The 61,383-nt window shown below is 36.4% G+C and overlaps 2 protein-coding genes across 2 annotated transcripts in view; one reads left to right on the plus strand and one right to left on the minus strand.

Annotated features, from left to right (window-relative positions):
* The window catches only part of KIAA2026 (KIAA2026 ortholog), a 67,186-nt gene extending 59,443 nt beyond the window's left edge, over positions 1-7,743 (plus strand). The window contains exons 7-8 of the mRNA XM_044656629.1: positions 1,763-1,950; positions 3,421-7,743. Coding sequence (XP_044512564.1) covers positions 1,763-1,950; positions 3,421-7,106 — 3,874 coding nt within the window. The 3' untranslated portion in view covers positions 7,107-7,743. The remainder of the gene's footprint in view (positions 1-1,762; positions 1,951-3,420) is intronic.
* A 15,663-nt stretch (positions 7,744-23,406) lies between these two features.
* MLANA (melan-A) lies at positions 23,407-60,658 on the minus strand. Its single transcript, XM_044657035.1, has 4 exons — positions 60,582-60,658; positions 40,379-40,475; positions 28,835-28,951; positions 23,407-23,475 (listed from the first exon to the last, which is right to left on the minus strand). The coding sequence occupies exons 1-4, from the start codon at positions 60,656-60,658 to the stop codon at positions 23,407-23,409; spliced, it is 360 nt and encodes a 119-aa protein (XP_044512970.1).
* Between the last annotated feature and the right edge of the window lie 725 nt (positions 60,659-61,383).

Below are 61,383 nucleotides of genomic sequence, written 5' to 3' on the forward strand. Positions count from 1 at the left end.
TCTTATCTTCCACAGTGTTACCGCCTTTTCCCTCCTCGAATTACCTTTTATTTACTTTTCTGGGTCCATATTGGAAACCTCTTAGAGAAACTTCTTGAAGGCAGAGACTTCTATTTTTGTGCATCACTTAATATCTGGTATAGTCTCTTGTAGGTAGTAGGCTCCTAAGAAGCCTTGGTAAATTGTTTCTTTTCCCTGAACTCTCATTTTCAAAGACATGCCCAAGGTTTTAAATATGGGAAATGAAGTTAATTACTTCATTTGTGTAGTGTCATTCATGTAGTGTCATACACAAATAAATAGTAACTTTGGAAAAGAAGATAAAAGGAGAACATAATTAATCCATCTTTATACAAGTTGACTTACAAGTGTCATCAGTTCAAATGTAAAAGCCTTGTAGCTAGTTGAAATATGGATCTGAATCTCAGAAAAGAGGTTAATGGCTTAATAGAAAAGATCCGAAAATTATCTCTGGTAATTTTCCCTTTAGAATCTTGAACGTAGTTCAAACTAGGAGTAAATGAGATTTGCCAGGTTGAAGAAAGAGAAACAACCAAGGCCCCAAAAGTAAAGCAAAAAAAAAAAAAAAAAAAATGAGTGGCCAAAGTTGATTGCATGAGTTTTTAAAAGAAAGATTTTGAGGGATAGTGTAAAGATCTGGAAGCACTAGGGAGGAACAGAAAATATTTCAACTATAAATCTGAGAAAATTATATTTAAAAAAAGTGTCTTCCAGTGGATAAAGTTGTAAGGGATATGGTGTCCTAAGGGAAAAACCAAGAAAGTAAAATAAATTTGGTTGAAAAGTTCTAGGACATAAGGAAATTTGTTGAGAATATTGGTAATCTCAAAGAGCACAGTAGATTAGAATAGAAGATAATCTTCTGGTAGTCTGGGCTAGAACAGGCCTATGAAAGAGTAGAGCTGAGAGGATTCTTAAACTTGCTATGGAATTAAACAAAAAGTGATGTTCCTCGATAATGATATTCTTTAGAAATCATTCATTGAAAAAGAGTTAGATGTTTAGATGTAAGGCCAAAGAAACTCAAAGCTGAAATGCTTGGAGTCATTGCCAGTTGAACTTCAATCAGCAAATGAAGATAAAACATTGAAATTACAATATAAATCAATGGGAAAATATTGTAATTTATGCACAGATTTTCAGGTACACATTTCTTATGTAAGAAAAATCATTCCAGTTATTATCTTTTAGCTCTCTCTTCCTTGGGTTTCTATTTTAAAAATTATAGTGGGGTAATAGAATTAGAGAGCATTAATCACAGTTTAAAAAGTTGGAAATGGAAAGTTGAGGATAGATTTTACTCTTACTAAGATTCATATGATTTATAGATATTAGTGCTTGAAATTTTTTCAACTCTTTTTTGTTCTAAGAATAAATGTCTATGTATGATTTTCTTATGAATTTGTTGAAAGTTCTAGCCATATAGACCAAGTTAACAGCTAAATGAAGAACACCTTACTCTTATTCCACAAGTTACCTATACAGCAAGTTTGGTCTAATAGAGGTGTTTTCAAAGAGCAACAAGAGTAAAGTACTCTAAGTACTTTATACCAGAAATTTATACCTGAAATTACAATTGTAATTTAAAGGAAGCTCTGCATCTTTTTTCTGGATTTTGTCACTACTTGCAATATTTTAAGTATTTCAAGACACGTTTGAGATATAATTTGAGTCTGAATTTTAAACATTCTACCTATAAGATTTTAAAAAATATAAGTCTTAATAGTATATTTTGTTTTAGGAGCCGACTGAAGAAAGACTATGATGATTTCAAAAGACAACCGGATCATGATAAATTTACCCGAGAGCTATGGACTAATGAAGAAGTTGAAGGAGATCCTGGAAAAGAATCTCCTCGAGTAGAAATCATTAAATCTCTAGAATCAGCAGAAACTCTGGATATTCTAGAGAAAGAACATCTTGATTCTGGTAGGTACTCAAGTTTTGTTTTTTTTTTTAATTCCTTATAAAGAGAAGATAGTTTTAGTTTGTTTCATAGTTTTACATGAACTAAATGAATTTTGGTAATACAAAGATTTGATTGGGAAACATTGGTGATATTTTGATAATAATCAGTAGCTTTATCAAATGTTCTTTCAATAAGCATATTTTTTTCTGATGTTATTGTAACTTGATTCTGCCCTGGTACTGTAGTTTTTAAGAGACTGGCAGTTTTACATCATTGTATTAGAGCATGCAGCTAGATGGCCTTGGAGTCAGGAAGGCTTTTTCAAATTCAAACTCAGATATTTACTAGCTCTGTAACCTTGAGCAAGTCACTTAACCTTTTTCTTAGTTTCCTCAGCTATAAATTGGGAGTGATAATAATAGCACCCACCTTATGGAGTTGTGAGAATTAAATGAGAAAACATTTGTAAAGCACTTATAACACAGTATCTGCTCCATAGTGGGCACGGTATGAATGCTATCAGCTATTATTAATATTAATCATCGTCATCATCACCAACAACAAACTACTTTTACCTGAAAAGTACTTCTGGGGCAGATAGTTGATTCTCTACCTTCCTTTTTCCTAAGAAATCTATTTCTTAAGCACCACCATGTTTTATTATGGTAAGTCTTAAATGAAAAAATAGGTTCCCTTAATACTAAACACAACAAATGTCCTTTTTTCCTTCCCTGCTCCTGATTTGTGGTAGGATGACCAAGCAGAACCAAAACCTATCATGAGTAACTTAAATAAGTGTTTCAATTCCATGAAACCTTATAAAAATTCACTATAACAAAGGTGCTATCTTGTTACTCTCTATTTCCATGCAAGCTATAACAAGAATAAATGAGTTCTCACCAAAACAATTTGTCCAGACATTAAAAAAAATTCTTGTCTTAGGTAAATGATCATATATATAGCAAGCATCATTGAAACTTTAGTGGGGGTTTTTTGGTGGTTGTTTATATTTTATTCCTAAAAACTTTAAAATAGATGAAATGTGTTGGCCGTATTCATTTGAGGCTGGCCTAGAGCAAGTGATGTAGTCATTAGTCTAAGAACTTCCTTATAGAGTGAGTCAAAAGTTGCCTACCTTAAGTTGCCTACTGTATTACCCAAAATTATCTGAATCATTAAGCACTTGACCTACCAAATACTTGAAAATTTTCTTTAAAAAATTTTCATATGAATATTTGCATATGAAAAATCCTATACATTGTTAATTATTTCCAATATCACAATCCATATTTAGTTTTAATCTGTGAGTATTTTTGTATTTACCTCAAAATATTTTAATCTTGATGCTTGGAAAAACCATCAAATTAAAAATTAACTTTGATTTTTGTTATTTTAAAGGTTTAGAATCATGACTATTCAGTCATAAATATGTTTTGTATAGCAACTAGCATGTTGTTGCACATAAACAAAATACTTTTAATATTTTTCAGATGATATGAAACTGTCAGAAACTGATTTTCCTGCGGGCAAAAATAAACTGTTAAAAAAAGAATTGCCTCCTAAAGATATACAGAAGACACTGCCTAAAGCACTTAAACGACAGTCCAAACAAAATAGTTTTCTGGATGATAGCACAAAAGAGCTTTCACCAAGGAAGAAAGCAAAACTAAGCACAAATGAGACTGCAGTTGAGAACTTAGAAGTTCAGGCTGACTGTTTGAATGAATCCAAGCCAACAGAGCCAACATCTCCTGAGACTTTTGCCCCAGTAGACTCAACCACATCTGTCTCCACTTTCCTAAAAGGGACCAAACCTATTCAGGCTTTGCTTGCAAAGAATATTGGGAACAAAGTGACCTTAACAAATCAGCTGCCAACTTCTATAGGTAGGAACATGCCTACCTTGGAAAAAACAGTTACATCTTCTACAGAAGCAAGCCCAATAAAGCCAGCATTGCCCTGCCAGACCAGTTCTAAGGGTCCTTTACAAATGGTGTACAAAATGCCTTGTGGCCAGTGTGTGCCAATAGATCTTCATAATAGTTCTGTGAAGATTCAGATGCAACCTGTGACGGATCCTAAAACAGGAGAGAAAGTCATGCAGCAAGTTCTTATTCTGCCTAAAAATTTTCTGATTCAGCACAAAGAAGGAAAGGCTGTTGTTGCAAAAGAAATGCAATCATTGCAGCAAAAGTGTCCAGAACAGCATTGTTCATCTTTTCCACAGACAACAAATGTAAACTCTTCTTTAGCACCAGTTCTTGTAAACTCCAGTGGAAATATTTCAGCGCAAATGTCTAATACAATTTTCAACAAGAATATTACACCTTTACCAAATGTGAATAGTTCTAGACCACAGACTTTGCCCTCTTTATCATCTGTAACTTCAACAAGTAATTTAGCACTACCAGTTAAAACAAGCCAAAGTGAAACTGGAAAAGTTAAGAACGTAGTTTCCACAACCACATTCCCCCGACCTGTTGCCTCACCCACCATTTCCTCAACAGTTCAACCTCTAATATCAGCAACAACACTAAGTGGATCTACAAATCCGAATGGTTCCCTTCACAGTTTAGCATCACAACCAAATACTGATTCTTCTGATGCAAAACAAGAACTTAAAACTGTATGTATAAGAGACTCACAATCAATCCTTGTCAGAACACGTGGTGGAAACACTGGAGTTGTAAAAGTACAGACCAATCCAGATCAGAATTCACCCAATAATTTATCTCCAAATTCAGTTTTCACATTTACCCCTCAGCTTCAGGCATTTTTGGTGCCCAAATCCACAACTTTGTCATCTTCCACTTTTTCACCAGTAGCAGGAGCAACAGCTACATCTTGTCTCCCTCCTTTTGCTCAGTCTTCTGTTTCTGGGTTCGGTCCCCCACCATCTTCTGTTTCCATTCCAGCTCTTCCTTCTGGTTTTAATCAATCAGCAGGGAAGAATCTGAAAGTTACTTTAGGCCAGCCTTCCTGCAGTAGTAATTTGGGTCAAATAATAGATAAAACTGCACCAGTATCCTCCTCTTCACCCTTTGTTCCTTCTGTTTCTTCTGGCCCTTTGCTTCAATCAACAACAAGCAATTCAGTTAATGTAATTAGCATTTCAACAGGAAATTTTGGACAAACCAATACAAATATTATCCATACTCCAACTACACAGCCACAGATAGACCATAAAACAAAGAATTACCCTGTTACACCTGAGTCGTCTACAACAACAAATGGAGATGTGATCAGTGGTACTCCTGTTCAGAAACTTATGCTGGTCACAGCTCCATCTATTCTTTCCCCATGTGGTAGTGCTGCAGTTAACATGGTCCCTGCACCGACATCCACAGGTGTTTCCACCCAGAAATTAGTTTTCATTAATGCTCCAATGTCCAGTGGCACTTCAACTCCAACTATAATTGCAGAATCATTAAAACAAGCCCGACCTCCCTCCATGAGCAAAACCTATGTTAAGACCACAGAACAACCTCAGATAGTGCTAATTCCATCTACAGTGGGAGCCCCAATAAAAATAAATTCATCACCTACTGTATCTCAAATAAAAGATGTAAAAATTGGACTGAACATAGGCCAAGCCATTGTAAATACTACAGGCAGTGCTCCAAATGTACCATCAATTAACATACTGCAGAATGTAACTCCAAAAGGAGCAGAAGAAAAAGGCAGCAAGAGCTTTATTTTGCCCTTGTCAACAAGTGGTAGTTCAGTTCCAGTAAGCTCAAGTTTTATAAATCAAAATGTTGCACCCATTAATGAACCAGTGGTTTCTACAACAAGAGCAGTTAACATGTTTTCAGTAACAGCCAATGCATCTTTGACTTCTCTTTCAACAACATCAAGTTGTGCTTCAATTGGGACACGACCCACAGTTTTGGTTAGTGGAAATGAAACTTCTTCAAGAATCATGCCAGTTTTAACAAACAGACTGTGTACATCAAATATCGGAAACACTGTGGCTATTTCAACTGTGAAAACGGGGCATCTTGCGTCATCTGTGCTTATTTCAACTACTCAACCAACAGTGTCTCCTCAGTGTTTAACATCAGCTTTACAGATCCCAGTTACTGTTGCCTTGCCTCCTCCTGTCACTGCGTCTCCTAAAATAATCAACACACTTCCCCATCTGGCAGCAGTTCCAGGTGCCACACATCCAGTTCCCCTTCCTAAAAGACAATCACAGAATTTTGTCCAATTTCAGTCACCAGGGATTTCAGCTACAGTGCCATCAAATGTAAACACAAATAAACCTCAGACTGTATTACCATCTGCTTCACTGAATGCAGGTAAAATAATTAGTTTTTCCAACTTTGCTTCTCTGCCAAACCAGCAAATGCCTCCAACTTTAGTCAAATCAGCTCATACTTACAGTTGTGCTCCAGGTACCTCTGCCATTCAGACTGCTACTGCACCTTCAAATGTAACTAATCTGGTTGGAGGTCAATTAAATGAACCTTGCATTCAGCAAAAAATAGTTATCAATACCAGTACACCTTTGGCACCTGGAACGCAGATTATGATTAATGGCACCCGATTTATTGTCCCTCCACAAGGCCTTGGAGCGGGCAGTCATGTTCTTCTCATCTCTACTAATCCAAAATATGGACCTCCTTTGCCCCTTAACAATGGTCAAGGCATTCAGGCTACAACTCCTGATAATCTTGTGCAGAAGATTACATTAGCACCAAGTAATTCTTTAAGTTGGCAACCTGCAAAACATCCCCTAAAAAGCTCTACAAAAATTGTGAACTCTCTTGGGAATGCAAGTACTGTACCTGTTGTCCATGCAACACCCCAAGTAGTAAACACAACTGCTAAAGTTTCTGTTCCATCTCCTGTACCTACAGTGTCATTGACTTCAGTAATAAAACCTCCTCCATCTACTCTTTTAGCTAAAACTTCCTTGGTTTCTGCAGTACATGCTGGTAACCCTCAGCTTCCAAGTAATGCATCAGTATTCCATTTGGACACATCAGTGAAAAAACTGTTGGTTAGCCCAGAAGGAGCTATTTTGAATGCCATAAATACTCCAGCATCTAAGGTTTCTTCACTGTCTTCATCTCTTTCTCATATTGTAGTATCTGCTAGCCGGAATTCTGCCACTGTCTTCCCTACTTTTCCGTCATCTGGCTTAGAAAAGCCTGACACAGCTGCATCTTGAATTTTAGACTAAATGAGCCAGTTTTAAATATTGGGGCATTGTTTTGACTCCCAAATAAATTTTAACTGTTTATTATACTGTTGAAAACATACTATATACATAGTTGATTTTTTTTCCTATATCTTTTCATTAGATTACCGCAAGGTTTTGTTTGCTTGGGGAGGGAAAAATGTTAAATTTCACTCAAATGTATGGGTATGTTTTCAAGGGTTGTTTGTTTGGTAAAGGTCAGGAATGACCTGTCTGTTAACATACATTACACAAGTCAAGTTTGACTAGTTTAGAATAATCTAGCCTTTTGCACATTTGCATTGACCAGTTTCCTCTTGAATTTGAACTGTTGCAGCGTGTCTACAATACGGTAATCTGTGTCTTTCATTTGTGAGATCTTATTTTTGTTTCTGTAAAAAAATATATATATTTATGCATTGTAAAAATGCAGTCCACGTTGTAAAATTGTACATATTCCCAAATCCCTAACAATCTGTACTAAACTATATGTACAAAGAACTATGCTGTCTTATTTATGTTTTGTTTACATAATGTATAGTTTTTTAAGTATTTTAGTAATTTTGGACCAGTGTACTGTTAGCAACAATGCAGAAGAATCTGCATGTAATAAAAAGAAGTTGCTGTATTTCTTTGTTTGAATAATATTTCTAAAGTGTGTACTTGGGGCATCCTAGAAGAAAAATACATTTACAGTATGGCAGAGTACATGAATTAAGAAAATTCTTTTAAAAAAAGCAAAATAACTAGGAAGTTTGACTCCTGATTCTCCATGGTTTGCCTAAGATTGGACTCTTGATGCTATTTAACATTTCCCAGGTTTGGGTTATTTGTTTGGATTTAAAATCATGACATCTCATACTGGCCAAAAGAAAAGTTTATTTTTAAAGCAAGCTGCTTTTCAGGCAATTTCTATGCATTCCAAGATATGTTTTAGATTTAAGGCAGTTGGAAAACTCAAGGTACACCAAAGCAGTTTTGAATGCAGAACGAATGGGTAGTGTGGACACCAGGTGATTTGAAGGTTTTAATTTGGTTTGGGGGATTGCAGAGAAATTCTTTTTCAAATCAAGTGTTTATATATCTGCAGATATTTAAATTTGACTTAACTGTGGTGATAACAACAAAAGAAAATGCACTGCAAAGGAATAATTTCCTAACTATGGATGCAAAAGTTTGAGGACTGTTATTCTAAATACAATGTATAATCACCCTGAGATCAGGAAATATACCTTCTCCACCTTTATATTCAAAGATTAGAATTTGAAAGAACCTCAATGACCAACAGCCCAACTCATACCTCACAAAGAATTCCCATACAACATATTCAACAAATGGCTTCCCAGAAAACCTACTACCTCCAAAGACACTCTATTCTGTTTTGGGAAAGTTTTAATAGGAAATTTGTCTTTATAATCATGTCTCAATCTGCCTCTTTGTAAATCCTTTCACCACCACCACTTTTTTTTTTTTTTTAAGAGAACACATTTTTTATGGGTTGGGATTACAAGTGTAAGCAAAAGTCTCAGCCTTCAAAGAACTTAGATAATAGGGGAAGAAAGCATAAATAAAAAGAGGTGATGGAAAATGTGGGATGAATGAAGGTATCAGAGGTGGCCAGGAAGTAATGTAGAGGCCTGGATCCTGCCAAGATATGGCGAAAATTCACCTGTTGGAGCCCAAATTGTTGGCAGAGGATGAGGATGATGGCCTGAGAGAGACCACAGGGTTTGGAGATAGCCAATAAGAGCACTGCACTGCGCCATCTCCCAAACAGCCAGGGTCTTATTTCTCATAAGAGAAGGGCAGCGGGTTGGAGGCAGAAAATAGAGAAGGTGGTCAGGCATATGTCAGCTCTGCCAACTCAAGCGTGCTTCCCACAGGATTTGAGTTCAGCCTCCTAGCTGGTGACCCCAGACAAGGTACTTCAACCTGTTTGCCTCTGTTCTCTTCATCTGTAAAATTGAACATGGCAAGGTAATTTATTCTTGGTTGTAAGCTTTTTCTTTTGCCTTTTGGGATATGTTCATTTTATTAGAAATTGCCCAGGTCATGCTTTCCACCTCCAGAGAAAGAACTGATGCAGTCTGGATGCAGATGGAAGCAGACTATTTTCTACTTTCTTTTCTGTCTCTGTGTGCCTCAGATTACTCATTTCTCCCAGAATGTGACCAAGGTCTTCATTTTCTCAAACCTTAGCTTTTTTTTTTTTTTTTTAAACCCTTACCTTCCATCTTGGAGTCAATACTGTGTATTGGCTCCAAGGCAGAAGAGTGGTAAAGGTAGGCAATGGGGGTCAAGTGACTTGCCCAGGGTCACTCAAACATTAGCTTTTAACAGAGACCAAGCTTGAGGCAACCGAAATGTTATCAAATACTGTGGATCATGCCTCAAGTGTCCCATCTGCTCAGTGTTCTGAGGCTAGATGAGACACGAAGAGCAAGGCTGTTCCTGCTTTTGCCCTCTAAGGTCAAGCAGAATGAGTATAACCCTTCTTTCATAGGATGGCCCTTTGCATACTGACAGGATCACAGAACCATAAATTTAGAATTGGAAAGAAACTTAGGAGTCGTCTAGTCTGGCCCTCTTATAGGTGAGACTGGGCTCTAGGGAGGCTAAATGGTGACCCAAAGCCACTTGATTACAGTTGTGATGTCCCATGTAGTTCATCCACAGGTCCTTCGACTCGATCTCCTATGGCATGGACCAAAGGCCTCTCACCTCCTGGCTGCTGCCTTCTGATGATTCCAGATTATCAGTATCCTCCTTAAATTGTAGCACCCAGAACTGAATCAGCAATCAAGATGGTGGTCTAACCAGGGTAGAAAACAGCAAAACTCACTTCTAGAAGTTATGGCTCTCTGTGCATTCTAAGACCTTTTGTTGTTGTTAACATATAACACTTCTCTCATATTAAGTTTATAATTCACCAAAACCCCAAGATATTTTTTGCTGAAAAATTGCTATCCAACCATGCTTTCTCAATCTTATGGTTTGTGAAGCTGACTTTCTGAACTCAAGTTTAATAATTTGCATTTTTCCCTATTAGATTCCATCTTATAAGATTCAGCCAATGTTACATACCCTTTCAAGGCTTTGTTGGATCCTAACATTCACTATAGTAGTTTTCCTCAATTTTTTGTCATTTACAGATTTCATAAGAATATTCTGTGCTCTATAACAGTGGTTCCCAAACTTTTTTGGCCTACTGCCCCCTTTCCAGAAAAAATATTACTTAGCCCCCTGGAAATTAATTTTTTAAAATTTTAATAGCAATAGGAAAGATAAATGCACCTGTGGTCATCACCACCACCCCTGGATTGCTGCAGCACTCACCAGGGGGCAGTGATACCCACTTTGGGAATCACTGCTCTATAATATAATGCTCTGTAATCTAAGAAAATTAAAACTACTAAACAGCCAAGCTTAGATCACTGTATGCTGTACTGAGACTTTCCAAGTTGCCTTCAAAGTATTTATCACTACTCCTTGGTTCTGGTTATTGAACCAATTCTGAATCAACATGATTCAGATTTAGTGCACATCACAATTCCACAAGAATAGCATGAGATACTTGATAAAATATTTTGCTAAAATCTAGGCAAAGTATATCTACAACATCTGCTGATATTCCAATTTTAATAACCTAGTCAAAAAAGAAAAGTGAATCTGGTATGATGGGTTGGTTTGTTTTTTTTTTTTTTAATCCTTCTGTCTTAGAGTCAATAAATATTGGTTTGACAGCAGAAAAACAGTAAGAGCTAGGCAATAGGGATCAGGTGTCTTGCCCAGGGTCACAAAACTACAAAGTGTCTGAGACCAGTTTTGAACCCAGGTCCTCCCAGCTCCAGGCCTGACACTTTTTCACTTTGCTACCTACCTTCCCCAGAATGATGGGTACATGAAACCATGCTTGCTTTTTGGAATCCCTGCTTTTTCTAGTTCTTCACTAACCATTTCAATACTTTATTCTAGAATTTCCCCTGGAATATCAGATACGTTCATTGGCCTATAATTTGCCATATTCTCTTTCTTTTCTTAAAAATTGGGACATTTGTCCTCATAACCAGTGATGTCTTTCTGGTGCCTTTCAGTCATCATTAACAATGGAGCAACAATCTGTCAGTTCTTTCTCTAGAAATACTTAATGGGAACTAGTTGACTTGAATTCACCAAGCACAGCTGCTTGTCCATTTATTTATATTGGGTATGAACTCTAAGTTACTATTTTTGTTCTGCCCTTTACAGTCCCAAGGTGATTCTCTTCAGCACAGACATTTAGTAAGAGTTAAGCAAGTTGTGCTTTTTCAGTTACCAGGTGTCATCTCATCGAACCCCAAGCAGTCATATAGCATTCTTGATATTCCTCTTTTCTCACAGTACAGGACGGTACCCTACTTTTGTAACTATCTTTATCTCTCCATATCTTTTCCATGATTTAAAAAACAAATTGAAAACAAGTTTAAAAAAACAAGACTGGTGAATTCTCTGGGGCCATAACAAGTCTTCAGACAAATCCCCTTTTTTCTTCATCAGATTTGCTTCGCTTTATTTCTTCAGAATGTCATTGTTGGAGAATTGATCATCCTTCCTAAGAGTGATTTGCTCATATATATTAATCCGTAGGATCTTTCCAATCCTTTCCTCAAAACATTAAAGTATGTTCTCCTAAAAACTAGGATAGATTTCAGACTATACCCAGATTTCTTTAACAATAAGTCTTTTCCCCTGAAGTTTTCCTTTCACTTCCACTCAAGCATCTAATTCCTTTTTGTTAGTAAAAATCAGGTGCAAAATAGGATTCTCCTTGTTGATTCCTCTACCCTTTGAAGTAAGAAAATACTAGTATGGACAAGAAATTATTGACCTCTCTGCTTTTGAGAGAGGTCAGGCAAATGTCTAAATAATGGAAGTCAGCTATGTATTCACCCACCCCTCACATCTCTAATACATTCTGCCTCTAGATGGCATGTTTGCCAAACTTATGGTTTTTTGCTTTCTTTTCAAGATTTTTGTATCCTCTAATGATAAAATAGCTAATTTCTCTTCTCTTCATACAAATGCTTTCTATCTTGGTCCCTGGGTTTTCTTACATTTCTATATCTTCTTTATTTATTAGGAAATAGGGTTAAGTGATTTGCCTAGAGTCAACTAGCTAGTAAGTACCTGAGGCTGGATTTGAACTCCAGAAGATGTCTTCCTGACTCCAAGCCCAGTGCTCTATCCATTGCACCCACTTAGCGGCTCCACTATATCTTCTTAATGTTTTTCTCTTTCCCTCTTTTACCTGTCTTGTTTCTTTTGAATAAACCATACCTATCCAAAACTATATTCTAATCTTGTTTTTCATCGTACCAAATTTCACCAGTACCTGTGAGGTCAAATTTGCCTCTGTACATTAAGACCTCTGGCTTCTCCCCAATCCATAGTGGCCTTTTTTTTTTTAAAGTATGTGTATGTGGGAGCAGGATGAAGAGCTTTTAACCTAATTTAATCAGTGTGGGGAGGGTTTTGAATGTGGGGATTCCAATGCAGATCAGCAAATCTTATATAAGTTGTAGTCCTAGAAAGTAACTGGGGTCACTGAAAGTAAGGTAAGCTTTGAACTTGTATTTCTGAATCCAAGACTAGCCTTCTATCTACTATGCTACATTACTTTTCACCTTATAGCAATAGACATTTTATAGATTAATAAATAATCTCAAATACATGAATTTTTAAATTAGACAAAATTTTGTGTTGAAACAATTGGACATGCAACTTCTCAATTTTGTAACTAATCTTAAGTCTTAGGCTAGCTAACTTCAAACCTAGATCTATGCTTTCATTTGTTTTGTGAAGCTTTCCAAATGCAGATTGGCAATTTTTCTGTAACTTAAGAATTTTAGTGAGTTGCTTGGTCATTAAAATGTTCATGAATTTGCCCATGAGTATCATAACCTAACGTGTCAGAAGCCAGACTGGAACAGATCTTCCTGACCAAGGACATCCCTTTATACATTCCATCTTACCTGTCAACTGCTATATTGCTTGTCCCCTCCCAGCCTTTCTCCTTTCCAGGGTCTCAGTTACTTTTTTGCTCTGCAGCCATAAAGGCTGACAAGGTAGCCCCCAAGTATTGGCCTGTGTCCTTCAGAGGTCCTGCAATCAACAGTCCTTGAGCAAAAGGAAATGGTGTACCCTGAAGATAGAAGGTACAGGTGTTGGTATAGAGTATATCCCAAATCCTGTTATGGACGTAACTTGGCTCATAAAGACTATGCCAGCAGAGCTAGATCTCTCAAAGCTCCAAAGATGGGCCAGTGTGTGCATTGTCCCGGCCTCCCACCTTTCCAGTCTTCTTACACCTTACTTATCTTCATATACTCTGTGATTCAAGGATGCCAGCCTCCTCGCAGTTCCTCTCACAAGGCACTCCTATTGCCCAACTCTAGGCATTTTCACTGGTTTATCTCCATGACTGAAACTCTCCCTCCTCATCTCTGCCTACAGTCTTCCTTCAAATGTCAGTTAAATTCCCATTTTCTGTATGAACCCTTTTCCTGAGCTCCCTTAATGTTAATGCCTTCCCTCTGAGATGATCACCTCCATTGTACCCAGGAGGTATCTTGTTTGTAAACATCTTATTCTCTAGGTTAGACTGAGCTCCTTGAGGGCAGAAATTGTTTTTGCCTTCCTTTCTATCCTTAGCACTTAAGCTCAGTGCTGGTAAATAGTAAATGCTTATTGTATTGTTGACCCATCGGGCTCAATTCAGAGAAGTCCATCACTAAGCTGGCCACAGGTTGATGGATTTTTTGGCCATAGCAACTCTTGAAGGCAATCTATTGTGTAAATGGAGATTTTTGAACTTTTGGTCTTCCCTAGAAGTCCCTTAGTAGTTCCCAAAATTCCCTTTAGACTCTCCTGTGTCTCCATGTTTGTGTAGTCACGTTATTGTTTTATAAGTTCTGTAGCTTCTCCTTCTTCCTCTCTTCCTCACGAGTGTGGCTGAAGTTGGTTTAACACCTTTTCACTCTAGTTTTTTATGTTAGTTTATTATTAACAAAACTTTATAAATATAATACTTAGCTTTTGAATATTAATTTTAATATCCATATAACAATAATATAAAGAGTAAATATAATATAATAATCCTAGTAGGATTTAATTTTGTCTCGGGGAAAAAAACACATCGATGAAATCACAACCTTGAGGAATTGAAATGCATATACATGTGTAGGTACATCTGTACATCTGTGTATAGACAAAATAAACCACACACATACATTATACACTTTATGTATATACCAAAAAATGAAACTGTTCCTTTTCTCAAGGAGCTCACTACAGGATGTGCAGGAAAGAAGGCATCAGAATGAAGCTAGTCTGAGAAAAAAGTGAATGACCAAAATGTCTTTTCCAAACCTATGGCAATCCTTCCCTGAGTCACCAAATAAGTGGGGTAGACAATGGAATAACCTCATCTTTCATCAGGGCCTGGGAAAATCTAGTGAAGGTTGTAAGATTTCCAAATGAGTTGTGACATTCTATTATGCATACATTGTACTCTGTAAGATCATAGAATTTAGAAGCAAAATATTCTTTAGGAATAATGATAAATGATATATGGCCATTAAAAGTTTTCAGATTATTTATTTGAACCTCACAATAACCGTGTGAGGCATATACTGCACTTAGGACTGTCCTTATTTTACAGACATAGTCACAGGGTTAGTGGCAGCAAAGATGCCCTGAACTTCAGCAGAAAACAGCCTCTCCCGAAAAGCGACTCACGCAGTACTCTGTGCTTGATGTCTACAGCAGCAGAATTCAGACTAGGAATGAGCCCTGCTACAGCAGAACAATAATGGAAGACTGTTTACAGCAACTATATTATGTCGACTCTTTTTGAACAATACATTGCTTGTAAAGGTCCCGAGACCCCTAGAGCTCCGACATGAAAAGTAACATTATGGTGAAGACTTCAAGGATATCACACATCAAGTCAGTTATTCCGATGTTCAGATTGAAGGAGAAGAAGCATTAATGCAGGACATTCAGCTAGTTCAGATCATAGAGAAGAAAATGCAGCTAATCAGCTCCAGCATCAGTTTGGGGAGCAAAATGGAGAAAGACCTAAATCAGATTACTGTTCTTAAATCAGGGAATGAATGCAACCATACCAAGGCAATCTGAAAGATGAGAATATAGACTCCCCCTCAAAAAAAAGATTTAAAAGAATTTAAAAGAATTAGAAGGAGGAGGAGAAGGACGAGGAGGAAAGAAAAGCCACTGTTCCACTGTTTACATTATATTGTTTTCCATGCTTAAAGTATCAGAAAGGGAAACCAGATTATTTTCAACATCGGGGAGATGAAAATAATCACAGAGTATGTGCCTGATTTATATGTTCTTATTCACTTTAATGGACTAATAGAGGCTCAAAACAATTGTGACTTGCCCAGGGTACACTTTGTCAGCAATGAGATTAAAATCCAGGTGTTTCCAACTCCAAGTACAGGTCTGGACCAAAATAAACCAAAGCCAAGAAAAAAAGTGTACATTAAGCCTTCTTCATGCCACACCTGCAGAATGATTGCCTGTTACTCCCCAACACGTACCTTTTCATGTAGGGACACTAGCCTTCTGGACACTTCAGGAACAAAACACTCCATCTCTTAACTCTGGATGTCCTTCGTGCTTGGAACGCTTTCCCTCGGCCAACTGGCCTCTCCAGCTTCCTTTAAGTCGCAAATAAAATCCTTTTACTAGAAGCTTTCCCCAACTCCTCCTAATTCTAGTGTCTTCCCTCTGTTAGTTGCTTCCTGTTTATCCTGAGTATGGCATGTTTTGTATATGTTTGTTTACATATTTTCTCTCTCATTACATCTTAAGCTCCTTGGGTGCAGTGACTGCCATTTTTCTCTCTTTGTATCCCTAGAGCTTACCATTGTACCTGGCATAGTATTAATACATTTATTTAATCTTTAATTATTTATTTAAATAATGGTTTATTTAATTTAATTAAAATTTAATTAACATGAATACATTTTATTGATTGACTATTTTAAAGTTATTAATTAAATAAAATGTAAAAGAATTTGACTCGGTATATGAGACAATTATTGATTTATTAACTCATCATAAACTACCATAGACTAACAATTGAAACAACAAAAGATATTTCTCTTAGATAATATATAGGTTAGCTGTACTCAAGTGTTAAAGAATTGTCTAAATGTGTCTTGTTCTACTTTACCCCAAAGGCTGGAACTAGGAAGGATAGATAGTAGTAAAGATTCATGCTTCAACTCTATGTAGGGAAAAGTTTCCCAACAATTGGAATTGTCCAAAGGTATTTAATGGGTTGCCTTAGAGCCAAAAGTTTCCCTTCCTTGGAGATTTTCAAGAGGAAACTAGATGACTATTTGTCACCTACTCAGGGATTGAACTGAACACTTTCCTCTGAAGTCCTTTCCAACCCTGACTATGTTTTTTTTATGATTTATTCATATTGTAACTTCTTTCATTTGATTGATTCCTAGAAAATGATATATTTAGAATCTTTGAAATATAACTCTATTGTTCCTCTGAGACTTGAAAGTCTGAAGAATTTGGGATGCCTTGAAGATTTAGAAAGAAGTGATTTCTCAAATAGCTAGTGTTAATACTCTTTCTTTTTAGAATAATTAATTTCTATTGATATTTTCTGTTTTTATATCAACTACATATTCCCTTATATGCTTCTTCCTCGACTACCCCACAGTCATCTCTTATAATCAAGGATTTTTTAAAAAAGAAATAAAGAAAGAACAAATTCAGCAAAATCATTAAACTAACTGAAAAAAATGTGATATTATATGAAATGTTCCACACCCTCAATGTCCTGCCGATGTCTGCAAAAAAAAGGGGGGCTGGAGGATTGCTTTTCTTTGGGGAAAGTTTGTCCTTTATATTCTCAAAATGTTCAGTTTCATTTTGTTTTGTAGTTCTTATTCTCACCATTTACATTGTTGTAGTTATTGTCAATAGTCTTTACCTATCTCTGCTTACTTTTCTTTGCATAGATTATATACTTTCATGTTTCTTTGTATTCATCATATTTGTCATAGTTATTTCTATTACAGCAAAGTAATATTCTATTATATTTTATTTACCAATTTGTTTAGTCATTCCCCAATCAATTATTATCTACTTTGTTTCTTTTCTCAGATACCAGGAAAAGTGCTGCTACAAATATTCTGATGTTTTTGGAAGCTTTTTATGTCAATGACTTTTTGGGGCCATATGACTAGCGGAAGAATTTCTTGAGTCAAAAGTTATAGACATTTTAGTTCCTTTTTGTAATTCCACATTGTTTTCCAGAATGGTTATATCAATTTATAATTCTACTAGTGATGCATTTGTATGCATGTCTTTCAACAATCCCTCCAAGATCAACCATTCCCATCTTTTGTCATCATTGCCAGTTTGCTGGGTGTGAGGTAAAACCTCATGCGTATTTTGAAGTGCAAATTTCTTATTGTTAATGATTTTGAGCATTCTTTCATATAGTCATTAATAGTTTGCAGTTCTCTTAAGAATTATTTCTTTGAACAAAGACAATGTAACCAGAAGGGAAATAACAAACTGGGGGAAAAATTTTATAGCAGGTTTCTCAGATAAAGATCTCATTCCTCAAATATGTGGAGAACTGTCAAATTTATAAGAATACATACCCTAATTGACAAATGGTCAAGGGAAATCAAAGCTAACAATAATCATATGAAAAAACGTACTAAATCACTCTTGATAAGAGAAATGCAATTTAAAACAACTCTGAAGTACCATCTCACGCCTGATTGGTCAGTATGGCAGTAAAATGATAAAAGCTAGAGAGGATATGGCAAAATTGGGACACTAATGCATTATTGGTGGAGTTGTAAACTGGTCTATCTATTCTAGAGGGCAATTTGGAACTATACTCAAAGGGCTACAAAACTCTGTATATCCTTTCATCCTGAAATACCACAACTAGGTCTGTATCTGAAAAGGATAAAAAAAAAAAAGAGGGGGGGAACCTACTTGTACAAAAATACTTACAGTGTCTTAGAATTGGCAAAGAATTGGAAATGTCCATCGATTAGGGAATTGCTGAATAAATTGTGATGTATGATGTTAATGGAATACTATTGTGCTATAAGAAATGATGAACAGGGTGCTTTCAGAAAAAAAACGGAAAGACCTACATGAACTGATGCAGAGTAAAATAAGCAGAATCAGGAAAATGTATACAGTAACAGCAATATTTTTAATAATCAACTGTGAAAGACCTAATTACTCTCAGCAACACATAATCCATAATTCTGAAGATGTTATCCATCTCCAGAGAAAGAACTGTTGGACTCTGAATGACTCAAAGCATACTATTTTTCGCTTTAGTTTATTTGTGTTTTTATTGGGGGGGCTTTTTTTTTATATGACTATTTTCTTACAATGATGACCAATGTGGAAGTAAGTTTTGCATGATAAAACATGTATAACTCACATCAAATTGCTAACCATTTCTGGGAGGAGGTAGGGGGAAGGAAGGGAGAAAGGGAGACAATTTGGATCTTATAATTTCAAAAAACCTATGTTGAAAATTGTTATTACATGTAATTTGGAAAATAAAATATCTTTTTAAAAAAAGAATTATTTGTTCATATCCTTTGACCATTTCTCTATTGAGGAATGGTTTTTGGTGTTATAAACATATAATAATTGTCTATATATCTTGAATAGCAAGTACTTTAGAAATACAATGTTTTTTCCCCGTAATTGGCTGTTTCCTTTCTTATCCTAGATGCATTAATTTTGTTTGTGCAGTAGCTTTACAATTTTATATAATCAAAATTACCCATTTTATATCTTGTAATTGCTACTATATTTTGTTTGATTAAGAATTCATCCTCTACACAGAGCTGTGAAAAGCATATGATCTACTTTTCTTCTAATTTTTAAGGTATAATCTTTTAATTATGTATTCCCTTTCAATTTGTTAGGGGCTATGGAGTAAAGTCTTGTTCTCAATCTAATTTCTGCCAAACTATTTTACTGTTTTTCCTTCAGTTCTTATCAAACAGAGATCCCTTTCCTAAGAAATTTGGTTTTCAGGTTTATGAGATACTACATAATTCAGTAATTTTTTCTGATGCTTTTTAAATCTGTTCCTCTTTATTTTTTAACCAATACTAAATGCTTTTCATGGTAACTCTTTTATAATATAGTCTAAAGTCTAAAAGTGTCATTTCCCTTTTCATCTTAACCTTTGAAAATTATTTTTCATGATTGTCTTGGGTTTTTTCATTAAAATTTTTTCTCACTTTTAACTGTATTCTTTTGGTATTTTAATAGATATAGCATTAAATCTGTAAATTAATTTTTGTGTTATTTTAAATTTTTATCACATTTACATGGCCTAGCCATGAGGCCTGAGTATTATTCCAATAGTTTAAGTAAAACTATTCTTTGTTTCTTTGGGGAATATTTTGTAATCTATAATATATATATAAGCATTTAGTATTGGTAGAATGACTCCAAAGTATTTCATGTATTTTACTAGTTATTTCAAATAAACATTCTCTTTCTATTATTGCCTCCTGGCTTTTGTCTTTCTTTTAGAAAAAAATGCAGTTGATTTTGCATATTTATTTTGTAAGCTACAACTTAGTTAAAGCAATGAAAGATGAAATATATTTGCTGATTAAGATTTTCTAAGTATACCAATGCATGGATCATCAGCAAACATGGATAGTTTTATCTCCTCTTTTTTTGCCTTCATGCTATTAATTTCATTTTCTTATCTTATTGCCATAACTAGCATTTAAAGAACTATATCAAATAATATTTTGAAAAGTATATAATAGTATATATAACTTGTTTTATTCCTGTATTTTTTTGAAAGTTTATAATGTTTCCCTATAGCATATAATACCTGTTTTGGGTTTTAGATAGGAACATTTTATCATATTAAAACAAGATCCCCCTTTATTTTGAAGGATTTTTAGCACAAGTGTGCTATACATTGTCAAAGGTTTTTCAGCGTTTATTGAAGTAGTTTGATGAGTTTGTGATATTTTGCTTTTTAATGTAATTAATTATTTTGACTATCTTCCTAATGTTGAACCATCTTTGGTTTGCTGGTAGAAATACAATTTGGTGGATTGAAAGCCAGGCCTACACACAGGAGGTCCTAATTTCAAATCTGGCCTCAGACACTTCCCAGCTTTGTGACCCTGGGCAAGTCACTTAACCCCCATTACCTAGCCCTTACTGCTCTTCTGCCTTGGAAGCAATACATAATATTGGTTCTAAGAGAGAAGGTAAGGGTTATTTTTGAAAAATACAATTTGATCATAATGAATAATTTCTTAGATGAATTACTGTAATATATTTGACAAGGTTGTATTTTTTAAATTGTTGAATCAGCACTCTTTAATGATATTGGTACATGGACCTTTTTCTTGGTCTTTTCCTTCCATTATTTAGGTATCAGAACTATATTTGTCTTATAAAAAGTTTTGTTTGGTAGAATGCTTTCTCAATTTTTCAGAATAATTTGCTTAGCATAGCTATTCATTGTTCTTTGAATATTTGATAGAATTTTCTTAGAAATCTATCAGAAAAAGAAGCTACTCCTACCCTATCCACATACACACACTTTGATATTTCCTTTACAAGTAGTTCAATTTCCTTTTCAAAGATGGAATTGTTAAATATCTCCATTTGACATTCTATTCGTTTCAGTATTTTATATTATTAAAGTTCTATTTATTTTCTGTTCTCAGTTTTTGTATCCTCTATGTTGGTTTATTTGGTTATGCTCCAGATGTTTTTTGGTTTTTGTTTTTTCCTAAAACCTTTACCTTCCATCTAAGAATCAATACTGTGTATTGATACTAAGGCAGAAGAGTTAGGCAATGAGGGGTAAGTGACTTGCCCAGGGTCACACAGCTGGGAAGTGAATGAGGTAAGATTTGAACCCAGAACCTCCCATCTCCAACCTGGATTTCAATCCCCTGAGCCATCCTAACTATACCTTAATCTAGATTTTTTAATGAATTGTCTTCCTATTGAAATCTTTGGTGGTTTTTAGCCTTTTCTCATTAGGTTTTCAGTTCATTCCCTTTCTGGATTCATTTCCTTTGATTATGAACAGAACTCTGAGACTGGACCAAATGAAGTGTTCTTCATTCAGCTTCCTCCTATGGGGAAAATTGACTTTTTATTGGCTTTAGTCCCTACCCTATTTAGCTTCTGGGGAAACAGTCCCAGGCACAGATAGATTTCAGTTCCTTTTCCTTCAGGTCCCAGCTAAGGCGCCTACATTCTTCCCACATAAAGCCTGATTCTCTTTGTCCTTTCTTTCTCTGACTGAACTGAGTCAGCATCTATCCCCTTTTTTTTAGGGTTGGAATAGGAGAGGGGGAGTATTCTGTAAAGATTCTCTGTAGCTTTGGGTTCCCCAATGTCTAGTCTACAGCTGCCTCATGTAGCCTGACTTACTCTGCCATTTTGTTTCTCCCCTCCCCATTTGGCAACTGAATTGATGTCTTGTAGTGGATGAAGCCTCAGAACAATGTCTACACTAGACAAATCACTCTGTGGCTCCCAGAACACTAGGTTTTAGAGCTTTGTTTTGTACACCTTGATGTACAATGGAGGCTGGAGCACTAGAAGTGGCGAATGAGTGCCTTAAGGAATTCCAGGGTTACTTTACAAGGTTGTTATCCTGTTCGACTTCTTTTCCTATGGAGTCAACGGTACTCTCTCTACTCTTCGCACATCATTCTACTTATGGGAGGTTTTTTATTTTTGAGGGTGGTTTTTGTTTTTATTTTTATATTTCAGAGTAAATAAGGCCTGGAGAAAATACCTGTTCAGTTATTTTATTGGCCATGTAAACTGGAAGTCTAATGGTGTTCTTTCTCTCAGTTTTACAAATTTTCTACCAACTCCTATTTTAACAATGTTTAACTTTTACCAAGTTTTCTTATAAAGTGGACCTCTTATGTGGCAAATGAGTATGTGTGCCTTGTATTTTGAGTATTATTAAAAATGTAGACATTTTCTTGTGATAGCATAGAATCAACAACAATGCAAATGATTTCACTTTCTAATACTTTGGTTTTTCATCTTTAAAATGAAGAGCTTGGACTAGATGACAGCTAAACAGGAGTGTGCTTGTAAATGTTTAATAATGATGTCTCTGAAAAAAATAGGCAAGACACATTTTTTAATTTAATCTTCATTATTAATATTTTTCTATAACTAAGTCTAAGCAATCAACAAAGCAACCAAGCCCTTATTTGTAGTATTTGCTAATTACTGGTGGTATAAATATTCACACTGAAAATTAGCAATCAGCTCTTATGATCCAATTTGAATTGGTTCCAGCATGTCCCTATATCTAATGATCCCTTCCAGCTACAAATTTATAATCTTATAATTAGTAATAAAGATAAGGTACAGAATTCTGGTGCTAGAAAGTACAAATTAGCACTTCAGTGTTTAATCTTCTTGTTCAGGTCAATTTAATTGTGATTTAATTTGGGGGAGGGACGGGGCATAACAATTAGCGGAGAAGTAAATGGAATGAATTAGTTGGCTTTCTCACGTTCATACATAGTTCTTTTGTGTATTTTTGTGATGAAGATATACCTGTAATAATTTTATGCAAACTTCATACTGATCAGAAGATAAACTTCTCTACACTTGGCTACATTGTAGTGTACACATTTTTTAAATTTATTTGTTTTTAAAAGCCCTTACCTTCCATCTTGGAGTCAAAACTGTGTATTGGCTCCAAGGCAGAAGAATGGTCAGGGCTAGGCAATGGGGGTTAAGTGACTTGCCCAGGGTCACACAGCTAGGAAGTGTCTGAGGCCAGATTTGAACCTAGGACCTCCCATTTCTAGGCCTGGCTCTCAATCCACTGAGCCACCTAACTGGCCTCAGTGTAGGCATTTTTAGCCAAAATAAACTGAATAGAAGGAACCAAAGGCTAAAAACACTTTACACAGTCCCCTGGGAAATAAGAATGTACTGGAGTCCTATTAAGTTGGAGTGGAGATCAACCAGAATCAACAGTTTGTTGATATGTATGCTATTGCTCATTGTAACATTGCGTTACTATTTGCTATTTCGTTAGTACTGGTAGCTATGCTGCTAATAACTTGACAGTTAATTTTATTCCCACAGTGTACTATTATATAACATTAAACTTTCATAGGAACTGAAGCAAAAGCTTAAAGATCATTTCAAGGCCTCTGAAATTTCTTGCTGAGCATTAAGGTGTGTAAGGCGGTGGGAACTGTTCTGCAGAGAGCTTTTCATAAGCAGGGGGAGCATCAGGTACCTGTGAGAAGGAAAAAAAGAGAATGTGATGCAGAGTGAAATCAGCAGAACTAGGAGAGCATTCTAGACAGTAACTGAAATATTGTGGAACGATCAAATGTTAGCCTTTGCTATACAATGATCCAGGATAATTCTGAGACATATGAAAAAGAATGCTATCTACCTCCAAAGAAAGAACCGTTGGATTAGGAATGCAAATGAAAACATATTATTTATCCCTTTTTTACTTGGATATATGTTTTGGGGTTTGAGTTTTATAAAATTATTCTTTTACAAAAATAAATAATATAAAATATTTTTGCATGAAAATACATGTATAGCCCAGATTGAATAATTGCTTGTCAGCTCCAGGAAGAGGGGAGGAAAAAAGGGAGGGAGACAATATGTATGGTATGACTTTGGAAAACTTATGTGGAAATTTGTTATTAAAATTAAAAAAAAATTTTTTTAAGAGAGGGAATGTATTTGTCAAACCTATGAATTTCCATGCAATGAAATAAATTGGGGAGAGAACAGAGAAACAACTGTGTGCATACAAAATATATTCAATATAGATGGAAAGTCATCTCAGAGTAGAGAGGACCAGGAAAAATCTTGCTAAAGGGTGTCTTGAGTTGAATCTCAAAGGAAGCCAGAGAAGCCAGGAAGCAGGGGTGAGGAAGAAAGATATTGCAAGCATGGGGGACAGCCAGCCAGTGAAAAGGCAGAGTTGGGAGATAGAAGGTCATGTATAAACAACAGCAAGAAGGTCAGTGTCACTGGACTACAGAATGCTTGGAGGGTGAAGTACAAGAAGACTGAAAAGGTAGGAAGAGACCAGGTTATAGAAGGCTTTTAAAAGCAAAGAAGATTCTGTATTTGATCCTGGAGGTAACAGGGAGCCATTGGAATTTATTGGGCAAGAAGGAAAGACCTGGTCTGACTTGGACTTGAAGAAGATCACTTTGGCAGCTGAGTGTACAGAATGGACTGTAACAGATTCTCGAGGCAGGGAGACCAGCCAGTGGGATATGGCAATGGTCTTGGCTTGAGGTGATGAGGACCTGAACCAGAATGACAACTGTATGAGTAAAGACAAGGGGACATGTACAAGAGATATTGTGAAAGTAGAAATCACAAAACTTGCAACATTTTAGATATGTGGAGTGAACCCAACTGAGGAGTTGAGAATGACACTAAGGTTGTAAGCCTGGGGTACTGGTAGAACCGTGGTGTTCTTGACAATATGGAACTTTGGGAAAGAGGAAAACTTTAAGGAGAGAAAAAAAAAGTTCAGTTTTGGAAATTATGAATTTGGAGTGTCTATGGCAAACTCATTTCAAGATATTTAATAGTCAGATGTTTATGTGAGATTGTAGACTAGGAGAAAGTTTGGGGCTGGATGATTTGGTCTGAGACTCATTGCTTAGAGATGATAATTAAACCAGTGGAAAATGATGAGATCATTAAGGGAGATAGATTAGGGGAACAAGAGAAGAGGGTACAGGACAGATCCTTGGGGGACACTCTTGGCTAATGAGTGTGATCTGGAGGTAGATCCAGCAAAGGAGGTTGAAAAGGGGGTGGTCAGACAAATAGGAGAACTGAGAAAGCAATGTCATAAAAGCCTAAAGAGGAGAGAACATTCATGAGAAGAGTGTGAATGACAATATCAAAACTTGCATAGGGGTGAAGACAGATAAAGATTGAGAAAAGATTATTAAATTTATCAAATGTATTTAAAAAATTGTTAAACCCTTACCTTCTGTCTAAGAATCAATACTGTGTATTTGTTCTAAGGCAGAAGAGCAGTAAGGACTAAGCAATGGGGGTCAAGTGACTTGCCCAGGAGTCCGAGGCCAGATTTGAACCCAGGACCTCCCATCTCCAGGCCTGGCTCTCAATCCACTGAGCCACCCAGCTGCCTCCAAATTTGTTAAATTCATAACAAATGGATTGAGAACCAGGCCTAGAGACTTCCCAGCTGTGTGACCCTGGGCAAGTCACTTGACCCCCATTGCCTACCCTTACCACTCTTCTGCCTTGGAGCCAATACACAGTATTGATTCCAAGACGGAAGGTAAGGGTTTAAAAAAAATTTATAACAATTCTTTCTGTGGTGGCAAAGAACTAGAAATGAAGGGAATGCTCATCATTTTCAGAAGGGCTGACCAAGTTTATAATTGTGATGGAATACTCTTGTGCTCTAAGAAATAACAAGCAATATAGTTTCATACAAACCTGAAAAGACTTTCATGAACTGATGCAAAGTGAAATGAGCAGAACCAAGAGAATATTAGCAATATTGTAAGGATGATCAACAGTGAAAGACCATAATCCAAGACAATTCCAAAGGATCCCATGATAAAAAATGCTCTCCACCTCCAATGAGAGTACTCATGAACTCTTACTTTTTTTACTTTATATTTCTAGTGTGTGTTCCTTGTGTTTTCTTTTACAGTACAGCCAATATGGAAATATATTTTGCATGGAAAAAAGTTTTTGTCAATTAAAAGATCATTAATAACTTTGGAGAGAGCAGATATCATCTCAGAGATAAGATGATTTTGGAAGCCAGACTACAAATGTTTTAGAAGTGAAAGGGGAAGAAATGGAGGCACTGATTATTTCTCAAGGAAAGTTCCTTTGGTCAGGAAAGGGAAAAGAGATACAAGATGATATCTAGCTATGATGGTCAAATCAAGTTGGGGAGTTTTGAAGTTGGGGGAGGCATGAATGTGTTTGTATGGAGCATCCAGTAGGCATGGAGAGTTTGAAGATTAGTGAGAGAGTAGAAGTGATAGAAAAGGATAATCTGTTAAGAAACAAGACAGAATTAAATCAAGGGTCCATGTAGAGAGTTGCCCTGACTAGGAGAATGGCCTCCTCATTATGCAAGAAAAAGGTAAAGGAAGAGATAGGACGGGAAGATATCTGAGTGATGTGAGATGAGAAGGAAGGTAGAAGAGGAATCTTTCTGCAAATGACTTCCATTTTTTTCAGTAAAGTATGAAGCAAGTGGTTTAGCTGAGAGGGTTAGAGGGAGGGAGTGTCATGGATTTTTGAGGACAGATGAAAACATAGACACCACCCTCCCAAAAAAACCCTAAGAAAAATTAAAATTTTTTAAAGTATGTTTTGATCTACATTCAGATACCATCAGTTCTTTTTTTGGAAGTGAATAGTATTTTTCATCATAAGACCTTTGGAATTGTCTTAGACACATAAAATGAAATGATAAAAATCCAATTTTGAGTTGAGATTTTGAAAGACATATGAATAGCTAGCAGCGCTATAATAATTATTATAGCTAGCATTTATAAAGTGTTTTAAAGTCTGCAAAACCCTTTACATATGTTATCTCAGTTGGCCCTCACAAAACTTTGTCAGTTAAGCGCTATTATTACCCCCATTTTACAGATGGGGACACTGAGAGAGGAGATGAGGTATTGTGTTTGAGAACTACAAGCCAGTATCACTGGACTGTTGATCACATGGAGGGGAGTAAGGTGTAAGAAGTCTAGAAAAGTAGTGATGGAGGCTGAGTCAGGCACCAATGGCATAAGGCTGGGCCAGGGTTCAGGCACACCAGGGCACTTATCTGGACACCTGGCTCCCTTTAATGAACAGAAATTCTATTAGTTTGTGGGAAATTACATTAGTTCCCACTTGTGTAGAGCTACCCAAGGGTACCTGTCCATCCCTTGAAGTCCAGGGTCAAGAGGGACCTTGACTTTTTCTTTATAAAGATCCTATCCCATACTACTCCCAGGGGGAAGGCAGCTCCACTCCCAAAAAGAAGCAATGGCTCCATTTCCACCAATGAGGGCCACTTCTCCCTGCTAATCCCAATAAAAGCTTTGCCTGAGATAAACATAGTTTAAGTGCCAAGTTCTGGAGTGAGCTGAAATCTGAACCCTGAACCCAGGTTATAAAGAGCTTTAAGTGCCAGCATCCTTTATGTTTGATTCTGGACATACTAGGGAGCTACTTGAGCAAATTGAAAAGAGTGACATGATCAACAAAACAAGGTTCCTGATCTTGTTTTGTGTTATGGACCCCTTCTCAGAATCATGTTTTAAAATGCATAAATAAAATACATAGGACTTATAAAGGAAAGCAATTATACTGAAATATAAGTTATGAAATTTTTTTTTGTTAAAACAAGTTCATAGACCTTAAGTCGAGAATTCCTATTTTGGCATCTGAAGAGAGAGTGGATTGGAGAGGAAAGAAACTTGAGCCAGAGAGACTAGAAGGCTATTATAGTAATCTAAGCAAGAGGGGATATAAGCATGAATTGGGGTTATGGATGCATGATTGAAGAGAAGATATGAAAAGTTGGGAAAACAGAAATGACAAGATTTGTCAATGGATTAGATAAGTGGGGTGAATAAGAATTAAGAGTCAAAGAAAACACCAAGGGTATGGGTAGCAGGGAGAAAAGCAGAGCCCTCAACAGTGTTGGAAAGTTTTGGAAAAGGGGCTCACAGGGTTGGGAGAAAAGATAATGGGTTCTGTTTTGTACATGTTAAATTTGATATGCCTATAGACATCTAGTTTGAGGCAGTTGGAGATGTGTGACTGTAGCTCAGCAGAGAGCTTAGGACTGGATATATAGATCTGAGAATAATTATCTGCATAGAAATGATCATTGAGCCCATCAGAGCGAATGAGATGAGCAAATGAAGGAGTATGGAGTTCAAAGAGAATATTGTCAAGGACAGAACCTTGGGGCAGGACCATGGTTAGAGAGAAAATCCATCAAGGAAGACTGAAAAGAAACAGGTCTACCAGATAGGAGGATATCCAGGGTAGAGCAGTATACAGGAAGGAGAAAATCTAGTTGTCTTAATTAGGAGAAAGTATACAGGAGACCATGAGTCAATCAATGGGAATGGACTTCCCAAGTGGAAAGGGATGGGGGAGATTTTACAATAAAACGCTTTATCTTCCCCCTAGATAGAAATGTAGAACAACTTGAGGAAAAGTGACATGATTAAACCAATGCTTTGGAACAAGAGTTCCTAATCACTTTATGGGCTTCTTCTCAGAATGTTTTTAAAAGTATAAAATTAAATACCCAGGATTAATATTATAAAGGAAAGCAATTACATTGAAATGCAGTTATCAAAAAAAAAGTTTTTTAGACAAGTTCATGTATCCAGGTCTAATCCAGTGTATCCACGTCCAATTATTTCCTCGCATCTAAAATCTGAGACTTCATAAGTATTGACGCTGGAAAATCTAAGTGAGCAGGATGAAGAAGGAGACTTTACTCATAGTTTTATTTGGTTCTTTGTTGTGTTTTTACTTATTTGAATTGAACATAGCTATGCAGGAAGCAAGCAAATAAACAGTATTCTAGGGGCTTAACATACCACAGAGTTACAGTTGCTGTTCTCTTGAAAGGGCACTTTGTTGACAGGGAGAACACTCTCATCACTGTAATAATTCCCCATCAGGGCATTCCGGGTGCCAGCACACAGGTTTTTGTCCTGAAATTGTACATTGAGTTGGGGTTAGTAGGAGAGGAAGCAAGACAAAAACGGAGAACAAGTTAAAGAAATTTAAAATATATGCTATAACCCACCTTTCACCCCTAGGTCATGGACACAGTGGTAACATATGTACCAAACAGATCATATGGCATAGCAGACAGAATTTAGAATGGAAAACTTTTTGCCCACTCCTCCCCACAAATTACTTTGTAATTTAATCCCTTTATGTCGTTTCTTTGTGACTAAAATGAGCATATATTAATAAGCCACTAGCTAAAGTTTGATATGAATTACATTGAATACTTTGAGTAAATGGTGGCCCATAATTACATTAAATACTTCAACTGATCTCTTTTTATCCAAACAGGTATTCCCTCCAATAGCACAGGTCACATTCCATTCCTTCCTATCTCACCCTGGAAGACTCCTGTCCATGTCCTTCTATAAACCCCCCCATGGGATCCTAGCAACATACTTGGACCTTCCTCTGGACCTAAACATTAGATAGATACCAATATTACACACATGGTCTTTCTATCTATAAAGCTTTGTTCTTTAATGGTCACACATCTCTGATGTCTGACAGCATTTTTTGTGCATAATTCATTGTTGATATTCAGCTGATTTATGTCCATTGTGTATTTCTTCATTGTCCACTGAATGATGCCCATTTTTTATTTTTCAGAAATTATGGTAAACCAAGACATAGCTTTATAGAAGCACTTTTTAAAAACTTTTATTAATATAATTTATTTCCAGGTATCTCAGCCCTCCCTCCCCACACCATAAAAGGCATCATCCAGCAAACAGATATGTATATATAGAGAATGTCTTTCATGTTTCTACTTCTCAGTTCATTCTCTGAAGGTGAACATTTACAAGTTATTCTTCAAATATTAAAGCTGTATATATATATATATATGTATATATATATATATTGTTCTCTTGGTTCTACTCATTTCCACTCTTAATTATCTCATATAATCCGTTCCAAGTTTTTTAAAATTAAAATTTTAAATTAACCTGCTCGTTGTTTCTTATGGTACAGTAGTAGTATTCCATCACAATCATACTCCACAATTTGTTTAGCCATTCCCCAATTAATGAATATCCTATCAATGTCTAATTCTTTGCTACCTCAAATGTTTTGGAATATAGAGATTCCTTTCCTTTTTCCCTGATCACCTTGGGAAATAGACAACATTTTATAACTCTTTAGTTGTATTTGCAAATTGCTCTCCAAAATGGTTGGATCAATTCACAGTGCCATCAACAGTGTATTAAAGTCCCCAAGAACAATATTATTTAAAATACAGGCTTTGTCTATTTTTATTTTTTGTCTTTAATATTTTATGTTATGTTAATTTATTTTATTAACATTATTTAAAAGAACCAGGAGAAGGTTAGGGACTTTGAAAATAGGACCAAATTCTCCAAATTCAGTCCAGCTTGTTCTCCTTCTCTAGTTCAGTTCTGGGCCCAGTTTCCTGTTTGCCTTTAGCATCTCCCTGCAATATATGGATTGATGGACCAGCTGTGTCATTTGTCTATCCAACTATCATAGTTTGAACAATAGACATTCTCTATCCACTTGATTTTATAGGCTGTTATGCTAAGCTGTTGAGCAATTGTGAATCTCACTTAGGAATCTCAGTAATGTTCTGGGTCTTGATGTGTTCTTGGCAGCATGTTCTTTATAAGTGGGAGCATCTGGAAGACCTTGACATCTCTCTTCTATTCATTCCATGGACTCAGTATCTTCCATGACAGTTAACAGACATCCCTTTTGTTTTGTTAGATACTAGTTCCCAGATATCATTGAACCAATTTGCCTCTGTTGTGTCCTATCAAAGAAACTTAACATAATCTTAATTTATGTATGCAAACATTTTGTTGGAGGAATACTTTAAGATTATGTTTTGCTGAACCAAGTGAAATAAATATTTTTAAAAAAATACTCAACAAACAATGAAAATAAATGGGACTTTGTAGTCTCTACGTGAAAGAGAATGTTCTATAGAAAAGATAAGGCATGCTGTAGAATATTATCTACCAAAGTCTGCCTATCCTTTTCTCATATTTTCATCCAAGATGCTCTTTGTATGTATAGAGATTATCGTAAAGATTTTGCAGAGATGATAAAATTTGTGAGCTATTCTTTCATTTATCTGCAACTTCCTTATACCTCCTGATTTCATTTATTACAATGAGAATGTCAATATGGCTTTCATTCACCTCCAGAACTATGTAGTTTTGTGTTTTCCTTTGTTTCATGGGTTCCTCATAATCAAAGAATTCACCATCATGTGGCCAGTCCTCTGGGGATGAACCTCTGTACTCAGCTAGGTTGGTCTCAGATAGTAGGAAGACTATTACTGGTACTATAGTTTCCAGTACGATATAGAATTTGCCAGAACTTATGCTCTGCAGGCACAGCCTGCAAGCACTCAGAATCATGGCTTTCATATCCCAGTGAAACATTGGAGTAGGACTTCAAAGGGCACATAAGATTATGAAGAGAGCAGCACACTGTCAAAATGGAAATTTGTGAAAGGAAAGTTTGTGAAAAACTATATGAAAGATGTGAGTTCTTATTCTTGATTGGCTGGCCTTTCAAGGAATTTTATATAATTTTAACATATAAAGGGGTGATATTGGATCTAGAATTTTGCTCTACCAAAGTCTATGCTTTTTTTATTGACAACATATAATGATCACAGTGGGGTTGCATGTTCACTATATTTTTCAGGCAATTGTATAAAGATGTGGCCCACTACAGAATACCGTTTATGAAAGTCTGCCTATTCCCTACTAACACTCTCTCTTTTTTTAGTTTCAGATTTTACAAAACCAAACAAAATAAACATTTCCATTTACAAAAAAAGATCATACATGAACGAAATCACACATTTAGCTTACTTTTCTTCATTTCTACATAATAAATCCCATCCAAAGTGTCGCTCCTCCTCCCCACCCTCCCTGAATCCCAAAAGATGTCAAGGAGGCATGTGCATAAAAACTAAATATTTCATAGTTCACCTCTCTGTTCACTTTCTGGAGGTAACATTCACCGTTTATTCTTCCAGCATTAATTCTGTGGCTGTGTATGATGTTCTCTTGGTTCTTCTCATTTCACTGTTATTTATCTCATGTAGTTCTTTTCAAGTTTTAAAAACATCAGTCTGTTAATTTCTTATGATGCAGAGTATTCCATCACAATCATATACCACAATTTGTTCAGCCATTCCCCAGTTGATAGGCATCCCCTCAGTTTCCAATTCTTTACCACCACAAAAAGAGCTGCTATAAAGGTTTTGGAAAACAACAATGTTTCCTTCTTTCTCTGATTTCCTTGGAAACAGACCTGGCAATGGTATTGCTGGGTAAAAGGATATACACAGTTTTATAACTTTCTGAGTGTAATTCCAAATTACTCTCCAAAATGGCTGGATCAGTTCACCGATCCATCACAGTGCATTAGTGTACCCTTTTTTCTACATCCCCTCCAGTATTTGTCATTTTTCTCTTTTGTCAATTTAGAAAGTCTAATGGGTGTGAGATGATATCTCAGAGTTGTTTTGGTTTGCATTTCTCCAAACAATAGTGATTTATAGCATTTTTCATATAATTACATATGGCTTTTATTTCTTCTTCTGAAAATTATTCATATCTTTTGCCCATTTATGAATTGGAGGATGGCTCTTTTCCTTCTAAATAGTTCTCTCTATATTTTAGTTATGAAACTACTATCAGAGAGGCTGTCAATAAACTCCCCCACCCACCCAATTTTCTGCTTTCCTTCTAATCCTGGCAGCATTTATTTTATTTGTACAAAAGTGTTTCAAGTTAATAGATTCAAAATTGTCCATTTTACATTTCACAATTCTCTCTATCTCTTGTTGACTCATAAATTCTTCTCCTATCCATAAATGTTGATAAATAGTATATTCCTCATTCCATTTATTTACTTATGGTATCTCCTTTTATGTTTGGATCATTTATACATTCTGATCTTATCTTAGCAAAAGGTATAAGGAATCATCTCTACCTCATTTCTACTAAACAAGTTTCCAGTTATCCCAGCAATTTTTACCCAAACAGTGATTTCTTATCCCCAAAACCTTGATCTCTGATTTTGTCAAACCCAAGACCACTATAGTTTTTACTGCATTTCTTGTGTGTCTGTTCTGTTCTACTGATCTACCTTTGTTTCTTAGCCAGTACCAGATAATTTTGATAATTACTGCTTTATGATACAGTTTTGAATTTGGTACTGCTAGACCTCCTTCCATTACACTTTTTTCATTAAATTCCTTTACTATTCTTGATCTTTTATGCTTTCAAATGAATTTTGTTATTTTTCCAACTCAATAAAATAATTTTTTTGTAATTTCATTAGGATGACTTTGAATAAGTAAATTAGTTGAGGTAGGATTATTATTTTAGTTATTTTGGCTATGCCCATCCGTGAACAATGAATATTTCTCAAATTATTTAGATATGATTTTATCTGTGTAAAAGTATTTTATAATTATATTCATGTAGTTCCTACATTTGTTTTAGCAGGTATACTCCCAGGTATTTTAGTCTTTCTATAGTCATTTTAAAAGTAATTTCTTCTTCTATTTCTTTTTGCAGACTTTATCAGTAATATAGAAAAATGCTAATGATTTATGTGAATTTATTTTATATCTCGCCACTTTGCCAAAATTATTGATAGTTTCAAAAAGCTTTTTAGTTCATTTCCTAGGATTTTCCACATATACCATCATGTCATCAGCTAACAGAGATAGTTCTGTGACCTCTTTACCCATTCTAATTCCTTCAATATCATTTTCTTCACTTATTGCTATTGTTAGCTTTTCTAATACTATGTTATAAATAATTTTGGTGATAATGGGCCTCCTTGTTTCACTCCTGATATCATTGGGAAAGCTTCTAGCTTATCCCCATTACAGATAATACTTGCTGATAGTGTTAGGTAGATGCTTCATATCATTTTAAGGAAAAAAAATCACTTATACCTCTGCTTTCCAATGTTCTTTATTAGGAATGAGGGTTATATTTTGTCAAAGACTTTTTCTGTACCTATTGATATAATCATATTGTTTTTATTACTTTTGTTATTAATATAACCAATCATGTTGATAATTTTCCTTATATTAAACTATGCCTACATTCATACTATAAATCCTTTTCGGTCATAATGTATTATCTTTGTGACATTGTTGTAGTCTCCTAGCTAGTATTTTGTTTAGGATTTTTGCATCCATATTCATTAGTGAGATTATTCTAAAATTTTCTTTCTCTGTTTTTGCTCTTCCAGGTTTACGTAGCAGTACCACATTTGTTTCCTAAAAAGTGTTTTCCTTTATCTGTTATTTCAACTAACTTCTTTAATATTGAAATTAGTTGATCTTTAAGTATTTTATAGAATTCACATGTAAATCGATCTGGTCCTAATGCTTTTTACCTTGGGAAATTAATTTATGGCTTCTTCAACTTCTTTTTCTAAAATGGGTTTATTTAGATAGTCTATTTCTTGCTTAGATAGTCTAGGCAGTTTTTAAAAGTATTCTATTTATCTTTCACTATTAATTTTGTTTTCTTATAATTAAGCAAAATAATTCTTAATAATTACCTTAATTTCATCTTCACTGATGGTATAGTCACCCTTTACATCTTTAACGCTAGTGATTTTGTTTCCTTCTCTTTTTTATTAGATTAATCAGTAGTTCATCATTTTTGTTGATTTTTCTATAAAACTAACTTCTTGGTTTATTTATTCATTCAATGGTTTTTCCCCTTTCAATTTTATTAATCTCACCTTTAATTTTTTAGGATTTCTAATTTGGTGTTTAGTTGGGAATTTTTAGTTTCTTCTTTTTCTAGTTTTTTATTGCATTCCCAGTCATTGATCTTTTCTTTCTCTCTTTTATTAATATACACATTTAAAGATATAAATTTTCCTCTAGTTACTGCTTTTGCTGAATCCCATAGGTTTTGGTATATTATCTCATTATTATCATTCTCTTTTATGAAATTATTTATTTCAACAAATTTGTTCTTTAACCCACCCATTCTTTAAGATTAAGTCAGTCTCTAGGTTTTTTTTTGTTTCAATTGTCCCTCATTATAAATTTTATGGCACTATGGTATGAAAAGAATATATTTAATATTTCTGTTTTTTCTATATTTAACTGTAATATTTTGTGCTCTAATATTGACAAGTTTTTGTGAAGGTGCCCTGTACCACTGAGAAGAAGGTATTCTCCTTTCTATTCCCATTCAGTTCTCTCCAAATATCTGTCATACTTAACTTATCTAAGATTCTATTCATCTCTTTACTTCTTTTTTATTTCTTTTTTCTTTGGCTTTATCTAGCTCTGAGAGGGAGAGATTAAAATTCCCCACTATTATTGTTTTGTTATTTTTATCAGAAATTAATTTAATGTTTCATTTAGAAATGTGGATCCTATAACATTTTAAATGTTTTAAAATGGTTAATGTTTCATTATCTGTAGTACCTTTTAACATAATATAGTTTCCCTTTTTATCTCTTTTGGTTAGGTCTATTTTAGCTTCAACTTTTTCAGAGATAATGATTGCATCAACTAAGGCATAGTATATTCTGTTCTAGCCCTTTATTTTTACTCCATATGTGTCTCTTATTTTTAAGTGTATTTCTTGTAAACAACATATTGTTGGGGTTTGGTTTTTTAAACATTCTGTTATCCATTTTTATTTTATGGATGACTTCATCCCATTCACATTTAATGACACATTTATTAGTTATGTAATATCCTCCCAGTGATGGGCAAACTATGATCCATGGGCCAAATGTGGGCCCCCTGAAATGTTCTATCCAGCAGCACAACATTATTCCTAATCTGACAAATACAATGAGTAGGATACAATACAATGAAACTTTGAAAAAGTTGCCTTAGAAACAGACTGACAGATGAGCATTTCCTTTCCTTTGGCCCCCTCTTTAAAAAGTTTGCCCATTACTGCTCTATTCTGTTTTTCCTTTCTCTTTCTCTTGTTTTTCTCTTTTTTTCTGCTGTATCCATCCTCAGAGGTCCAATTTCTTCTGTCCTCTATCTCTCCAATGATTGTCCCTTCTTAGAAATCTTCCATTTTCCTTTCCCTTTTCCCTTCTAGTCCCAACTTGGCCCACTTTTCTAAGAGTTTCTCTCTCGTATTTTTTCCCTTACCTCTTAATTATTTTTCTATCTTTCCAAAAGTCCCTACTTTATCCTCCCCTGCCATGTCCTTCTATTTCTTGATATAGGTTCAATTCTAAAAATTCATCCCTTATCATAACCTGAGACCCTCCCTTATCTCCTCACCTTACCTCACTTTTTCTTGATATGTACTCTCTTCTTGGTATCCCTTGGTATCTTATGCCCCTGCCTTCCTTTCTCTTAATCTACTCTTCCTTCTTACTCCCTCAATCCCTTAAGGCATTTTCCTTTGTTTGGTCCTTTCCTTATCCTACTCAGTCCCTCTCTTATTCCCTCCCTTTTCCCTCTTGTTGCTCTGTTCATTAAGAAAAATTTTACTCTTTTAATTATATATTTTGTTCTTTATGCCATATCTGATGAGAGTAGGCTTCTAATATTACTAGCCCTCCATGACTTTCTTCCCTTCTCCATACCAGTTCCCCAACACATTCCTCCTCCTGATCTACTCTACTACTGTTTTGGCTCATTCCATTGCATTTATCTTGACCTCAACTTTTCATCCATACATGCCCCTTCAAAGTATCCAAGCAATGATGCCATTCCCAGGACCCCCAGATATCATTTTTCCATATAAGAATCAAACATTTTGACTTTTTGGGTCACTTAAGATTAGTCTTTCAACATTACCTTTGTATGTTTATTATAGATCAAATTTTCTGTTGAGTTCTGGGTTTCTCTCCAGGAATAGTTGAAACTCCTTTAGTTCATTAAATGTCCATTTCTTACCTTTTATAATTTTGCTCAGTTTTACTAGATATGTCATTCTTGATTGTAAACCCAGGTCTTTGCTCTACAAAATACTGTGTTCAAAGTCCTGCATTCTTTTAATGCTGCAGCTACTATGTCATTTGTTATTAGTATTTAAATTGTTTTTTTCTTGTTATTTTTAGTATTTTTCCTTAACCTTAGGGCTATAGAACTTAGCAATGATGTTCATATACATTTTCATCTTTGGGTCTCTGAGGTACCGATTGGTTGATTTTTTCAATTTCCATTTTACCCTCTGAGTTTAGAATTTCTGTCCAGTTTTCATTAATGATTTCTTGGAGAATTATATCTAAACTCTTTTCTTGATCGTAACTTTCCAGCAGTTTAACTATTCCTATATTATCTCTCCTTGATCTATTTTCCAGGTCCGTTGTTTTTGTGATAAGATATTTCATATTCTCTTCTATTAATTCATTCTTTTGATTTTGTTTTATTATTTCTTGTTCTCTTAAGGAAATCATTAGCTTTCCCCTGTGCAATTCTATTCCTTAATATAATATTTTTTCTGTGAGTTTCTGGATCTCTTTTTCTATTGAGGTGACTTCTCTTTCATAATTTTCTTAATTTTCTTGCATTGCTTTTGTTTTTTTCCTGCTTTTCCTCTATTTGTCTTATTTTTGAGATCTTTTTAAAACTCTTCCAAAAGCACTTTTTAAGCTGGTGGTCATTTGTTGTATTTCTTTGCTGATTGGAAGTAGATATTTTTACTTTATTGTTTTCTGAGTTTAAACTATGATCTTTTCTGTCCATATAGTAACTATCAACCGTTGGTTCTTCCTCCTTTGGTTCTTATATTTGTTTGTTTGTTTGTTTGTGGTTTGGTTTTTTTGTTTTGTTTTGTTTTAGTGGCCAGGTCAGTACACTAAATTATTGGATTTTTGCTGGACTCCCAGTATTACTGCAGTGCTGGGGTATGTTACCTCAGGTTTCAGGATTTTTTTATTTGCTTTTTTTCCTGTGTCATTTTTATTTATTCAAGTTTTTATAGTTCAGGGTCTGATGTAATCCCCAAGTCCATTGCTCAAGCCCCAGTCTGTGATTACTCTCAGGTGCTCCAACCAGACCCTATGGACAGTTCTGCCATTGCATCTGCAAGTAAATAGGCTACCTCCTCCTATAGTAGCCACTAAGGACCTGACTCACCTGGGAGTTCTTCCGTCCTGCAGCAACCACACTCACCAGTGTCCCAATCCCAGCTGGGACAGAACAGGTGTCTGGTCTTCATTCCCTAGACTTCCAAAGTCTCTCATCTGTCAGCAAAAAGCTTGAGGTCTTCCCCTTAGGGTCTGGATCCTGTGGCTTCTATGGTATCTACTCCTTCAGTCCTCAGTTACAGCCAGTAAGGGTCCCCTAAACCAATGCCACCACTAACACAGCTACTTCCAGAGCCCTTCACCTGATGATTCCAGTGATATCCTCCACATGTAAGCTCTGAGGCTCAGCAAACAAAGTGAAGTTGCTGGTCCTGTCCCCTTATTGATTTCACACTGTTTACTTTGTTCCTGCCCCCAGGACCTGTGGTGGTGGGACTAAGGCCAAGGAAATCAGAAATGTTCCTGTCTAGTTGTCTCTTTAGCTTCACTCCCAACTCCTGCTTGTTTTTCCTACTTTTAGCACTGATTCTATGGATATATTTTTGGTTGTTTGTGAGGGGTATTAAAAGGATGAAGAAGCTTCATGCCCTACTCCACCATCTTTCCATCATGCATCTCCCTAACACTCAAACAGAAATTTTTCAATTCATGTGTGGTTGATTCTTATAAAATTTCTAATTAGATAGTATATAATAAAGTAAGCTTAGCACTGTGCCTGACACATAAGAAATACTTAAATAAATTCTTGTTCATTGATAGAATGGGTAGTTGTTAATTTTCTCATGGGCTTTTTCTCTTTTTTTTTGTTAATTAGATGCGAAGTTTATTAGCACCTTAGGTATGTTTGCCTCCATCAGATAGCTTGCAGATCTTTCATTAATGCCCTCAAAAATTGTGTCACCACTGGTTAGGATCTTTCTATATATTTGATCAACTCCAGTTGCTTTTCCCATCATTTTTTTCTTTTAAGTCCATTTCTACTTCCTCCATAAGCACATCTAGAACTATGATGCTACTGTCCTTACTCTTGAAAAGATTTCTTAAAATAAAAATCTTAGCAGATTCCCCCCTTTTTTTCTTATTTGTTGTCCTCCTCTTAGTTTTATTTTAAAATACCCTTAAAATGATTTTGTTTAGTTGGGTCTCTTGTTACTTGTAATCTTGCATGATTCTTGCCTATATTTCAAGGTGCTTTATAAATATTATCTCATTTTATTCTAACAACAACTTTGGGAAGTAGTCCTATTATAAACTGAGGCAGATGGGGCTATATTGCTACTAAGTGTATGAGGCCAGATTTGAAATCAAATCTTCCAGCATACTATCCATTGCTGCCTATATACTATCTAGCTACCTAGAAAATAAACCAGCCAGGATTCCAAACACTGTTCTGATTCCATCATGCTAAACAAAACTGGGCAGCTAAGTGACACAATGGATAGAGTGCTGGGCCTAGAGTCAGGAAACTTTATCTTCCTAAATTCAAATTTGGCCTCAGTTATGAGCTCTCTGACCCTAGGCAAAACACTTAACCCTAAACACCTCAGTTTCCTCATCTGTCAAATGAGCTTGAAAAGGAACTGGCAAACTACTCCAGTATCTTTGCCAAGAAAACCCCAAATGGAGTCATAAAGAGTCAGGTGTGACTGAAAGAAATGAATGCAAGGCAAAACTTCCTTTTCTATTTTCTTCATTTTCTACCTGGTTTCCCTGACTTCTTGCTAGATTCAGCCCAAATCTCACTTTTTGCTAGAAACCTTTCCTCCTCCTCTGGCCCAAGTTCCTAGCCTGGAAAAGATAGATCCTCCTTTGGTCACTTTCAAATCCTCTCCATCTTCCTAATCTTTCTCTTATACAGGTCTCTACAGCCTCACTGCAATGGAGTTTCCAACAAATGACATTTTTTTTTTTAGCCAGGAGGTTCTTCAGTAATTCTGGAGAAATGGTAAAGAGAAGGGAAATAATTGCCTAGCATAAGTTGGAATTGCTGATGTTAGAGATTTCCACGATCTACCCACACACATACCCCCACACATACACATCAATTTCAAAATTTTTGAAATTTCTACTTTGTTTATTGACCGAGAAAGCATTTAATTGTAGAACATATAAAAATGAGAGAATACTGACTTGAAACTCTTGCTTTTTATTATTCCCTGTAGAAATGTTTTCAGCTATTTAACAGCTACTACCTAGGACTGGGGACAGGGTTATGGGAAAAAATATTTTGAGGTGTTTTCCAGTCCTATCAGGATGCTTAGGTGAAAGCTGACCTAGCCAGAATGGTGCAAAATGAGTGTGTGAGTGGTACTAACCTTCAGGGTTTTGTAGCCACTGCGTCTTCTGCAGTACCAGCAGCTAATGAGCAGCAGAATCCCCAGGATCACAGCCAGGATGCCAATTCCTACTGCCCTGTTCCAGAAAACACATAAATCCATCTTGGCATATGTAAACATTACTATTACTTCTTATTTACTTTCTTAAAAAAAACTTTTTAAACTCAGTATCAATTTGAAGACAGAAGAGCAAAAAGGGTTAGGCAACTGGGGGTAAGTGACTTGCCTAGGGTCACACAGCAAAGATGTGTCTGGGGTCAGATTTGAACCTGAGCCCTGTGTTCTGCAATCCTGGGGTTCTACCCACTGTGCTCCCTAGTTGTCCCTATTCTTATTTATTAGAAAGAAATATAAACATCTATTCTCTCTTTGGAGAGAACTTTCTCTCCAAACACAATCCCCAACCAGTCTTCCATTTTCCCTTTTACCCCCCTAACTTCATTTTCATATTCTCCAGCCACTCTCTACCGGCACTTTTCAGAACCCCCAAGATTCTGCCGATATCAGGGGTGTCCTGGAGTCTGCCAAGTGTGTGTGTCTTAGAGGAACAATGCAAATTGGTGTTAAAAAATCAAGGGTACAAGGGAGATATGCAAAGGGAAGTCTGATTCCAGCCTTAGTGATACTACTACTACGACTAGTAATGACTGAAAGTAATCAAGAGGCAGCTAGGTGGCACAGAGATCCAAGCTGGACCAGAATCACAAAGAGGTGGATTCAAATTCAGCCTTAGACTTTTACTACCGCTATAAGGTATCATAACTCCACCTGGTTTATCCCATCTGCCTGGTTTGGGAGGTGTAGTAGCTGGGCATTCCTTAGCTCCTTGGAGCCACAGGTATGGGCTGAGTGCCAGGGGTGCCCCAAGGGTGAATGAGCAGCCAAAAGGGGCTTGGTAAGCCCTCAGCCAGATGTGCTAGTCCTGGAACCACCCAGGTTCCTACTGCTGCTGCTGCTGCTGCTGCTACTCCTCCTATTATTGCTACTACTACTACCACCACCCCCACCACAATTACTACTAACACTTCCTGCCGCTATTACTACTACTACTGCTGTTGTTAATGTTGATGCTTCTTCTACTACTACTACCACCACTACTACTACTACTACTGCTATTACTACTACTACCACTACTACCACTACCACTATCACTACTACTAAAAGTACCACCACTACTACTACTGCTGTTGTTGCTATTACTACTACTGCTGTTGCTGATGTTGATGCTTCTATAACTACTACTACTACCACCATTATTACTACTACTGCTGCTGCTACTACTACTGCTACTGCTATTACTACTACTACCACCACTACTACTACTACCACTATCACTACTACTAAAAGAACCACCACTCCTACTACTGCTATTGCTGCTATTACTACTACTATTACTACTATTGCTACTCCTCCTCCTATCACTACCACCACCACCACTACTACTACTACTGCTACTGCTATTACTACCTCTACTATCACCACCACCACCACCACCACCACCACTCCTGCTGCTGCTGCTGCTGCTGCTACTGCTGCTACTGCTAACTACTACTACTACTACCACCACTACACCTGCCACTACTAAATGAGAGTGAGAGCTAGTATTTATATAGCACTTTTAAGTTTGCAAAAGGCTTTACATAGATTATATTATTTGATCCTCACAACAATCCTGACAGATAGATATAATTATTATCCCTATTTTACAGATGAGAAAATGGGTGTTGAGAGAGGTTAATTTGACCAAGGTTATATAGTTAGTATTTGGGGCAGAACTCAAATTCAGGTTCAAATTCCTAGCAGATGTAAGGATGAGATTTGTGTAAGGGGGATGGGACAAAAGGAGCCAGAGAAGGAGTGGCTGACAGTTGGTGACAGTTGGTGACAGCTGAGACCAGAGGAGAATTCTGGGTAACTCTCCAGAGGAAGGAGGGGAAGAAAAGGGCTTGGGACAGAGGAAGGAGGAGGACATCTCAGCTCAAATCCAGTCCTGAGGGCTTCCTGAGAATCTTTCTTTGGACATTGAAACCCTGATTCACTGGTCAAAGATTCCATCACTCCTCACCCAGCAAGACTTCAATCATTGAGTGAGCTAAGTGTTTGGACTCCATTTTGGGAGCGATCTCTTAGGCTCCTCTCATTACCCAACCTTGCTGAGAGACCCTTTCCGGTTTGACTTGCAATTATAGAAAAGGATAGAAATAAAAACTGAAGGAGAAGAGGTGAGGGGAGATGCTTAGGAGTGGGAACCTCAAAGGTTCCCACCCGAGTGACAGACCCCATATACATAGAGAAGAGAGCACCCCAAAATCCCTCTGCCCTTTGCCCCCTTCCCTGATCCCTATATTTATATTAATAAAAGACATTCATTAGTCAGATAGCATTTCAGAGTGCCTGAGAGACAAGGGGGAGGGGAATCACAGCTTGGGTGGCTGCCTCCATCTTGAAGCCAGACCACTGGCTGTGAAGTTGGCTGACCTCTTGGGAGTCTTGCATGAACCCCGGCCTCATTCAGAATCAGATTGGGGTCCCCCATAACTCATCTTATAGGGAAGCCTTGCCCCCAACTCCTGTGGGGTGGCACAACCATCCAGGTCACCCAGTTTTAGGGTGATACCCCCTCAAAGTCTCAGCAGTATATATTTGGCGGGAGGGGAGAGCTGGAGGAGAGTTTCCCCTCATAGACACTTTCTCTCCTCTTCTATCATAACATTAATTGCTGGTTATTATTATTATTATACATAAATTTGCATTAAAATTACATAAATCAAGGCATTAAAAAGTTTATGCTCTTATCTGACCTCATTTTTTACTTAACATTAATAAACCTAGTCAATTACCAAAAGAGACTATATGGAAAATAGATAATTTCTCAGAGATTTGGGAAACTGTCTTATGCCCTTACTTAAAGCCCTTAAATTGTCCAGGGAAATGGTGACAAATTAAAATAGATCCAGGACCACTAATCCATATATAAGGACACATACTAGCAGCATATTTACTTAATTTTTAAGGGTGATATTAACTGTTTTATTATATTTTTAAAAATTTCAATTGCATTGTAATTGAGTTTGGCAGCACTATCGGCATGTCATGGTTCAGCCAGAGCCTCTGGTCTAGGAGGTAAAGTGTAGCCTTTTAATCGTGGTATTAAAGATCTTCCACAATCTAGCTCCAAAATACCTTTTCAGGTTTAGCCCATACTGCTCCTCTTCATTTATTCTGTGTTCTATCCAAACTGGACTATTTTCTGTCTCCAATTCTCATCCTACTTCCTCCTATCTCTGTACCTTAACTAACATCTTTTTTACCTGAAATGGACTCTATATCCCACTCATCTCTCTTTGTTGAACTCCCTTCTTTCAAGATCCAACTCAGGTGCTCCCTCCTTTCTGGAAACCTTCTCCATTTTTTTCTCCTCTCCTAGCTGAAAGCAATGTCTTCCTCCTCAAAATTTTCATGACACTTTTCAGAGACTCTCTCCTTTGAACTCATCTCATTCTCCCATCTATCACAGTTATTTTTATACAATGAAATGCAGTTGTAAGCACCTAGAGAATAGGGCCTATCTACTATTGTAACTGTTATCCATTACTATATTATATTCCTAACACTCACCATAATATCTTGCTTTTAATAAATGTTTTGGTTAGACTAAATTGGAAATGAAAAATTTGAGCAGTTTAAAGAAACATGGAAAGACTTATATGAACTGATTTACATGATGCAGAGTGAAGAAAGTAGATATATAAGAATACTATATCCAATGAATAAAAAAACGTAAATGAATCAAACTCTGCTTAAATATTATATATGATGCTAGTTCCAGATGAAAATATATATATCTTTTTCTGTTAGTAAACTACCACCAGAGACTGTTTTGTCCAACTGGGGTTTTTTAGGGGAAAGAATTTTGGTTGTGGGGCAAATTTATAGGGTGATTTCTACAACCAAAACAAACAAATAAAAATAAAGCTTTAATTAAATAAATCAACAAATAAGCTGAATTGTATATGGAACCACTGGGAAACAGGTAGCTAGGTGATAGGTGGAGAACCAGTTCTGAAAACATCATAATCATATACCACAATTTGTTTAGCTATTCCCCAACTAATGGGCATCCTCTCAATGTTCAGTTCTTTGCCACCACAAAGAGAGTTGTTACAAATATTTTGGAATATAGAGGTTCTTTTCCTTTTTTCCTGATCTCCTTGAGGAATAGACCTCGCAATCATATTATTGGTTTTAAGGGTATATACAGTTTTATAACTCTCTGGGTATAATTCTAAATTGCTCTCCAAAATGGTTGGATTAGTTCACAGTTCCACCAACAGTGCATTAGTGTCCCCATTTTTTAATATTTGTCATTTTAGCCAATCTGATGAGTATGAGATGATATCTCAGAATTGTTTTTGTTTGCATTTCTCTACTCAGTAGTGACAATGCACTTTTTTATACACCTATATATGATTTTGAATTCATCATCTGAAAATTGCCTATTCATATCTTTTTCCCATTTATCAATTGGGGGATAGTTTTAATTCTTATAAATTTGACAAAGTTTTTAAATATTTTAGACATGAGATCTCTATCTGTAAAAAGGTAGAGGGTTTTGGGAATGGATTAAACTTGGCCAATGTGATTAGATTAACTGTGGGATGACAGATTCAGTCCAGGTAAAGCCTGTCCTGAGCTAGGAGAAAAAGACCAGTATATATCAGGTATGGATGTTGGATTTATTAACAAGGGAAGGTGAAAAGGGAAGTTTGGAGAATCCTAATCTAATGCCAACTACCTAAAAACCCCAGGTCTAAATATCTCTTCACAGAGATTTCTTCAGTGATTTTCCTACTCTCCTTCTCTCCTCATTATCTAAAATCCCAATTCCTGTTCTTGGCTAAACTAACACTAAATCTTCTTTTGCTGATTTTAAGGAAAAGGTCTGTGTAAGCCTGATAGGGCCCAAATAAGGTCCAAGATCCAAAAGGATCTAAGGCCTGATCTCACAATCAGAGATGCCAGATGGTTCAGGGTCACCAGAAACTCAGCAGATATCAACCAGCCAGCAGAGAAACAGGAAGCAACAGGTAGGATGGGAAAATAAGGTAGAAAACAGCCATAGGGAAAATAACCAGTCCCTCCAGGTCAAAACCAGAAAGAGGACACAGCTCAAACCCCAACTGTCTCTTAGTAACAGTTTAGCTCTCCCCTGCAGAATTCCAAAATCTTTTACTCTGCTGTCCCATGCCTCTGCCCTCTGCAGACTTATACACTTTCCTCCTTAACTTAACTTTTCCTTATAACATATATGAGAGACTGTCAATAAATTTCTCCCATTTTCTGTTTTCCTTCTAATCTTGGCAGCATTTATTTTGTACAAAAAATTTCAGTTTGATGTACTCAAAATTATCTTTTTTATATCTTTCAGTGTTCTCCTTCTCTTGTTGACTCATAAATTCCTCTCCTGTCATATCTGGTAAGTAATATGTTTCCTATTTTTCTAATTTACTTATGATATGTCCTATTATGTCTAGATCATATATCTATTTTGACTTTCTCTTAGAAAATGGTGTAAGATATTGGTATATACCTAGTCTCTGCCAAATAACTTTCCAATTGTTCCAGCAACTTTTGCCAATGATTTCTTATCCCCAAAATCTAGATCCATGGTTTCATCAAACAGAAGGTTTCTATAATATTTCACTATAGTTTGTTGTATGCCTGTCCTATTCCATTGATCTGCCCTTCTATTTCTTAGCCAGTACCAGATGGTTTTTTAAAAAACCCTTGCCTTTTATCTTAGAATCTATTTAGAATATTTGTTCCTAGGTAGAAGAGTGGTAAGGACTAAGTAATGGGGGTTAAGTGACTTGCCCAGGGTCACACAGCTGGAAAATGTCTTAGGCCATATTTCAGTACCACATAGTTTTGATAATTACTGCTTTATAATAACTTTAACATCTGGTACTGCTAGACTTCTTTTACTTTTTAAAACTAATTCTTTTGATATTCTTGATCTTTGGTTTTTCCTAATGAATTGTTATTATTTTTTCTAACTCAATAAAATAATTTTTTGGTAATTTAATTAGAGTGCCATGGTATAAGTAAATTAGTTTAGGTAGGATTGTAATTTAAATTATATTGGTCCTTCCCATCCATGAACAATTAATATTTCTCCAATTATTTAGGTCTGACTTTATTTGTGAAACAAACATTTTATAATTATTTTCAAGTAGTTCCTGTGTTGGTTTTGGTAAGTATACTCTCAGGTATTTTATTCTCTTTCATTATTTTAAATGGAGTATCTCTTTCTATCTCTTCTGATAGTACTTTTTTTGTATATACTAAAAATACTGATTATTTATGTGGGTTTTCTCCCCATATCCTACTACTTTCCTAAAATTATTGATAGCTTCAATTAACTTTTTAATTTGTAAGGGTTAAATTAGGGGTTTTGACAAAATAAGAAAGCAGCTTTTAATAACTTGAGTTTTAATGAGAATATAGTAGAGTTGTAAATTAATGTTATCCCTTTAAGCCAGAGAAGAGAAAACTTCTAGCAGCTTTTAACACTTAACAATTTAGTTTAATCAAAATGGAGATAGTAAAGAATATAGCAAAATGAATAAAGTAAAGTAAGGAAATATAGGAAAGAGGTAGAGAAAGAAATTTCCTAATGTCTATACTAGTTATCCTATAACTATCTATAACTGGCTATAATTACTATCTAAAACTGCCTACAACTACTGCTAATAACAACCACCTCACAAAGTTCTAACCCAAACCAGCTCAATCAAAATCAAACCAATTAGGTCTGTCAATGAAGACCAGCACCTTCCAAAAAAGTTCAAGGAAGGGAAAAAAAACCCTAACAGCCCAAACCAAAAGTCCAAAACCCAAAGGCAAAAAGCCCTCTAAAAGCTAAAGCCAAAAGCCCTCTCAGTAAGCTCAGACTTGCCTTTATATTCCAGCAACTAAATGCCAACCACCAACTAATCACTGTGTTATTTAAAAGTACTGGGGTTCTATTTGGAAGTATTGAGCCTCAAGATATGTAGTGTTTGACAGACTTCCTGTGGACATGTGGGGGACCTTGGAACTACATTTCCTGTGATCCAATGGGTTTCCAGTTTCTGATGTGATAATGTCAGACAACAGGAACCAAAGTGTAGCGCAGCTTAAATTTAGGGGTCAGGCTTGAGATGACCTCTTTGGCTACCTAATGAGGATGGCCAGTGGTGGTATTTTTGAATAGCTTTTACCAGGCGCGTGGTCGATTTATCTCTATCAGCATGGCTTTAATTAAAATTCTATTTTCCCTTATAATATCAGCCTTCATCATTTTTAAAAATAACATCACCAACCCACACCACCAGCAACCAATCCCCAACAACCAACTCATGTCCAGCAGCCAACTTCCCCATAACTGCCAGCCCTAATGTCAGCAACTGACACCCCGCCCCCACCAACCAAAGCTCAACCCCTTTTGTAACCTCACCCTACCTCACTTCCTATCTCTATGGTTTCTACTTCCTGTCACTGTGGGCTGGTTAATTCCTACACATCTCTATGGTAAGAGGACCTCCAGGTCCCCTTTTGAAACTGCTAAGTCATGATATTTTGACTATAGCTCTACAGTATTTAAATTGTTTTTTTCTTGTCACTCATAGTATTTTCTTCTTAACCTGGGAGCTATGAAACTTAACAATGAGGTTCATGTGCATTTTCATCTTTGGGTCTTTTTGAGTAGTTGTTTGGTGGATTCTTTCAATTTCTTTTTTTACCCCTTCATTCTAGAATTTCTGGACAGTTTTCCTTGATTTCTTGGAGTATGGTATCTAAGCTCTTTTTTTTTATCATAACTTTACAGAGGTCTGACAATTCTTATATTGTCTCTTCTTGATCTATTTTCCACATAAGTTATTTTATTAATAAGATGTTTCATATTATCTTCTATTATTTCATTCTTTTGATTTTGCTTTGTTAATTCTTGTTGCCTTTGGAAATCATTAGCTTCCTCTTGTTTAATTCTAGTTCTTAATTTTCTTCTGTAAGCTTCTGGATTTCCTTTTCTGTTTAGGTAATTCATAATTTTCTTGATTTCCTGTATTGCTCTTATTTCTTTTCTAATTTTTCCTCAACCTCTTTCATTTGGTTTTTGATGTCTTTTTAAACTCTTCTAAAAGCCCTTTTTGAGCTTGTGACTAATGTTTTTATTTGCTGTTTTAGAAGGACATATTTTTACTTCACTGTCCTCTGAGTTTGAACTCTGGTCTTCTCTCTCCCCATAATAGCTATCAATAGTTGAGTTTTTTTCTCCTTTTCTTACTGTTTAAAAAAAAACACAATCAACTTTAACATCCAGACCAATAGCCTTAATTATTAGCTTTATGCTGGAGTGACAGGATTCCGAGGGCATAGGGGATGGTGCCTCAGATTTCTGAATTTTTTTATACTTGCTATTTCCTGAGCCTATTTAGTTCTTCCAATTCCTATTATCCAGGGTCAGGTAAGTCTCTGGTCCTCAGCTCAAGCTGTAGTCTGTGATTGACTTAAGGTGCTCCAACTGTCCTCCAGGCAGTTTTGCCACTGCAAGCAGACTGTCACTGTGATAGTAGTCAGGGACTCTACTCTTATGGGGATTACCATAGCCAACAGAACTCTAGCCCTTCAGCAACCACACTCACAAGTGTGTGCTTCCTCTTCATTCTTCCTCTCCTAAAGCTGATGACTAACTAGTCTGTGAGATTTGACCCTGAAATTCTTCCCTGTTCAATGGTCAACCCCCAGCTGTGGGTAAGCAGAGATCTCTGGAAATGAGGCTACAATTCACACAGCTAATTCCCAGGGCCTTCTGCCTGTTGACTCCATAGTGTTTACCACTGGGATGCAAGCTCCCAGGTTTAGCAGATAAAATTTCCCCGTTGAACCTGCTTCCAGGGCTTTCCATAATTCTACATTGTTTGTTTGGTAATGTTTGCATTATCCAATAAGACTGAGGCAGGGTCTCAGTTGTTCTTGGCTACTCAGCTTCACACCTGAGTCTTATCTTTTCTTTCCACTTTTAACGTTAGTTCTGTGGAGTTATGTTTTATTGTTTGTGGGAGAGGAAGTTCCATGAACTATTCTACCATCTTCCAACCATCCCTTTAGTCAATTTTCAAAGATGTAATATTAGGGAATACAAAAACTCTAGCAAAAGAATTCTGAATTAGGTACTTGGTAAAATATGTTGGTCCTGATATTTGGAAGACACTGATAGTATTTTATGTTGCTTTTTCAAATTGACCTCTTTTTCCACTGCCAAGGAAAAGAACTAATCATTCCACTTGCTCCCATATTTGTCACTCTCACGGATCTGGGAATTCAGTTTTAAGTCATTTTGCACTAGCTGCCTTTCGCATAAGTTGAAATATTTATATATACCCCATATTTCAATAATCAACTGAACTGCCAAATGAAGGTAAGGTGTCATTATGTCATTCTGGACTTCTGGATCATAAAGATAACTCCCTCATACCTTTCCAAAGAGAATCTGGAACATGTCATGGAAGATACCTTGTGCTATCTAATATAACTGATTTCAATGTGTGTTATGTCAGAAGCAATTTGTGAAAATATCGAGCAGACGCTGCCACCTTTTACCAACCTTAATGAATGAATGAATTTTTTTCCTTTTTATTCACAACTTATATAGTGAGGGGGTCCCTACCCCCTTCAGTCCCAAATGCTCTGACAGAGCTACAGAGAGCCATCAACTTCCCACCTTCTGAAACTTCCTAATACATAATTTATTAAGCCTGCCAAGCTGCTTTAGAGAAAAATTGGAGAAAGAAAAACAAATGATAAAAAAATGACAATGTCTTTCTGAATCCTAAGACTCAATGATGAGTTTTGATACAATCATGAGACTGTGATATATTTGTCAAGTCAACCAGAATTTATTATATGTGAAGCACTGCACCAAATGCTGGAGATACAAATAAGTAAGCAGAAAGAAAGTCCTTCAAGGACCTTACCTTCTAATAGGGGAACACAAAACTTAGAAGGAAGCTGAAAAGTATGTAGTTTATTCCTTTTTCTGAATCAAAATGGACTCTTTGTTATCATGACTAGGGCACTCTGAAGATAAAAATGCATCAAGTAGTATTTCAGCTTACAAAGATTACTTGGAATGAGTTTTTTTCATTGAGTAAAATTTTGGTCAAGTAATTTTGATCAGATAATTATTTCTGTATATCTGGGTTTTAAAATTCCTTCAGAGAAAACTCATTTTAGGAATTTAGCTTAAATCCAAAGCAATGTAGTAATACTTGGCTATAGAGGCAGCTAGATGGTGCAATGGACAGGTGCAGTATTGGTCTTGTAGTCCAGAAAACCCAAGACCAAATAAGGTCTCAGAAACTTACTAGCTATGTGACCCTGAGCAAATCACTTAACTTCTGTCTTTCACAATCTGGCTCCAAACTATGGCTCCGGGCTCTAATTCTATACTACTCCCTTTCATATATTCTATTTTCTGTCTTAGCTAGATTATTTTCTGTCTCCTTTTATTCCATAATAAGTTCCCTTCATTTTAAAATGGAGTTCATTATAGCATTTGCTCTGAGTCATTGTGAGTATCAAATGAGATATTGCCAAAGGATTTAGCATGTCTGGCACATGGGCAGTCCTCAATAAATGCTTATTTCCTTCCTCCCAGTAGATATCCTAGATTGTTGTTGCCATTGTTGAGTGTCTTTATTTAGTCTCGGGGAAATTTCTATTTAAGCCAAGTGTTGGTGGGGAGGGCGTTCTGGGTAGGTGGCTCTAGACCTCAAGCTCCTCTTCTATAAAAATGAAGGAATTAGACTAGATCATCACTAAGGTTCCTGCCAGGTCTACATTCTTTGATCTATAACTGTCCTGAAATATTGGCATTTTATTTTCTGCTTAATGTAATATAATAATGATGATACAATGTGTTAACAAAACAGTATCAAACTAATGGCGAAGTCCTCCAGATTTGTTTAAAGGATGGCAAGTAAGGGTTCAGATCACCATTACCATGAATTATATATTTGCACATTGAAAGAAGCAGAACGGAGAGAAGCTGTATACAATAATGTAGCAATTTTGAAGAGTAACTATGAATGACTAAGCTATTCCAAGTAATATGAACATTCAAATCAACTAAGAAGGACTTATGAAGGGAAATATTATCTATCTGATTACTGATATATGAAAGTATGTATTGTATGATTCCATATATTATAACTGTATCAAATGTTGGTCTTTCCCAGTACAGGGTTGGAAGGGAGAGAAGACAACTTGGAACTAGAAATGTAACTTAAAAAAAATTTTTTTTTCTAAATAAATAAATATATAATTGTTGACTTAAAAAAAAAAAGGTAATTTTAAAGAATCCTAGCCTTAATGATCAAGATGAGTAGAAATAGAAATTATATAGCAAATTGTCAAAATTTAACACTGTATAATTAGAAATATCTTGAATCCCTAAAACTACATTACCCAAACTTCTTTTCTGTATTACCCACAATGCTTTTTTCCCTTTGTGTTTGTGTCTTCACATGTTGGTTAAAAGTTCTGAGGCTCCGCCTTGCTCATCCTTTTTTGTTCTGGAAAGCTGGCTGAGTTAGTACCTTTTTAGTTAGCTTTTTTGTTAGTTTATTACTAACAAAATTTTATAAAATATAATAGTTACTGTATATTCATTTTAATCTCCACAGCACCAATATTGAAGACTTGAAAAGGGAATATTGGAAACAGCCATGTGAGGAGTGTAATAATGAAACCAAAAAGGGAAGAAAAAAAGAACACCTTTTTAATATTAGGTGGCAAATTTTGTATTGAATCCACTTGACCTAGTTGTGTGACTTCTTCCTTCAGAAGTCCAGAGAAAGCATGTGATGAGTATAACTTAGGCTCAAGGATTAGTGCTATTTCCTTTCCCTCAGTCTTACTTTTCTCTTTCTTTAAAGCCTTATTCTAGTCCAGTGATGGCAAACCTTTTAGAGACCATGAGCCTTGCCCTGCCCTGCCCAGACCCTGTGCCCTGCACCCCTCCTTTGCCTCCTACCCCTTACCCCAGAGAGGGGAGGAAGCACTCCCATTGGGCTTCTAGGCAGAGGGTGAGTGAAGTGAGGACATTTGTGGAGATGGGGAGGGGAGTAGCCAGAGCACTGTGCTTCCCTCCAGCTCTGCCACCTGTGAGCTGCCCACTTTACCCCACAGGGGAGGGAGGAAGTGTTTTCATTGGGCTGCTGAGTGGGGGAAGGGGTGAAATGAAAATATGTCCTCTTGTGGTAGAGAAGGGGAAGAGAGCAGCTGCCCCAGTCCCTCTGCCTTAGTAATGAACTCTGGCAGGCAATGGCTCAGGTACCCAAAGAGAGGTCTCTGAGTGCCCTTTTTGGCACACGTGCCATAAATTCCCCACCACAGTTCTAGTCCCTCCAGTGGCTTCTCTCTACTTACAATGACCTTCAGACCCTTAGGCCACACATAACACTCTTCCTTATAGCTCCCTAATGTATGAAATAACTAATATTTTGTATTATAGCCACCTAGCTTGGTGTCTTATAATCCTACAAGATTGCAATAGACGCTGCTTTATTTAAATTTTATATCTCCCCAACACCTATCATAGTGCTTAAGCACACAGAATACTAATAATAATTAGCAATTATATATAACTTATTTTATACCAGGCTGAGCACTTTATAATTATTATATCATTTGATCCTCACAACAATCCTGGCAGGTAGGTACTATTATTATACTCTTTTTAAAGATGGATTAACTGAGACAAAAGATATTAAGTGACTCGCCAGGACTATTATATATCTTGCCAAGCTATTATATATCTGAAGTTAGATTTGAATTCAGGTTTTCCTGCTTCCAGGAAAACTACTGCTCTATCCACTAAGTCACAGAAAATGCTTACTAGGTGTTTAATAGATATATTGAGAGTGTATATTACAATATATCTGTGTGTCATATGCCCCTGCTAAGCTACAAATTTCTCATGGGCAAGAGCCACATTTTTGTATCTCCTCTAATGCATAACAGAGTTTAGTATTCAGTTTGTATTTAATCAATATTTATAAGGTTCATAATGGTGCCACAGACATCACCTTGAGGAAAGATGGAACAAGAAATAAAATCACCAAGAGTTATAGCTTAACATGGAGAAGAAGAGAAACTAGAAGACTATCCATGGACATCACTCCCTATAAAAGGGTCTGGCTAGAGAAAAAGGAGCACAGGTTTCATCACCTTTGGGGTCCTGCCTCTCAAGCAGAGGATCCCAACTTGATTTTAATGGTTAAAGTAGTTGAAAAAAGGGCGAAGTTTATAACCCTTTCCCCTATATATGTCGATAGTATAAGATTGTGAGTTCCTTGAGTGTAGCACCTGGGTTTAGTTTTGGGCTGTTTTGTTTGTCACACTCCACTAATGTGTTGGTCAGTCTTGCTAAACTGTCTTTTTTCCCCCTCTTAATTTTATATTTGTTGTGATAAGGGATAGCATCTCAAAAGCAACACATCCATAATTGAATTCATTCTCTTTTCCCCAAAAGTCCATTCCTCTTCTGAATTGCCCTGTTTCCACTGAATACCCCACCCCTCCTTTCAGTCACAGTCTTGGCATTAACTCTGATTCTTCACTCACTTTCATACAACATATCTATTAAATTTATTTCTTGCTTATAGAAGTCATACCCTTCTCCCCACTCACATGGTCACCTAGCTCAGGCCCTCATCACCTGAGAAGGTTGCCATGGAATATTGTAGAGACTCCTAACTACTCTCTCTGTCACACTTTTCTCCCCATTCCAATCCACACAGCTGTCAAACTGATTTTTCTAAAACGCAAATCTAACCATGTCATTCTCCTACTTAAACTCCAATGGTTTTCTATACCTCGAGAGTCAAATATATGCTCCTCTCTTCTGGCCCCAACCTACTTTTCTAGGTTTGTTTTCATGTGAATATATTACTCTCCATCTAATATTCTGTGGTCTAGCCAGACTGACTATTGTTTCTCACACGTGACAGTCAATCTCTTTTTTCTGTGCACTTTGCACTTGCTGGATTAAATCTTCTGCTTGGCATTCAAAACTCTTCAGAATCTGCAGTGCCCTTTTATCTTCTTACATCTTACACCCTACCATTTAGCTCTTTAATCCACTGCCACTGGCCTCCTTGATGTCCCTCAAACAAGATTTGCCGTGTCCTGACTCTAGGCATTTTCACTGACTGTCCCCGATGCCTAGAATACTATAAAAGATAACTTAGTTAAATTGTTTTACTAGGATATAATCATTGTTTTATTAATATTTTGTACTTGCATAACTTCTGCATGTAATCCTCTTAGATGGCCAAAATTATAATAAGTTGTAATTGTAATAGAATTAATGATAAGGAATAACTCTAATTATTAATGAACTGAATAATTGGGTATGAGAATCAGTATTCAGTAATCATATTATGAGTAAAAATCACAAAGAAAATTCTCTAAAATGCCTTAGCAAGATATCTTTGCCAAGGGGAGCTGTGTACATGAATCCAGCATCCTGGAAGGCATCCAGATCGTATGATATCTCAGTTGGCTTTGAAGCTACAAGAAATGACTTTGACTTTTACCATATATGAAACTGAAGAGACCTTCTCTGGTCACTGCTCTAAAAAGAGATGTTCAGAAGACCAATTCCCCTTTAAGGGGGAAGGAGTAGTCAGTGTAATTTGATCTGTATATACAGGTTATACTAAATCTGGCCAAGTTGGGGCTTGGAACCTGACATTTTGTAATTTATAACTTTCTACAAATAAATGTCAGTTTGGCTCAGTTAACTATTTCTCAGTTTTTATTTTTTATTTTTTTTTCAATATTTTCCCTCCTTATCTCTGCCTTCTGGCTTCCATCAAAAATCCCACCTCTACAGGAAGCCTTTCTCAGTCTCTCTTAATTCTAGTGTCTTCCCTTTGTTAATTATTTCCAACGTGTCCTATATATAGCTTGTTGCTTGCATGCTGTCTCCCTCATTAGATTTTTGAACTCCATGAAAGGACTGTCTTCTACTTTTCTTTGTATCCCCAGCACTTAGCACAGTGCCTGGTACAAAATCAGTATTTATAATAGATGTATGTTGAACAACTAACTGATTGTTCCCCATGCCTGAATAACTATGAGGAGAAAGGACTGTATTTCAGCAATGAAGATGATTAAAAGCAAAAGATAGAATTTTTAAAATAAGGCAGTTGTATCAGATATTTAATACTGGCCCTTATAGCTCTTTCTCTAGGTCCTGTGGTAAATAGCATAATTATTTTCCCTCTCCCAGCTTCCAAGAGAACAAAGAACCAAACACTGGATTCTCCCCCTAGGAAAGTATAAGACTGAAGAAAGATAATTTATTCACGCTGATATACAAGATTTTACTCACTGCCAAATGGGCCCTTATGAGACCACTAAACGTTTTTCACCAAATGGGACCTTCTCTTGAGGGGCCAGCATCCCAAAGAGTATTCTTTATTCCCATAATCCTCTGGTCTACCAGCCTTGAACTGCATGTGATATTATTTCTAGGGTTCTAACACAATTTTCGTGCCTCTCTTGTGGGCTTCCTTCATTGTCCCTTACTTTTTCTTTGTACTTCTCTAGGCTTGTTCTAGAATACTCTTCTTTACACCCAATTTGGCCCATCTAAATTGGCTTTTTCCTGTTCTTCATACATGAGATTCCAGCTCTTGCCTTCATGCTTTTATGTCTGGTATCTACTTTTTTCTCACCTCTACTTTTTAGAATCTTTAGTTTTCTTCAAAGTTCAAAAGCTCCAAGTTGCCAGTGTTCTCTCTCTCCTCAAATTATCTTGAATATATTTTCTCTATATATTCTATATCACTCCCCCTTCTCCCTCGAGAACCACCCATCGAATGTACTTCAATGATAGCAGGAATTGTCTTTCATTTGTGTCACTGAATCTTTGCTTTTGTGATAGTAAGTACTTAGGAACCTCAAATTCTGAGGATAGGAGAGACCTCCAGGGTAATCTACTTCAAAGTATACCCAAATCATAAATCCTATTCACAATGTCTCTGACTGGTCATTTAACTTCTGAAAAACTTCCTTGGATAAAGAACTTCATGACATTTTCTGAAGCATCTCATTCCAATTTTCTTAAGGAGATTTTTCTTAACTTGTCATTGAGTTGAACTTAACAAATGTTGAGTTGAAGTCTATCTCACTGTACCTGATTATGAAGGTTTATAATTGGGATTCAGGTACATTACCTGTCTTTCCTGGTCCAGACATTGGAGAACTGGCACCATCTCCTGGGAGAAAGAACAACTACAACTATAGGCAGAAAATCAAATAATAGGGAACAACTGGAATACAAAGCTGGGGTATTAAGCCCTTAAGCCTTGATGATGTACCAACCAGGGCAGTTCTGTGAATCACACAGATGGCACAGATCTCCACTGGAGTAAGATGAAATGGACTCTCACTGGGTTCTAGACTAAGTCCTTCCTGTGTTTCTCATTCTGTAAATAAAAATTGTTCCAAATTTGATGCCTTGCGATCCTAAGATCTTTTAGGTCTGTGTTGGCTAGTGACATTTTTTAGGAACTATCTGATGTAGTAGTAAAAGGATAGAGATAATGATAAGATTTAAGAGAAATGAAAGGTTGCCTTTAAGGCACATGCTAGGAACTCTAGAGAAAGGATTTTAGCAGGAGGCAGAGGAGGAACAGTTTGGAATGGACTGTTTTTAGAATGAGTGACTTCCTATCTAGAGAAGACTCTTCCTTTCCAGAAGGGAGGAGGAAAGGCTGGCTTGCTGGAGCTTGGCTACCTCAGCCTATCTATGGAGAAGGAAAAACCCTAAAATCATCTTTGGAAGTTCTCTGTTTGACAGGAGAACATCTAGCAAAGGATCTGACTATATCTGTTGTGTTTTTATCAACTTTCCAGAAGGTTTTGTTTAAAATCCTGTCAGTTTGGCTTTGAGGTTTTACCTCAGGGATCAGACCCACCAGGGTTGGACTTAGCCATTTTGAGAGCAATCATAATGGGTTTTGAAGACAGCTTTTGAACTCAACCAAACCAACTACTGAGGGTCATATATAGGCAGCTTAGCCAGCTCTTTTTGGGGGACACCTAGGTAGAAATAGGGAGCTGGTAAGTTAGCTTGAAGACTGGAAGACTCCCTCTTGCAAGGGACATAGATTGTGGTGGGTTGGATAGCTAGATCCTTTAGAGTCAGGGACACCTTGTTCTGATCCTCAGTTTGTACCCTCTCTTTGAGTAAATAACCATACTGATTTTATGTAACATTGTCTCCAAGGCATTTTGCCTGACTAGCCCAGTGAGAGAGTGATTCTGCTTTACTCTCACTAACAGGGGACTAGAATACCCAGAGACCACAGCTGAGTATTTAGGGAGTTCTCTAAGTGGAAACTATATCTATCCACTTGAGTTCTCTTATTAGCTTTCTGGGTTTATTAGCTACTTTCTGTTTTTTTGTTTTTTTTTTACTGAGTAGGTACAAACTAGTCTGAGAGGTTGTCATTGTTGGTCAGTCGTTTCAATCATCTTTGGCTCTTTGAAGTCCCCAAAAGGACCCAAGCCCATGACACAAGGTTTATCTATTAATATATGAATACTTCTACTAAAGTGCTCTAACTTTAATATTAGAACTTAACAAAATTTCTTAAAGGAATATTTCTATCTTTTGGTCATCAAAATGGTGCCAGTTCCATCTTTTAGACCTCTGACTCTCAAACAATGACTGTCAGCAAATTTTAGGTCTTTCCTAATTATTAGTGAGTTGCTACCAGCAGCCTTTCCTTTTATAGATCATAGAATGTGAGAGCCTGAAGAGTCCTTAAAAGGTTACCCATTTGATGCCTTCTCGTTTTGCAAATGAAACTGTATTTTAAAAAGTTAAGTCACTTGCATAAAAGCCTAGAGTATGTAGTAGGCAATTGGAACCCAGATGAGCACACTTCAAGTATGGAATTCTAGTATAATTTCTAGGATACCACACTATCCCTCTACACTCTCCACAAAGGTGAGGAGCAGATAGAAGGGACCCTGTTACAGCCTACCCAATCAAAACCCACCCAGAGACAAATCATTGTCAAGACAAACCAAAAAAACCAAAACACAACAACAACAACAATAACAAAAACCTTATACAAAATGAGATAAAAGAACTTTTCCATGAAGTGAAATTTCATTTGAAGCTGTATGATTTATCTAAGAGTTAGAGATGCATTTCTTGAGTTCCAGGGTATAAAAACTATATTTTCATAGGCTAGAAATGAGAAAAGGTGTATCCCTCTGTAGAAGTTTTGTACTCCTTACTTTGTACTCCATCTGGTTACTGTATATTAACGGGTTTCACAGCCTACTTGTTTCTGTACTTGCCTCCTGACTTTTCTTGCCTAATCTCAGTTTCCTCCATACACATTTGTGATCCAGTCACCTATAGTATTCTTTAAATCACCACCACCCTCCCAGACATACTCCATGCTTTCTCACCTCATCCTAATGCCTAAAATTACTCTCCTTAGTCTTTTCTCTTGTAGAATTCCTAACCAATCTTTAAGGCCCAGCTCAGATGCCACCTCATCCTGAAGCCTCAATGAATCCTGCCTCAGTTCCTCTCCCTTTCAGATCTCACAGAACCTTTTGTTTTCTAATTCTCTGATATGCTTTTAAGGTAATAAATAATGTGTCATCCCTCTACTAGATAGAAACTCTGGGAAGGTAGGGACTGTGTCTTTAAACTGTCACCCTCAATGTTTAGTACAGTGCTTTGCAATACAATATGAGAAACATTTAAGCCCCTACAGAGTGCTAGGATACCTGTTAGAAAAAGGAAGCTAATCCCTGCCCTCAGGGAGTTTACTATCTAATTCGGGTAGACGACACACATTAGAAGCTGAAAAGCTGAAGGGAGAAGGGAGTGAACTATGGTAGGAGCATGAAAATGGTGGAGTCATTTCCAAGCAGTGTATCTTGTGAGGCATGAATAGTTGGCTGGGCTTCTAAGCCTTCTTTAAATGGGGGTTTGTGGAGTTTTTTGCCCTGTCCTCCAGCCCTTCAAACAGAAGAGCAAAGACAAGTTTATAGAAGACCTTGAATAAACATTGACTTTATTAAAAAATATTATTTTGTCCCTCTCTACTACCCCACCTTGCAAGTTTCTCCTTATCATGAGATGTTCTTCCCTTACTGTATAGTTTATTTAATGGTTATACTTACTTTATTTATCCTGAATTGGTACATTTCATCCATTCTGTGTCCTGTAACATATATCTGAGGAAAATCCATCTGCCCTTTGTTCTTTTGGGGACCATTTCTCACCCCCCCACACACCATCCCTCAATTCTACCACCAAATAAGTCTCTTTCTGGAATTTCTGGGTTTGGGTAATATATGGTATGTAGCATTAGAAGAGACTAGAGGTCATCAAACCAAATTTCCTCATTTCTCCTCCTACATGAGAAGGCTAAGACAGTGAAAAATGAAGAATGGAATTTACATAGGGAAGTCATGAAGGCAAGAGAATAGTGACAGAGGCCAAGGATCATTTAGAACCCTGGAAGCAAATTGATGTTACAAGTATTTATAAATTTTTACAAAGGTCAAGTGACTGGCCAGGTCATATAGGCGGTAATGTATGGTAGAGTAGTAGAACCAGGACTCAAATTAAGGATTCTCGACTCCAATTCCAGGGCTCTTTTCATTGTATTTCATTGTATTTCATTTGCATTTATCTTCCATCTCCAAACCACCTTCAAAATCCTAAACATATTAGATGAAGCAGAATTATTTTCAGAGTACATATTGTGGGCAAAATCAGAAAGCCGGACAATTTCCCAGTTGGGAGCTTTGGGCTCAGATACATTAAAATAGAATTCAGTCAAAAATGTAAAGCCCACCTTTGAAACCCTAGGTTTCTCCATTCCTAGATGAAAGCAAATAGCCTCAAACCATCCTGAACCTGGCTGCCTGCCTAACTCAGTCAAGCAAAAAGTTTCTTCCCTTTGTGTCATATATGCTGTGGAAATAGACAAAAAGTATATTTATGGACAAGCACACACTTTCGGGGGTGGACAGGCTCCCATCTACAAACTGCAAGTTGGAAATCTGAGTTGGGTTCTAGACTCACTCTTCAGCTGTAATGTGAGAAGAAGACTTCTTTTTCTTGAAGTATACATCTATGAAGTGAGCATTTTCTTTTGTCATCTTGTGAAGGCAGAGTAAAAGTTACCTAAAAGAAAGGATGACACATTAATGAAGCAAGAGTTAACTCAAGTCCTCCCCTTTGGTCTTAGAATCAGAAAACCTGATTTCAAAGGGTGACCCCAACATTTAGTTACTGCACAATTCTCAGCAAAGTGTTTAACCTCACTGAGTCTATATTTCTTCATCTTTGACACGTGGATAATATGCTACTAGGGAAATTTGCTTAATCTTGTTTTTGAAAAAGATGCTTTTAGTAGGGTTTTTTGGATGACTGTTGGAAAGCTTCTGCTGTAGTGAAACAAATTGTCTCAACTTTTAAAAATAAAAGAAAATGGGGGCTGGAATTTGCACTCAGTCTCACAGAGGGGTTGTGAGGAAACATTTTGTAAGTGAAAGGAGATAGAAAAAGAAAGGAGGAGAGAGAAGAAGAGAGGAGAGCAAAGGACAGGAGGAGCAAAGGAGAACATGAGAGAGGAAAGGAGAGGATTAGACAATGGAGGAAAAGAGAGAAGGAAAAACAGAAGAGATGAGAGGAGGAATAGAGAACAGGAGAGAATAGAGGAGAGGAGGAGCAGAGGAAAACTCGATGGAGTCTCAGGCTTTGCCTCCCACAGAAAACATAGGAGAGGAGAGTTTAGAAAAGAGGAGGAGCAGGGGAGAGGAGAAGAGAACAGAACAGAACAGAACAGAACAGAACAGAACAGAACAGAACAGAACAGAACAGA

The sequence above is a fragment of the Gracilinanus agilis genome, chromosome 1 (assembly GCF_016433145.1).
Source record: "Gracilinanus agilis isolate LMUSP501 chromosome 1, AgileGrace, whole genome shotgun sequence".
NCBI classification, from domain to species: domain Eukaryota; kingdom Metazoa; phylum Chordata; class Mammalia; order Didelphimorphia; family Didelphidae; genus Gracilinanus; species Gracilinanus agilis.

What these genes read in the sequence shown, in the direction of transcription:
- MLANA (XM_044657035.1), bottom strand. Translation starts at nt 60,658, where the DNA reads ATGACAAAAGAAAATGCTCACTTCATAGATGTATACTTCAAGAAAAAG. An exon ending in TCTCACATTACAGCTGAAGA is followed by an intron (nt 40,476 to 60,581) that starts GTGAGTCTAGAA and finishes TTTCTGGAACAG; the next exon opens with GGCAGTAGGAATTGGCATCC. An exon ending in GTGGCTACAAAACCCTGAAG is followed by an intron (nt 28,952 to 40,378) that starts GTTAGTACCACT and finishes GTACAATTTCAG; the next exon opens with GACAAAAACCTGTGTGCTGG.